This window comes from Sciurus vulgaris (assembly GCF_902686455.1).
Source record: "Sciurus vulgaris genome assembly, chromosome: 6".
In the NCBI taxonomy this organism is placed as follows: domain Eukaryota; kingdom Metazoa; phylum Chordata; class Mammalia; order Rodentia; family Sciuridae; genus Sciurus; species Sciurus vulgaris.
This window is the reverse complement of record NC_136466.1, coordinates 110,316,236-110,377,183: the sequence shown is the minus strand read 5'-3', so window position 1 is coordinate 110,377,183 and position 60,948 is coordinate 110,316,236. Positions and strand designations below refer to the sequence as shown.

Below are 60,948 nucleotides of genomic sequence, written 5' to 3'. Positions count from 1 at the left end.
TTCTCTCACATAGTTTAAAATTACTTTAAAAGATGAAAGTGCAGCCAGGCGCAGTAACACATGCCTGCCATCCCGACTACTTGGGAAGCTGAGAAAGGAGGATCATAGGTATAAGGCCACCTTAACAACTTAGGGAGCTCTCCTGTCAAATTAAAAGAGTTAGGGATGTAGCTCATTAGTAGAGCACCTCTTGGGGGGAGGGAAAATGCAAGTTCCTTTTTCAAAAAATAGGAAAAAAATGTCAGTAAGGGTATTAAAGATAAAGCTTTTCCTTTAAAAATATTTTATTACTTATAAAATACAATAGAGGTAATAGTGATTTATGAATAACAACATAATTTACAAAGTACAAAAAATTTTTGGTGGCATGATTTTATGTAATGCAATAAATATATAATATACATTATTAATATATCTTGGTTAATCATAAGATTTTTCAGTCTTGCTTTTCCATAAACTTAGTTAATATATCATCAAAATTTTAATTTTTAGCAATTTTATTTTCAAGTGATACAATTGAAAGTGACATAGTTGCTCTTGGACAATGACACATTGCAAATAATTTTTGAAAAATTAAATTATGGCAAGGATCTTTCTACCGATAGAATTGTTATTAGAACTGTTTTTTAAGTATTTTATAACCTGTGATGACATTTGGGATACATTTCTGATAATTTATTTCAAAATAAAAAAATTTAGTGCTCGTAGAGCTAATGATTCTTGTGGAATAGTTTTTCTAAAAATATTTACTTTTCGTGTCAATAAGTTTTGTATAAATCTATATTTAATTCTAAAAGTAAATTCATACAATAAAATTTCTTTTGACATTTTCTGTAACTTGTGGAGGTTTTACAAGAAACTAAATGTAGCTTCATCATTTGTATAAAATTCAAAATGCTGGTTTATGCATTCTACCAATGTATCTTTAATTATAAGGAAAAAATAATTTTAAGATTATCTTCCTTCTTAATAATTTGTTCACCTGAAGCTTCATATGGCTATAGTGTACTTTTCCATCAAATGCCATGTTTTGTACATTTACTTTCTATTTTAAGCCTGTGGATACGTCCTTTGCAATGTTGAAGCAGTTTTCAGAACCTAAGATACTAAACTCTTTAATGACTCTCTGATATACTGTCTTGCAATGACTATGTGTGAACCTTTTTTTGGTCATAATTTATCAACAAAGTTTGTTCCAGCATTTCCAGTCCTGGTCTCAGGGTCAGGTTCCAGTTGTTGTTGGGCAAGCCAGCCTCCACCAGAGTCCAGGGATATCTGCACACAAAGCATCTCCTTTTTCTTGTGGCTGCAGCCACTGCTGCTGTCACCACTGTTTTTGTACTGCTGTCACCATCACTGCTTCCTATCTGGGCCCAGGTCCAAGCCCAGCAGCCTTGGTCTGGTAAATAAAATCTTTTTGTGCACCTAAGACCTTGAAAGATGAGCAGAATATTGCAGAAGAGGAGCCAGGGATGTTTATCTTCTTTGTAAAATTATGTAAGAAATCTTTGCAGCTTCAAATGTGAGGGGCCTTGGAGCTAGATTTACTAGTACTGGTAAGTAAAAAATCAAGGGCCCAGAAAGCGCTACAGATGCCTGGAGAAAAACCCTTATTATTGCCAAGGATCCCATGGGAATAAGCAGATTGTTTCCAAGATATTCAGAGATGTAATTAGTATTATAGGTGACTGCAAATCTTCCAGAAGTGGTGTAACAAGAAGATTGGCATGCTTTGGAGCAAAATATCCAAAGATGAATTTTTGCACAGATTGTAGAGATGAATGAGTATGTGCTGACCTAACTCTATACTTCCTCCAGGCCATGGTGTCCTTTATTTCTAAATATCTGACCACCTTTAGGACTTTTGAAGAGTTTATTTATATGCACGCATGCTATCTTTACTTCTTGAAGATTTTACATGATTCATTTACTGTAGGTGTGAAATGCATTGTACTATTTTTTGCAGTGGTATATTTAAAACCCTTTTTGTTATGGAAAATTTCAAATATATACAAAAGCAGAGAGAACAGTATAATGAACCTCTTAGGTATCCATTAACTCAACTTCAACCACTTCATGACTTTTCTTTGTACCCCCACCCACTTCTTTTAATCATAGATTATTTTGGAGTAATTCCCAAACATCCTTTCATTTTATCTGCAAATGTTTCAATATGTATCTTTAAAAGACTAGGTAGCATTATTCTGCCTAAAAATTGAAGAATAATTCATAATATAAAAGTTATTACTTAGATTTCTCTGTTTTTTCCAGTTTGTTTGAATCACAACATAAATAAGGCCTATATACTGCTATGCCTCTCAAGTCTCTTTTAATGTATAATTGCCCCATCACCCTTTTTATTCTTTGAAATTTATTAGCTGAAGAAAGAGAGTCACTTGTCCTGTAGAACTGCTCATGATCAGGATGCTTCTTGCATCCTGCTGTAGTCCAAATGGGTGTACTTCCTCAAATGCATATGTTGGACTTCTAATGCCATAGGCCATGGAATTAGGAAGTGGGGCCTTTGAGAAATAAATAGATCATAGAAGCAGAACCCTCACCAATGGAATTAATGCCCTTATAAAAGGCTCAACAGAGACTCCTTGTCCCTTCTTACATGAGAGGACACAGACAAAAGATTGCTGTACGTGAACCAGTAACAGGCCCTCAGCATTTGCCAGGGCCTTGATCTCAGACTTTCCAGCCTCCAGAACTGTGAGAAATACATTTCTTTTGTTCAGAAGCTGTTCAGGTTATTTCATTTTGTTAAAGCAATGCAAATGGACTAAGTCATACCCCCCAGGTACTATTTAACAAGTTCTGCTGTTCTTCGTGTTTCTGTAGGCTTAAGAGATTTATCTTTGATTATGCGGCATGTGGTTACTTCAAATGTAGACTTGTATATTTCTAGGTATTATTCTATCACAATAATGTCCCTTTCTTGATGTTAGCAACCATTAAATATTTTCTACAATTCATTATTTCATGAGGGTTTACAACATTATTATATTTAAGTTGTATCATTATTAGCTGGACTATTTGTATAAAGAGAAGTTTTTTCTACTTAAAAGATGGTTTATTATGGTCTGAGGTATAGTATACATAAAAATGATAAGACCTTCTTGATGCTTTCTCTTTATTTACCAGTTTTCAAAATAATAAATTGCTTCTCCTACAAAAGTGATCGATATTTTTTTTTAATGACACAGACATGCTACCTATTGTACTAGTGAGGCAACTTCAATAAAGATTTTTTTTAAATAAAGGATAATTATGAATTTATGGACTTAAAACTTATTGGATGTATTTTGATCCAAATTAATGTTCAAATTTTCCCATCTTTGATCCGTGGAAGCATCATCAAGTTGGTTCTTGAGTAACTTTGACAGGACTTTGTTAGTCTTTTACAGTTTCCCTGCTTTTTGGTATGATGTGATAGTCCAGATTCATCTGGCACTTTTTTTGTCCCAGCTCTACAACCAATTGTTTCTCCAAGGTGTTCTGTGTGTTTTGCTGTTGTTGTTTGTGAAAATCATGTTTTGGAACTGCAATCAAGTTCCTAGGCTTTTTCTAGTGGACAGATCTAGAAATTAAAAACAAAGCAAAACATGGTGATACTTCTAAATCAAACTCAAGATAACAGGGTTTTAATTTAACATTTCCAATGTGATGTCATTTGTATCTGTTTTCTTCACTCCGGAATTGGGTTGGTCCCAAGGATATTAATATAACCATGCATTTTCTTTGTCCTACAAAATATGCCTCCCAAAGTAATGGTGCCAACACTGTAACACTGTATCAACAGTATTCTTTCCAAAAACAATTTATAATTATTTATATGGCTCTTTTTCATCTTTAAGTCTATTGTACAAGGATTGTACAATTGATGATTGTGTTGCAAATTCACTTAAAATAATTTGTGATTCATTTAAAAATTTTGTTTTTGAGATCCAAGATGGCAGACTAGAGGGAGACTGCATTACTTGTCACTCTGTAACCTGGGTTTCAAGCAGAGGAAAATCTGTTTCTGTGTGAGGCAGTCCTTGCTGCGCATCCATCCCCTGCTGTTTACCCCATTTGTCCATCACAATCACCTGCAGTCTGCCACCATATCAACTACTTTTTGAGCGCAGATCGCTCACTAACTGCCGCCTATCATCCTCCATTTGCCTCTTTGCCTGCCTCTTGCCTGCCCATTGCCTGCCTTTCACCTGCTCATCACCCACTGCCTGAGGTCTACCTGCCAATCACTCGCTAGTAGCCTATGGACCGCCTGCAGACCACCAGAGGATTGCCAGCTGCCAGCCGTTGCCTGGAAGTCCACTGTCACAGTACCTGCAGGTTTGGTTACACTGGCTGCTGCCATTTTGGGACAATAGCCAGGACCTGCAGGACCCCACATGGACTTGTCGCTCACACCTGCACTGCAGCTCCCCATTTGCCAACACATTTGGAAGCCAGTGCAGACATCTTGGATTATCCTGGAAGTAGAAGAAGACATCTTTATGTGGGGCCAATCCCATCCTGAGATGCCTGCTGGAGACTGGAAGATGATTGTCAGGTACTTCTCATGCATCAGGCTACTAAAGACTGGGAGGTTTGAATAGTATAGGACTGTTATACTGTAGATTTTTTTTTCTCCTTTTTGAAAAATTTTAAGTTTTAATTTTTTTATTTTTCTTGCTCTATTGTCCTTTTGTTTACCTGTTTCTTCAGAGTCTCTTTCTCTCTTTTTTCATGCTAACAACCAACTTCTTTTGATTATGCTTTCACTCTTCCTATGATCTAGTACTTCTATATACTCTTTTCTTATCCCATTAACGGTTACATCCTACACCTCTCCCCATCCTCTTTGTCCACCATTAGAAATTGTGGACTTCATTGCAAGTCTATTTGTTAAACTATAAATAATAATTGAATTTATCCTCCCTGTTTATTATGACAATATTGCTAATGTCTTCATAGGGGCTATTTGGTTTAGGACTGCATATTGTCTATACTGGGTGCTACTAATATTGATCTCCCCCTTAAAAAAGAGGTTTTGGAAACCTGCAGAGTCACTATAAGACTATAGGGGGGAAACTGCAAAACCCCAGATCCCCACTGCTAGAGGGGAAGATACACAAACAACATCAAAAAACAAGGGAAGAAAATGTTCCAAAGAAACCAAGATTCTATATTAATAGAATCCAATGACAGTATGGTAGAACAAGTGTCAGAAAAAGAGTTCAGAACATACTTAATTAAAATGATTTGTGAAGCAAAGAATCAGATAAGAGAGCAAATGCAGGCAATGAACGATCACTCCAATAAACAGTTAAAAAGAACAACTGCAGGAAGCAAATACCATTTCAACAAAGAGATAGAGATTCTGAAAAAAAAAAATACTTGAAATGAAGGAAACAATGAACCAAATTAAAAACTCAATAGAAAGCATCACCAATAGACTAGATCACTTGGAAAACAGAATCTCAGACAATGAAGACAGAATATTTAATCTTGAAAATAAAGTTGACCAAACAGAGAAGATGATAAAAAATCATGAATGGAACCTCCAAGAACTATGGAATATCATGAAAAGACCAAATATAACAATTATCGGGATTGAGGAAGGCACAGAGATACAAACCAAAGGAATGAACAACCTATTCAATGAAATAATATCAGAAAATTTCCCAAACCTGAAGAATGAAATGGAAAATCAACTACAAGAGGCTTATAGAACACCAAATACACAAAATTACCACAGATCCACACCAAGACATAGTATAATGAAAATGCCTAACATCCAAAATAAAGATAGAATTTCAAAGGCTTTGAGAGAAAAGCATCAGATTACATATAGGGGGGAACCAATACAGATATCAGCAGATTTCTCGGCCCAGATCCTAAAAGCTAGAAGGGCCTGGAACAACATAGTTCAAGTTCTGACAGAACATGGTTGCCAACCAGGAATCTTATACCCAGCAAAACTAACCTTCAGATCTGAAGACAAATAAAATCCTTCCATGGTAAACAAAAATTAAAAGAATTTACAAATAGAAGCCCTGTGCTACAGAACATTCTCAGTAAAATATTTCATGAGGAGAAAATGTAAAACAACAATGTAGGTCAGCAAAGGGAGGAACTACCCTAAAGGAAAAGTCAAGTTAAAAACCAAAAAGAAGCCAAAATGACTGGGAATACAAATCATATGTCAATAATAATCCTGAATGTTAATGGCCTAAACTCAATAATCAAAAGACATAGACTGGTAGATTGGATTAAAAAGCAAGACCCAATAATTTGCTGCCTTCAAGAGAATCATCTCATAGAAAAAGACATTCACAGACTAAAGGTGAAAGGATGAGAAAAAACATCACACACACAGACTCAGTAAAAAAGCAGGGGTTTCCTTCCTTATATCAGATAAAGTGAACTTCAAGCCAAAGTTAGTCAGAAGGGATAAAGAAGGACATTTCATACTGTTTAAGGGAACCATAAATCAGGAAGACATAACGATCATAAATATTTATGCCCCAAACAATGGTGCATCCATGTACATCAAACAAATCCTTCTCAATTCCAGGAATCAAATAGACCACAACACAATAATTCTGGGTGACTTTAATACACCACTGTCACCACTGGATAGATCTTCCAAACAAAAACTAAATGAGGAAACCATAGAGCTCAATAACACAATCAATAACCTAGACTTAACAGACATATATAGAATATTCCATCCATCAATGAGCAAATCCACTTTCTTCTCAGCAGCACATGGAACCTTCTTGAAAATAGACCATATGTTATGCCACAAAGCAGCCCTTAGTAAATGCAAAAAAAATAGAGATACTGCCTTGTGTTCTATCAGATCATAATAGAATGAAAATAGAAATCAATGACAAAATAAAAACCAGAAATTACTCCAACACCTGGAGACTAAAAATATGCTATTGAATGATGCATGGATAAGAGAAAACATCAGGGAGGAGATAAAAAAATTGTTAGAGGTAAATGAGAATGATGATACAACATGTCAAAATCTCTGGGACAGTAAGCAGTACTAAGCAGTACTAAGAGGAAAATTCTGTTCATGGAGTGCATTCAAGAAAAGAATAAAAAGTCGACAACTAAATGACCTAACATTACAGCAACTAACAGAGTTAGCAATTATTATTATTACTATTTTTAAAAAAGCCTATTGGTGAAAAAGGTAAAAATGGCTCTGTTTAAAAAACCTGTTATATCACAAATGTCTCAGTAGCTCTTTTTACAGATCTAAAAATGGAATAGTTAGATGAAATGGGGAAGAATTGTTCTCAATTGTTTTCAATGATTGCAAGGCACCATCCATTACAGTGATGCTTTTATTTTTGCTGTGTGATTTGTCAAGTCTTGGAGGGAATAAAATAGAATCTTGGATACTATGGTAAAAGAAAAAGAGATTACTGTATTTGTCAAATTATGATGCTCCTGACTATGAGATGTACTGTTGCTTTATGTACTATTAAGGGGAAAAATTAAAAAAAAAAAAAAAAAAAACCTGAGCCAGGTACAATGGCACACACCTGTAATCCCAGCAGCTTGGGAGGCTAAGGTTGGAGGATCTTGAGCTCAAAGCCAGCCTGAGCAATTTAGCAAGACCCTAAGCAACCTAGAGAGATCCTGTCTCAAAATAAAAACTAATAAGTGCTGGGGATGTGGCTCAGGCAAGTGCTCTACCACTACATCCCCAGCCCCAGTAGAATGTATTTTGACATATCTTACAAACATGGAGCATAGCTACCCATTCTTGTGGTTGTACATGATATGGAGTTACACTGGTTGTGTATTCATATATGACCATATAAATGTTATATCTGATTCATTCTACTGTCTTTCCCATTCCCATCCTCCCTCCCTTCTCTCATTCCCCTTTGTCTAATCCAGTGAATTTCTATTCTCCCCACACCACCTTATTGTGTGTTAGCATCTGCATATCAGAGAGAACATTGGGTCTTTGGTTTTTGGGGATTGGCTTATTTCACTTAGCCTGATAATCTCCAGTTCCATCCATTTATTAGCAAATGCCATAATTTCAATCTTCTTTATGGCTGAGTAATATTCCACTGTGTATATGTACACATTTTCTTTATCCATTCATCTGTTGAAGGGCACCTAGTTTGGTTTCATAGCTTACTTACTGTGAATTGAGCTGCTATAAACATTGATGTGGCCACAAATTATGACACTCTTGAATCTTTTTTTTTTTCCCATTTTTTTTTATTTTATTATTTTATTGTAAACAAATGGGATACATGTTGCCTCTCTGTTTGTACATGGCACAAAGGCATACCATTTGTGCAATCATAAATCCACATACAATAATGTTGTTTGATTCATTCTGTTATTTTTTCCCCTTCCCCCCACCCCTCCCACCCCTCTTTACCCTCTATACAGTACTTTCTTCCTCCATACTTGCCCCCCTCCCTAACCCTAACTCTAACCCTAACACTAACCCTTCCCTCCCCCCCATTATGTGTCATCCTCCACTTATTAGCGATATCATTCGTCCTTTGGCTTTTTGAGATTGGCTTATCTCACTTAGCATGATATTCTCCAATTTCATCCATTTGCCTGAAAATGCCATAATTTTGTCATTCTTTATGGCTGAGTAATATTCCATTGTGTATATATACCACAGTTTCTTTATCCACTCGTCAATTGAAGGGCATCTAGGTTGGTTCCATAGTCTGGCTATTGTGAATTGAGCAGCTATGAACATTGATGTGGCTGTATCTCTGTAGTATGCTGACTTTAGATCCTTTGGGTATAGGCCAAGGAGTGGGATAGCTGGGTCAAATGGAGGGTCCATTCCAAGTTTTCTAAGGAATCTCCACAATGCTTTCCAGAGTGGCTGCACTAATTTGCAGCCCCACCAGCAATGTATGAGTGTACCTTTCTCCCCACATCCTCGCCAACACCTGTTGCTTGTATTTTTGATAATCGCCATTCTAATTGGGGTGAGATGGAATCTTAGGGTGGTTTTGATTTGCATTTCTCTTATTACTAGAGATGTTGAACATTTTTTCATATGTTTATTGATTGCTTGTACATCTTCTTCTGTGAAGTGTCTGTTCATTTCCTTAGCCCATTTGTCGATTGGATTATTTGCATTCTTGGTGTAGAGTCTTTTGAGTTCTTTATAGATTCTGGAGATTAGTGCTCTATCTGAAGTATGATTGGCAAAGATATTCTCCCACTCTGTAGGCTCTTTCTTCACATTACTGATAGTTTCCTTTGCTGAGAGAAAGCTTTTTAGTTTGAATCTATCCCAGTTATTGATTCTTGCTTTTATTTCTTGTGCTATGGGAGTCCTGTTGAGGAAGTCTGGTCCTAGGCCGACATGTTGAAGATCGGGACCTACTTTTTCTTCTATAATCTGCAGAGTCTCTGGTCTGATTCCAAGGTCCTTAATCCATTTTGAGTTGAGTTTTGTGCAGGGTGAGAGATATGGGTTTAGTTTCATTCTGTTGCATATGGATTTCCAATTCTCCCAGCACCATTTGTTGAAGAGGCTATCTTTTCTCCATTGCATATTTTTGGCGCCTTTGTCTAGTATTAGAAAGTTGTATTTATTTGGGTTTGTGTCCGTGTCCTCTATTCTGTACCATTGATCTACCTGTCTATTTTGGTACCAGTACCATGCCGTCTTTGTTACTATTGCTTTGTAATAAAGTTGAAGTTCGGGTATTGCGATATCCCCTGCTTCATTTTTCCTGCGAAGGATTGCTTTAGCTATTCTGGGTTTCTTATTCTTCCAGATGAATTTCATGATTGCTTGCTCTATTTCTGTAAGGTACGTCATTGGGATTTTAATTGGGATTGCATTGAATCTGTATAGCACTTTTGGTAGTATGGCCATTTTGACAATATTAATTCGGCCTATCCAAGAACATGGGAGATCTTTCCATCTTCTAAGGTTTTCTTCGATTTCTTTCTTTAGTGTTCTGTAGTTCTCATTGTAGAGGTCTTTTACCTCTTTTGTGAGATTGATTCCCAAGTATTTTATTTTTTTCGATGCTATGGTGAATGGGGTAGTTTTCATAATTTCTCTTTCTGAGGATTCCTCACTTATGTATAAAAATGCATTGGATTTATGAGCATTGATCTTGTAACCTGCTACTTTACTGAATTCACTTATGAGTTCTAACAGTTTTCTGGTGGAATTTCCTGGTTCCTCTAAGTATATAATCATATCATACGCAAATAGGGATAGTTTGAGTTCTTCTTTTCCTATTCGTATTCCTTTAATTTCCTTGGTCTGTCTAATTGCTCTGGCTAGAGTCTCAAGAACGATATTGAATAGGAGTGGTGAAAGTGGGCATCCCTGTCTTGTTCCAGTTTTTAGGGGGAATGCTTTCAGTTTTTCACCGTTTAGAATGATATTAGCCATGGGCTTAGCATAGATGGCCTTTACAATGTTAAGGAATATTCCCACTATCCCTATTTTTTCTAGTGTTTTGAGTATGAAGGGGTGTTGTATTTTATCAAATGCTTTTTCTGCATCTATTGAAATAATCATGTGATTCTTGACTTTAAGTCTATTGATATGGTGAATTACATTTATTGATTTCCGGATGTTGAACCAACCTTGCATCCCTGGCATAAAACCCACTTGATCGTGGTGCACTATCTTTTTAATATATTTTTGTATGCGATTTGCTAAAATTTTATTGAGAATTTTTGCGTCAATGTTCATTAATGATATCGGTCTGAAATTTTCTTTCCTCGATTTATCTCTGTCTGGCTTGGGTATCAGGGTAATATTGGTTTCATAGAATGAGTTTGGGAGGGTACCCTCCTCTTCTATTTCATGGAATACTTTGAGAAGTATTGGAATGAGCTCTTCTTTAAAGATTTTGTAGAACTCGGCTGAGAACCCATCTGGTCCTGGACTTTTCTTTGTTGGTAGGCTTTTGATGACCTCTTCTACTTCATTACTTGAAATTGATCTATTTAAATTTTGTATGTCCTCCTCGTTCAATTTAGTCAATTCATATGTCTCTAGAAACCTGTTGATGTCTTCGAAATTTTCTATTTGGTTAGAATATAGATTTTCAAAATAGCTTCTAATTATGTTTTGTATTTCAATCGTGTCTGCTGTGATATTTCCTTGTTCATTCCGAATTTTGGTGATTTGGGTTTTCTCTCGTCTTCTCTTTGTTAGAGTGGCTAAGGGTTTATCAATTTTGTTTATTTTTTCAAAGAACCAACTATTTATTTTGTCAATTTTTTGTATAGTTTCTTTTGTTTCAATTTCGTTGATTTCAGCTCTGAGTTTAACTATTTCCTGTCTTCTACTACTTTTGGTGTTGGTCTGTTCTTCTTTTTCTAGGGCTTTGAGCTGAAGTGTTAGGTTGTTTATTTGTTGATTTTTACTTCTTTTATTGAATGCGCTCCATGAAATAAATTTTCCTCTAAGTACTGCTTTCATAGTGTCCCAAAGATTTTGATATGATGTTTCTTTGTTCTCATTTACCTCTAGGAATTTTTTAATTTCCTTCCTAATATCTTCTGTTATCCATTCATCATGTAATAGCATATTGTTTAATCTCCAGGTGTTGGAGTAGCTTCTGTTTTTTACTTTTTCATTTATTTCTAACTTCAAACCATTGTGATCTGATCGAATACAAGGTAGTGTCTCTATCTTCTTGTATTTGCTTACATTAGCTTTGTGGCATAATATATGGTCTATTTTAGAGAAGGATCCATGTGCTGCTGAGAAGAAAGTGTATTCGCTCTTGGTTGGATGGTATATTCTATAAATGTCCGTTAAGTCTAAATTATTGATTGTGTTATTGAGATCTATGGTTTCTTTGTTCAATTTTTGTTTGGAAGATCTGTCCAGTGGTGAGAGAGGCGTGTTAAAATCACCTAGTATTATTGTGTTATGGTCTATTTGGTTTCTGAAATTGAGAAGGATTTGTTTGACATATATGGATGAGCCACTGTTTGGGGCATAGATGTTTATGATTGTTATGTCTTGCTGATTTATGGTTCCCTTAAGCAGTATGTAATGTCCTTCTTTATGCCTTTTGACTAGTTTTGACTTGAAGTCCACCTTATCTGAAATGAGGATGGATACCCCAGCTTTTTTGCTGAGTCCATGTGCATGATATGTTTTCCCCCATCCTTTCACCTTTAGTCTATGTGTATCTCTTTCTACGAGGTGAGTCTCTTGCAGGCAACATATTGTTGGATCTTTCTTTTTGATCCAATCTGCCAGTCTATGTCTTTTGATTGATGAGTTCAGGCCTTTAATATTCAGGGTTATTATTGAGATATGATTAGTATTCCCGGTCATTTGGTTCATTTTATTTATTTATTTATTTATTTATTTATTTATTTATTTATTTATTTATTTTGAGACGACTTGGTTCTTCCTTTATTTGACAATTCCTTTAGGATGGTTCCTCTCATTGCTGATTTGTTTCTTTGTTTTTCATCTCTTCCTCATGGAATATTTTGCTGAGAATGTTCTGTAATGCTGGCTTTCTTTTTGTAAATTCTTTTAGCTTTTGTTTATCATGGAAGGATTTTATTTCATCATCAAATTTGAAGGTAAGTTTTGCTGGGTATAAGATTCTTGGTTGGCATCCATTTTCTTTCAGGGCTTGAAAAATGTTGTTCCAGGACCTTCTAGCTTTTAGGGTCTGGATTGAAAAATCTGCTGATATCCGTATTGGTTTCCCCCTGAATGTAATTTGATTCCTCTTTCTTGCGGCCTTTAAAATTCTGTCTTTATTTTGTATGTTGGGCATTTTCATTATAATGTGCCTTGGTGTGGGTCTGTTGTAATTTTGTATATTTGGAGTCCTATAAGCCTCTTGTACTTGATCTTCCATTTCATTCTTCAGATTTGGGAAATTTTCTGATAGTATTTCATTGAATAGATTGTTCATTCCTTTGGTCTGTTTCTCTAAGCCTTCCTCAATTCCAATAATTCTCAAATTTGGCCTTTTCATGATATCCCATAGTTCTTGGAGATTCTGTTCATGATTTCTTACCATCTTCTCTGTTTGTTCAACTTTGTTTTCAAGGTTAAATATTTTATCTTCAATGTCTGATGTTCTGTCTTCCAGGTGTACTATTCTATTGGTTATGCTTTCTATGGAGTTCTTAATTTGGTTTATTGTTTCCTTCATGTCAAGGATTTCTGTTTGGTTTTTTTTCAATATCTCTAACTCTTTATTGAAGTGATCTTTTGCTTCCTGTATTTGCTCTTTTAACTGTTGATTGGTGCGATCATTCAGTGCCTGCATTTGCTCTTGCATCTCGTCATTTGCTTCCCTGAGCATTTTAATTATGTACATTCTGAACTCCCTTTCTGTCATTTCTTCTGCCATGCTGTCGTTGGGTTTCATTGATGTAACATCTAGATTTGTTTGCAGCATTTTCTTTCCTTGTTTTCTCATATTGTTCAGGTATCAGTTGACTGCTGTGATATTGCAGATTTCCTCTATTGTCTTATAATATCCCTGAAGATTTCTATTATATCCCCTCTTAGTCTTCAGTAGCCTGAAATCTTGGAGGAAGTTGATAATGCAGTGCTCCACAAGGGAGCTGACTCCCTAGGGGTGGTGGCCTTCTGGTGGGGTATATTCCCTGCTAGTGGGCAGAGGTACCTTCACTTGCTGATGAATGGTCATCCAGAAGGGAAGTAGGTTGTGGGCTGATGCAAGACCAGTTTGGGCCTGTGTCTCTGATTTTACGGTCCTTTTGGGAGAACCTCACCCAACAGGGAGGAGTCACCCGGTGGGGAGGTCTTGCTGGTCGGTTTTCCTCCCAGAGGTTCCGTTCAATTCACAACTACCACCTGGGCTGGGCAGCCTTCTTCTGCAATGTTCCCAGGGACCCGGACCTACCTCCTGGGCCTGGAAGCCTCACCCTTCGCAAACGAATCTCCTTCGGCTGCCTCTCCTCAGAGAAGCTGCCTGCAGTCCTGGAGCCTTCGCTCCGCCCCTCAGTTTGTCTGTGGGGTCCTTCCACCAAGAAGCCGTCTAGGACCCTGCTCTGCACTTTACGCCTGGCTATGCGGCCCCTCCTCTGAGCAGCCACCTGGAGCCCCTTACAATCGCTCCGAGTCCCAGTGACCTGCCACACGCCTTTTCCTCCGGCAGCCACCTGTTGTTCCGTGCGGTCGCTCTAAGACCAAGTGACCCACCACGCACCACTTTCTCCACCAGGCAGTCACCCAGAGATCTGGTGTGTCACGAGTCCCAAGAACTCACTGTGCACCTTCTTGTCCCGACTGCTTCCCGTAGCCCTGGTGCAGTCACTTCGAGCCCAAGCACCCCGCCGCGCTCCTCCTCCTTCTCCAGACAACCCCCCTATGTTCAGGAGCGGATGCTCTGGGACCAAACCACTCACCACGCTGTTCCACCGGATAGCCGCCCAGAGCCCTGGCGCAGCTGCTCCAATTCCAAGCGACGTGCCGAGCCCGTATTTCTCCTTCTCCTCTGGGCAGCCCCCTGTGTTCAGGGGTGGTCACGTTCAGTCCAAACAGCTCACCAAGCACCTTCTCCTTTGGGCAGCCTCCCAGAGCGCGGGCGGGTTGCGCCGAGTCCAAGTGCTGTGGTGAACAGCCACCTCTCCAATGCTCCCAGCTGTCTGCGATCACTGCTCCGGCGGGGGGAGGGGCGCCTCGCCGGCAGCTCTACTTTGCAAAGATCCCTGCTTTCGGGGCTACCGCCCTGTCCGGGGGCTACCGCCCCGTCCGGGATGCCTGCCCAGTGGGAAACACTCACCCGGCTGCTTTGAGTTGGTCCCAAGTCTCTCAATATCTCCTTTTCTTGAGTCCTGAGTCCACGCTTCTCCTCCAGATAGCCGCCTGGAGCCCTTGGCGTAAATCTCGGTGGGACCTCCAAATCTGATACCGCCGTTTATCGGTGATGAGTTCTGCTCCTTCTAATGTTGAAGATTGAACACTAGAGAAGCACGCCAAGGCAACCATATTAAGCAGGTTTTATTTAAAGGTAATAATACAGACTTCTCCCGGCAGGGAGAAGGGGGCCATGGCTGATGTTCTCACTCTTGAATCTTTGTAGTCACCTACTTCTCAGTCACATGTTGTCAGCGTGGACACTTTGCATGTGAGGCAAACACTTATAGGGTCTCCATGGTAAGACAAAGCCTCATTATGCCTTAGCTCAGATTGGGTTGGCTGTGAGGGACATTGAGATTTCACTGGCTGGGGAAAGGGTAAAGAAGAAGGGCAAGGTTGGCCTGAATCCAAAGGAGTTACCAGTTGATTGACATGCAACATCCAAAAGGCTAGTGTAAATAATTCAGAAGTGACATAGTCAGGATCTTTACCCAAAGGGACCCCTGAGGCATGGGACAGCACAGCTGTGTGTCCAACTGGTGACTATATATATATATATATATATATATATATATATATATATATAATCTAAGTGTCAAATATATATCTCTTTATTTAATTCTCATAACAATCCTATGAGGTAAACACTATTATGTCCCCATTTTGTGGATGAGAACACCAAAGCACACAACAGTAACTTGTCCAAGTCAAAAGGTAGTTAAGTTTCAAGTGGCAGAACCAGGATTCAAACCCAGACAAGCTGGTGCCTGAGTCCAGGAGCCCACTGTAACATATGCCACAGATGGAGAGAAATATCTGAGCTTGCAAACTCCCTAAACTAGTTCAAAGTGGGTGGCAAACAGCCACCCAAAGGCCTATACAGATTCAGGTCACTGCTTCAGGATTCTTATTGACTAAATCCTCCCAACACCATCCTGAGCCTACCCTTCCTCTGCCTCCAGTCCATTAGCTCTCAGGGGGCAAAAAGGCAGGCAGGGACTTCCATTCCTTTTCTCCTACTTCCACACAGCAGGCCAAGGCTCATCTGACAAATGGGCAGAACCTTTATTTCCTAACTCTATCCTTGGACCTCTATTAGGAGGAAGATCAGATGTACTGTAGGCTGAATGTGAAGCCCTTCTCAAACAATCCAGAAATCAGGAGAGACCCCATAAATGGCATTCTTCATAGTAGTTCTTCCCCATAGGCCAGAGGGAAGGGGCAGCAGGACTTCTGTGGATTCAAGCTTTGTTAGGAATGTTGAGCAGTCACAAGGGGTTCTCAGAAAAGGCACAGCCATTTCAGATGTCCAGGTATAGAGAACAGCCTGGTTCAGCAAATATTCAGGACCGGGTGTCTCGAGGCCTTCTTCGAGGTCGGGGGCCACAACTGGAGCTGGGCATGGAGCCCAGGCCAGGGGTGCCCCTGGGGGCTGGTAGCCACACTCACTAGGGTCCAAGGGGTCCCGGCTGAGCAGTACCCACACTGCAGGCACATTGCGACGTACAGTGAGGGGGTCTAGGCCTGTGTCAGGTGAATTTGAGACCCAGCTGTCCTCAGTCTGCAGGAAACGCAGTTTGGTAAGCTGGTGCAGGCCTGGAACCCGTCGTTTGACAATCTCTGCGCAGCTGACAGCCTTCCCGGCAGCCCGGCCAGAGAAACCATATGTCGTGCACTGCCTCCCTCCAATCGACCAGTGCCAGTCCCAGCAGGTTTCGAATTTTGCTGCCATCTCGGACCCGCACCTCCAGGGTATCAGGAGGTAGCTGGGGCATTGGAGAAGGTGCTGGGGGCTCTACAGGGCCAGCTTTCCGGGAGTGCTCCATCCTGCTTGCTGTGGTTTCTGTGAATCTCACTGCCCACTGGATCTCACCCCCGCAGCCCGGGAGGATTCACACTCGATCTCGCAGCGCAGCCAAGAGGGCGCGGGAGCCGGGAGTGCGCCCTGCGGCGGGGCACGCCGTACGGGGGCGGAGCCCGAGAGAAACCCTGGTGACAATGTTGTAAGGTGATAAAAGGCCATCTATGGGTTCAAGAGGGCCCGTCTTGACTTGGAATCCAAGATCTGGTCCAACCACCTCAGGGAAGTTAGTGAGCTGAGGCTCTGATCAGGCTTCAACCTCCATCAAGGAAACTGAAGGTAGGAAAGTCCCAAAGAACCTCAGTTTTGCAACAGGGACAGCATGGTGGAGGCAGGAAGGCCATATAGCTCTGTGGGTGTGTGGGTTTAGGAATTGAGGCTGGGTCTACGAGACAAGGGACCTGTAATGACACGAGACAGCACTTCTGGAGGTAGAGGCTGGGGCCTGGTGATGGTGGTGGTGGTAGAGAGCCTCGATGTCCATGCTTAAGGCCAAAGTGAAACTAGGAAGGCAAAAGGAGTCTGAGATAGGCAGTTAGAGTGAGCAGAGATGCTATGCATGAAGTAAAGCAATGATCCCAAAACTGCGCTCTGACCTGGGGATTTGTGGAACCTATCATCATTCTTCAGAGCTGCAGTTTTGCTCTTTAAGGTGCCCCAAAGGCACATGTGGTAAAGGTTTGGTGACCAGCCTGTGGCACTATTGAGGGGTTGTGGAACTTTAAGAGGTGGGGCCGAGTGGGAGGAAGCTGGGTCACTGGGAGCCTGCCCTTGAAGGGGATGTTGGGACAGCAGTTCCTTCCTCTGTTTCTTATATCCTAGCTGCCACCGAGTGAGCAGATTTCTTCACCACAAGCTGCCTATTAAGATGGACTGCCTCATCATGAACCCAAAGGCAATGGAACCAACCAACCATGGGCTGAAACCTTTGAAACTATGAGACAAATAAACCTTTTTTCTTTATAAGTTGATGTCTCAGGAATCTTGTCACAGTGATAGAAAGCTGACTAACACATTCAAATTTTCACCATGATATTTGAGAGGGTAACCCAATGAAAGATGTGACTTTCTGCTTTTATAGGGATGTGAATAAGATTATTGTCATTAAAGAGAAACTTGCAAGGACTAGGGAGTGATATTGGCTAAATGATAGTTATATTGTATACATGTATGAATATATAACAACAAATCCCATCATTATGTACAACCATAATGCACCAATAAAAATGTGGAAAGTTAAAAAAAAAAAAGAGAGAGAGAAACTTGCCTTTTGGAAGTTGGAGAGCTTGGGGGAATAGACAAATTGCATATCCTTCAACGCCAAGTTTAGATGTCATTTCTTCTGAATACCTCCTCAGCCTCATGCCCAAGTTCATTGTCTTTCTTAGTGTTTCATTAGCCCCCTGGGAGCTATTGTTCATATAAGTAAACAATATTAACAACTAACATTTATTGAGTGCTAACCTTGTGCCAAACAGTGAATTAGATGCTTTACATGGATTATCTCATTCAATACTCTGATTATCCCCATTTTTTTTTTTTTTTTTTTGGTCGAGGACACTCTGAAACTTACAGAAATTATGTGGTTTTCCTCAGGTCCCACAGCAAGGCAATCACAGAACCAAGATTTGAACCCAGGTGTCTGGCCTAGAACCAAGTACATAGGAATTAGAATGTCTTTCCTCTTATCCACCTAAGACATGATCTTCCTTAGGATAGTTTTTTGTCTCTATATCCTTATGATTTTGTATAGTGTTAGGCACACAATGTTTGACAAACATTTTTGGAAAGATGAATGAAAGAAGCAAATGGACAAAAATGTTGTACAACACACTGAAGAATAGTTTTTTTTTTTAATTATTTAGTTGTAGGCGGACTCATATCTTTATTTATTTTTATGTGGTGCCTTGCATGTTCAAGGCAAGTGCTCTACCACTGAGCTACAGTCCCAGCCCAAGAATAGTTTTTTTTTTTTTTAATGAATAATATAAAATACTCAGCTCTGCTCTTGGCACATAATAACCACTCAATAAATGTTAGCTATTATTATCATCATTGAACGTTAAAGTATATTTATTTAGAAGAACAATTATTCTTGCATAGGCATGCATAAAATACCTTATATTTCTCCCCAAATTCCTTTATGCATACTTTCATATGATTTTAGAAAGAGGTAAGCATTTTGTTTCTGTGTAATATTTTGATTGTTGAGATAAGCCAATCTTAAAAATACAAAGGACGAATGATCTCGCTGATAAGTGGAGGATGACACATAATGGGGTGTGGGAGGGGGGCAAGAATGGAGGAAGGAGGGACTGTATAGAGGGAAAAGAGGGTGGGAGGGGTGGGGGGGAAGGGAAAAATAACAGAATGAATCAAACAACATTACCCTATGTAAATGTATGATTACACAAACGGTATGGGTATGCTGTTACTCCATGTACAAACAGAGAAACATGTATCCCATTTATTTACAATAAAAATAAAGTAAAATAAAAAAATTTTGATTGTGTAGTAGTTAAATATCATTTTCAATGAAGTTTTCCCTTGAAATTTGAACTGCATTTGCTTGAAATATGGATATAGTTAAGTAAAAAGTAGGCTGCTGAAAGTTCAATTTAAGCAATCGGCAGTGTAACAATATGAGAATACAGATGCCACTAAATGTAAAAGGATTTCTTGTCAAATACATTTAGCCACCACAGCCTGAGGACAAAACGCAGTTGCCAGATTAGCAGAGTAGTGTGATTTTAGTATAATACAAAATCAGTTTTCCCATTTTTTGCTTCATAGCCAATCTGTTTCCATTATGCTGTTACAAAAGTATCTAGATTGATTTCACATACATTTTTTTGTAAATATAGAATGTACCATAGTGCCCATCTATGGTTTTGAAATATCCTGCTCTGGATGTCTTTGAGGCAATAAATCAAGTAAATTACTATTGTATTATTATTGTTGTTATATTTACACGTTACTCACTAGTGTCAGAGCCTACTGGCTAAACCGCACATCCCATAACCATTTTCTTTCCTCAAGAACAGAGTTTTATGTTTAAATGGGGATAGAACACCCAGCTAAAAAAGTTACTCTGTCTTGTAATACTGTAGATATGATTACATGTTAAAATTCTGCTAAATAAGGTAAACATGGAAGTGTTGTGAGTTATTTCTGGAAAATCTCCTTAAGAGAGTGACTAGACCCTTCTTCTCTCCTGTCTTCCTGTTGCCTGAAACATATATATAATTGCTGGAACTCTCACAGTCATTTTGGGCCATGAGGCAACTTTGGAAATGGAAGCCATGAATGGCAAAACAACAATGTAGAAAGATCCAGAATCTCTAATATTATGGACCCTTCACATTACCAATATCTGACCTCTTGTTCTGTAAAAGAAGTATAAACTTTGATCTTATTTCCACTCTTATATTGGGTTTTATTATTGTACATAGCAAAATTCAATCCTAATAAATAAAACATTATTCCAAAAAGTGATAGAAACTCTTCAAGAAAATTTTATATTTCTATCAGCATATTAAGGTACTGTCATTTTATGGTGCTTCAGATCCATTCATTTTTAGCTTCCTTGCTCTATCTTCCCTCCTTCAATAATTGTTCAGCTTCCCTTGAAGTTGTTGGCTATTTAATGCTTATTTCTATATTCCTCTTTTCAGTATCTCAGTAAGGATCTTATATGTGTCTCAGATATCTCTCTCATTTCTGAAATTCACATGAGAGCCCAGGATAAAAATCACAGTTAATCAATGAACACAGGTTTCCCATTAATTTAGTGGGCAGAAACTTGTGGACCCAATGGTTCTAAGTGATTTTTTTATTTAATATGATTTGTGGGAACTAATTTTTACAGTGTTTCTTTTCCTTTTTCATTTTTTGGTTGTCACGATCTTCTTTTTTCTTTTTATTAGAGCTTTATGGTCATACATGGTAGTTGGGTTCTTCCCGACATGCTCATACATGCATGGAGATGGATTTCAGTTCATGATCCTCCTTTTCCTTCCCAGACAGTGTTTCTGTGATGATAGATTAGCAAACAGAGTAGAATACAGCCAGTCTTGATTTCAGCTAAGCTTTTGACAGTCTCTGATGAGAACTGAATACAAAGAACTTCGGCTAAGGAGTCCAGAGATTTCACTTTCAACTTCGTCACCTGATGTTGTAAGATGTAAGAAATGGTATCAGAAATCCTTGATTCTTACTTTCCTTATTTGTAAAATAAGTTGTGATAAAGATTAACAAGCAAATGCCTAAGTGAAAAAAAAAAAAAAAAAAAAAAAACAAGCAAACTTTTTTTTTTTTTAACTCTAAAGTACTTTGCAAATATAAGGCAGTTTTGTCAGTGTGAAAAAAATCTGGATCCATATTTAATGTTGCTGAGCCTCTGTTTTCTTACCTGTAAAATTGAGAGTAACAATAAGCTATTGTGAGAGTCAAATGAAGAGATGTATGTTAAGACTCCAAGACAGGATCACATGCTCAAAAAACGAAAAAAAGGAGTGGCCGAGGTTGTGGCTCAGTGGCAGAGCACATGGCTGGCATGTCTGCGGCCCTGGGTTCAAGCCTCAGCACCACATAAATAAGTAAACAAATAAAATAGAGGTACTGTGTCCACCTACAACTAAAAAAGTATTTTTAAAAATGAAAATATTAGTATTACTTTGCTTGTTACTGTTATTATTACTTTCTTGGAAATCAGTGGTGTCTTGCCGCCATTTTAAGTAGGTAAGTGGCTGGGTAGTTGAACCATATTATTAAAAGAATATCCATTACTAGCCTGACATTAATGTAAAGGAACATATTGGGTAGAACACCACAGGCTCAGTCAAAGGTCGAAGGGCCATGCATGAAGATAAAGCTTGTTTATTACATTTGATGATAACACAGAGTCGGGAAGAAATGGAGCCATAAATGCAATACAGTAGAAATGGCCTGGGGTTTGAAGACTGAAGAGCTGGCTTTGTGTCTCAAAAGTCCATCACATGATCATTCAGTCTTATCATCTGTAAAATGATCACAACGTTAGCAAAATGCCAGGTAGACACTTTATATGAATACATGTGTTTACAGATCTCATATAACTCATGTCTGATTCTGAAATATGGTGTTGGGCTTGCTTATTTACCACCTAAAGAATCCCAGTAAGGAGTGACAACATAGCATTACTCAACAATTGCTCAACAGCTTTAAAGTTACACAACTATTGAAAATTCCTTTAAAAACTAGGGAATTAAATTTTTTTTTTTTTGATACCAGGGATTGAACCCATGGGCACTTAACCACTGAGCTACTCCCCCAGCCCTTTTTATTTTTAATTTTGAGACAGGGTCTCGCTAAGTGGCTTAGGGTCTTGCTAAATTGCTGAGGCTGGCTTTGAATTTGCCATCCTCCTGCCTTAGCCTCTCAAGCTGCTGGGATTACAGGCATGCGCCACCACACTCTGCAAGGGAATTAGAATTATTTATTAGAATTTTACACACAAAAATATGCCCTTACTAAGATTTCAAATTCTTGCACTCAAAATTTGCATAAAATACAAGCAAATGAATGGACTTAGGCAGCTATTTAGGATAGGGGTTGCATTTTGGGGACTTTGAAACCAGCCTGAATCATTGGAAAAATGTGAGAATTTGACCCAAACCTGGCCTTTGTTTCTTACACAACCAGTCTTGAAAGAGCACTGATAATAAAAATCCTTTGTCTCTCAGCCCTTTCTCTGCGACAACACTGCCTTGCCGGTGTGTGTGTATGTGTGTGTGTGTGTGTGTATGAAAGCTGACTGAATGAGTGAGATTGATGCATGAAGTGGGTAAGACAGGACTGTGACGCTGTACTGGTACTTGTCATTTTCATGCTTGCTATTCAGACAGTCAGAAGGTTCTATCTGCAGGTATCAGGACACTGGCTCTATGGAATGCATTTTTCCAGCCTCACCTGACTTTGGAAGCCTGGGGTTTTATGACCTTGCCGCGGCCGCTGCAGTAAGGACTCTGTGGGCGCATGCACTTCTCTTACCTAATGCTCAGTCTCTGGCCCCTCTTACCATTTCCAGACTCGTATGCAGTGCAATGCCATAGGGATATTGTTTCCCTAGTGGCTGCTGAAGGGAATCCAGCCTGGGCATTCAGGGGAATAAACTCACAAACTTTGATCAGTGAGAAATAGGAGTCCAGATGGAGCTAGCAGATATGTTCCCTCTCTCTTTTTCCCTCCAATTGTTCTGAGTTGTGTTTTTCATATAGCCTATCCAGACACATTCTGCATGGCCAGGTGGGAGTACTGGTCAAGTCGAGGCTTGTTATGGAATAATACCAGCATGGTTGATGCATTATCTTGCATTTGCTTCCTATCCTATTCTGCTTCAAAGCTACTTTTTGCCTTCATTCTTGCTGTTCCAGGATTGAACTTGTCAATAAAGTCTTGCCTCAGAGTCATCTTCTAAAGGAGCTCTGACTAAGACATGAACTATAGTCACGAGCTGAGTGAGTCCCTGAAATCCTTCCTACCTTCTAGAAGCTTATGACTCCGGAAGGGGCAGATCAGTAAAGCATACACTAAAAACAAAGCCATACATGATGACAACGCACCATCTCAACTTTGAGATCCTCCAAAACTTGAATGTTGTCTCTAGTTGTGGTGATTTATTTCTGTGCTAATTCTTGGAAACATCTGATTTGTTGGGAACTTTGCAGAAACTTGGAACTTTGAGATTTATTTAAGATCTCAACTTATGTGCAGGCCAACAGTTTCCTCAGGGCTTCGCAACATATTTTTAGTATGTTCATGTTTCCATAGGCATTTTGTTTTGGAGAACACACCTTTCAGTTTTTCTTTAATAATAGCATTTTATCATAGTTCTCTTCTAAAATCAAATTACTGTCAGATTTTTTCCCTGCTTCTCTCTCTGTCAGGTAATTGAGTGTAAAGATATTGTTTACCCATACATACTGTCTAGACCAATTTTGTCTTCATTATGAAATAATTTAGTGGAACTTTCAGCCTGACTTGCTACCTATATGGTACTGTAATGGGACTGTAGGACCTAGACCTTAATATTTTTGCATATAATTATTTATTCTGGGTAGAGGAAATTTCTGTAAATGGGCCTTTGGTCAGATGGTGGTAAAGTCTGGGGTGAGAAGAAGTGTTCTATAGTCCTGTGATTGGGCCTCAGTCTTTTCCTGAGCGTGTACCTCTAGGCTGAATTTGAATTTAGCAAGCGCTTCTTTATTACTTCCCTCCTTCAGGTGGGACAGGATGACTAGAGTAAGTTGAAGTAGGTGTTGCTTTTCTCCCAGGTGAGTTAGTTCTGATAAAACCCCAGCAGACTAAGTTCTGATTGGTTTCTCCTGAACACAGACATTGTTAGGAACAGAATGTTCTGGCATAGTAAACATGGTTCCTTTAGAGGATTTGGGGAAAAGTGTACATGCATATATTGCTGGTGGGAATGCAAAATGGTACAACCACTATGGAAAGCAGTACGGAAATGCCTCAGAAAACTCAGAATGGAACCACCATTTGATCCAGTTATCCCACTCCTCAGTTTATACCCAGAGGACTTAAAATCAACACAGCCACATCATTGTTTATAACAGCTCAATTCACAATAGCTGAAATATGGAACCAACCTAGATGCCCTTCCACAGATGAACAGATAAAAAAAATGTGGTATATATGTACGATGGAATATTACTCAGTTTTAAAGAAGAATGAACTTATGGCATTTGTTGGTAAATGAATGGAGTTAGAGAAATCATTCTAAGTGAAATGAGTCAAACCCAAAAAACCGAAGTCCAAATGTTTTCTCTGATATGTAGATGATAATTCACGATCGAGGGGGATAGGGAAGAATAGGGTTACTTTATGTTAGATAGAGGGAATGAAGGGAGGGGAAGAGGTATGGGGCTAGGAATGATACTTGAGTGAAACAGACATTATTACCTCATGTACATATATGACTGATACGTACATATATGACTGATGTGATCCTACAATAAGTATAATCAGAAAAATGAGAGGTTATACTCCATTTATGTATGATCTATCAAAATGCATCCTACTCTCATATACAACAAATTAGAACAAATTGAAAAATTAATTAAAAAAATGGTTCCTCGCTCCCCTCTCCCCCCGCCCCTTTGAGAAGCACAAAGGATTTTTCTCCATTGTTCGCTTGTAGAAGCGGGTAGAGCTAGAGGAGATAAAACCCACAAAAGTGTTCCCCGTTCCCACCCCTGTCTGAGTTCCACTGGAGTTTTTAAAAAAATTATTTTGGTTTTAATTAGTCATGCATGCACAGTAGAATGCATGTTGATACATCATATATAATGGAGTATAATTTCTTATGATTATACATGATGTAGAATCCCACTAGTTGTAGAGTAATAACGTCTGTTCATTCTGCTATCCTTTCTATCCCGATACTCCCTATCCTCCCTTTGATCCCCCTCTGGAGTGTTTGTCCATCAGACTTGTCTACACTGAAACTCCAACAATTTTTCAATTACAGTTCAGGGTTTCCTTCCCCAGGATGGTTTCCAGGTCCTCTTCTGTTCATCAGCTTTTTCTCTAATTAGTTATGATTCTCTGTATTTGTCTGTCTCTACAATGTTGGGGACAGCAGTGTGCCTTGTGACCTCACTTCTCTTGTGGACCTGAGAAAAACTGTTGATTTTTCAATGTGCTCAATTTTTTACTTGTTAGGGCAAAGTGACCACTTCTAAGCTATGTCCAAATGCTAGACTAGAAATTGGAAGTCCAAGACTTCTTTTTTAGAAGATTTGAAATTATAAATTTATTCTTGAAAAGGTTTTAGGACTAATTTGATTATCCATTTATTCTAGACTGCATTTTGGTAGTTTATGACCATTGAAGAATTGGTCCATTTCTTCTTCTTGTTGCATATGTATGCAAAGAGTTTTGTGTAGTATTTTCTCATCATCCTTTCAAAGGCTGGAGGATCTGTAGTGATATTCCCTGTTTCATTCCTGTTATTGGTAATATCATTTATAATTGGCAATATCTTATCATTTTTGTCATTTAAACTTTGCTAGAAGTTTATCAATTTTATTTGAAGAACCAACTTCTTATTTTGTTGATTTTTTTTCTATTGCTTTCCTGTCTTTTTTATTTCATTGATTTCTGTTCTTTATTATTTCCTTTCTTCTGCTGGCTTAGAGTTTATTTTGCTCTTGAGGTAAAAAATTGATTTATTAACCTGAGACCTTTTTTTTTCTTTCTTTCTTTTTTTTTTTTTTTTTTTTGAGACAGGGATCTTGCTAAGTTACTCAGGCTGGCCTCAAACTTGGCAGTCCTCCCATCTCAGCCTACTGGATAGCTGGGATTACAGGTCTGTGCCTCCTGGCCCAGCTTCTAATATAAGCATTTAAATGCTTTCAATTTCTTGGCATTGCTTTCACTGCATCTCACATATTTTGATATGTTGTAATTTCAGTGGAATTTAAAAATTTCCTTTGAAAATCCACTTCATATGAGTTAGTTCAGTTTTCATTGTTGTGAATACCTGACGAGAACAACTTAGAGAAGGAAAAATTTATTTTGGCCCATGGTTTTAGAGGTTTAGTCCATGGTCAGCCTAGTCCATTGCTTTGGGCCCAAGCTTAGGCAGAACATCATGGTGGGGTGGTACTCCACTCATAGCAACCACAAAGCAGAGAATGGGGGAAGGGGCAGCAGGGAAGATGAACCCTTCCAGGGTGCACCCCCAGTGACCTACCTACTCCAGATATGCCCCACCTGCCAGTTACCATCCAATTAGTCCATTCAAACAAGGATGGACTGATTAGGTTACAGTTCTCATAATCTAAGCATTTTACTTCTGAATAGTTCTGTATTAACCCAGAAGCTTTTAGGGAACACCTCATATCCAAATCATAACATTTTTAAGTATCTTGTTTAATTTCCAAGTGCTTAGAATTTTTGTCTTATTTTTATTGTTGATTTCTGGTTTGATTTCATTATGTAAGTACAAATATCTGAGATGGGAACAGACCTCAAATGGATCAGCACATGGCACATTTTCAGGGGAGAAAATGAGCACTGGTTACAAGAGGGGTCTGCTGTTTACAGGTCTTAATGAGAGTTAATCATAGCAGAATGTTTAGTATGACTTAATCATTAGAGACTTGGGCAGTCAGGAAACTAGTTGTACAGGCTAAAAATCTAACTAAGGAAAACAGTAGTAAAAGTTTGAAACTCAGTGTTATGGGGATTAAAACTTGGATCCCAGAGCTCATTTGTTTGCCTTCCCTTCCAGGACTCAGTGTTACTGGGAAGGATAAAAGCCCAGAGCTAGCCACTTGTGCTCGTTGCTTATTCTTCCTCCGGGATCCATTGTTACCCAGAGCTTCACTATTTGCTTTTCTCCTTCCAGAACTCATCAGCAATGGGAAAGGGTGAAAGTCCAGGGCCCAGCCCTCAGCATCTGCCTCCTCCCTTCAGGACCCACCGTCACTGGGAAGGGATGAATGTTTGCCTTTTTGCCCCCTTCCTTCTACCGAGCCACACTCTCCTCCTTTCTTCCTGAGGGCTGTCTTGGGGAATGTTATTTTTCATATCCTTCAATACTCTAATTTTAACTTTTAAAAATTTGTTGAGATTCTATGGCTAAGAGATGATTCCATGGGCACTTGAAAGAAAGTGTGCATTTTGCTGTTGTTGGGTAGACAGTGTTACATGTCAACTGTTTAATCACATTGTTCAGATATTCTGTACCCTGGATGATTTTCTATCTAATAGTTTTATCAGTTGTTATAAAAAAAAAAAAAAACAAAACAAAACCTCAAGTTTTGAAGAGGTTGTTTGGAAGAATCATCATCCCCAATAAGATTTCAATTGATGTTCTATTTCAAAACAACATGTGCCTTGGTTATTTCCAAATTAAGGCCAGAACCAAACAATAGTTGCTCCCCTTTTGCTGATAACCCAAATCGTTTTCTAAACCATTCATCTTGAAGGCAACAGACTCATCTTCCAACCTGACATATTTACAGGGTGTTACTTTCTCCCCACATATTTACATAGTCTGCTTCATTCCCCCACACTGCCAAATGTCTTCTGAAACAATAAGCTGTAAAGGGTAAGAAAATATGTCAATACCTGATGAGGGCACAGCAGCAAGTTATAAGAAATGGTCCCAACTATTAAAAATTCAAGCTGTTCTCTTCTTAGTTTTATGTGAGTTTTACTAAGGGTCAAGGTCACTTGACTTTGCCAGATCCTCTGCACTTTGAACACTCTTGTTCTATCCCTTATGTGTCAGTATTTACAACTGTCTCTTCAAGCTGTCTAGATATGCTACATGGAAGTGCTAAGTAAACAGTGACGAATGATTGGGATCCATCCATTAAGTCTCCTGGGCTAAAAAGCCCTGGGAATTCTTAGTTGGAGATTTCTCTGTTATTGCACACATTGGACATATCTCCTGTGGATTCTGCATTCTAAATACCTTTCAAATTTCTCACTTCTTTTTCATATCTGCTGCCACTGACCTGGTTTAGGCCCTTATTGAGACTTTCCTGGACAATTCCAATAATGCGTGAACTAGTCTCACTCTGCTTTAATTCATTTTCCATGTTATTGCTGTCAGGATGATCTTTCTAAATATAAACAAAATCATATCTTTCTCCTGCTGGAAGTTCTTTCCTAGGTCTCCCTAAGGTACTGAGGTCAAATTCATGCTACAAGTCAGCCCACACAATTTTGCCTACCTGTCTGACATCATTCCCAGCATCCCTCCTCTTGTGCTTGTTGACAGTCACTTGACTCGAAATTATAAGTTAATACTGCTTAATACCCTATGGTTTTGCAAATATTATCCCTTCTACCTTATGTGCATTTTCTACTCATCCTTCAAGACTAGGTCCTTCAGGACCTTGAAGATGCCTTTCTGGCAGGATTAACTTGCCCCTCTGATGTTCCACAGCATCTTTTGTATGTTATCCCTGTGAGATGCAGTATTGCATTATGGTTTAAGCTATGGACTCTGGAGTTGGAGGATGCAGGTTTAAATGACATTTCTTGTATTACGACCTGTGCAACCTCTGGCAAATTTCTTAACTTTTAAAATGTCTGTTTCACTGATTAAAATGATTAAAATGTGATTGCCTTGTCTTTACATTGAAGAGACACATATAGAGTACTTACAATGATGCCTAACTCAACGTGAACATTCAGTGCTTCTCAGTTGTTCCCAATAATTTTCTTTTCAATTTGCTGTTCCATAAGACTCTAAACTTTTTTGTCTTTGTTATCTCAGCAGTTAGTGGAATGGAGGCAGTGAATGTTCTCTGAATGTGAGACAAGTATCAGAACCACACATAAGGTGCTATTAGATTTAGGGGTACTTACCTATACCCCACTTCTTTCTGAGACATTTAGTTCATACTAGAACAAGCTGCCAGTGTGCATAGCAAGTCTTCAAACAATTATAGTAAATGACAGTATATATCTGAGAGATGGCATTATATATTTCTGAAGCAAGTTTTCCAAACTTAGAGAAAGTTTCTAAATTTGCTGGACTTGTGTTGTTTGGGTGATTTTTATTACAAAATCAGCACTGTCCTTGCTTGTTGGTATATAGCATCTTTTATATTGTGCATCTCTAGTTTTGAATTACCACAAAATTCATTTATTGCTTATGTTGTTAACTTTAGTAGAAAATTCTGTTTCCTATCCTCTTTGAATCTATCATATATCTCTGTACTTTGAATAATGTTTCAAAAATCACCTTGTACGTCCAGCAGACTAATAACAAGCTCTTGCCATCTGCACAGCATATCCCTGAGAAAGAGCTGCTAAATGGCATGCTCATTTTAGAGCAACATCATCTGGCAAATACACAAGACATTCATCATCCTCCATTTCTGGATTAATATGTTTTTATTTAATAAGTGTGTCCTCATTTTCAGACTGACCACATTGTATAGTAGTCTGTAATCTTCTGGATGTCTATTAGAATTAGGTTTAAGTATGAATGATAGACACTAACAGTGCTTTAAATAAGTTAAGGTTTTATTTCTCTTATGTAAACACAGGCAGTCATGGTCTGGAAAGGCAGTTCAATCATCGGGCCAAATGCTCCATCTTGCTGCCCTACCATTCTTAATATGTAGGTTTAACTCCTAGTTTAAAATGGCTGCTGCAGCTCCAGCATTCCTATCTGCAGTCTGGCTAGCAGGAAAGAGGAAAGGGAAAAGAGCATTTGGCTGCTATTTAAGGACACTTCTGGGAAGTTGCACATACTTTTCCATTCATCAGAATTTGATCATAAAGATGCACCTTGCTCAAAGGAAGATTTGGAAATGTAGTCTTTACTTGGGCAGCCATGCGCTCAGCTAAAAACTGGGGACTCTGTTTCTGAGGAGTAGGAATATGAGAAGGAAAGCATATTAGAAGACTACTGCCAGTCTGTGCTACTTTGTCTCTGCCAATTATTTGACTCTAGTAATAGGGTTTAAGACTGAAAAAAAGAGTTGTTAAATGGCCCTATTGATGTAAAAAATACATGTTTCTGAAGGATCAAAATCAGGATGTTAGCTAATGTGAAACTCTTTTCAAATTTTAAAACGTATGTATTTAAGAACTGATTTCAAAATATTAAAAAATATTACTCTTGTAAATATTTTTCTCATAAAATAATAATAAAAAAGGTGGTATTCAACATCAAGGGCACAGGCAACAAAAGACAAAATAGACAAATTGGATTCTATCAAAATGATAAATTTTTGTTTGTTATAACAGCACTATGAACAGAGTGAAAAGGCAATCCAGGAAAGGGAGAAAGACATTTACAGATCATATATCAGAGAAGGGATCAGAATCAAGAATATTTGAAGGACAATTATAACTCACCAACCCCAAAACCAAACTACATGATTTTAAAAATGGAAATGGAGGGGCTGGGGTTGTGGCTGAGTAGTAGAACGCTTTCCTAGCATGTGTAAGACATTGGGTTCGATTCTCAGCACTGCATATAAAGAAAGAAAAAGGTCCATCGACAGCTAAAAAAGGAAATGGGATTCAAATAGACATTTTTTGAAAAAAATATACAAGTGGTCAATAAACACAGGAAAATGTTCTCAACATCACTAATCATTAAAGAAATGGAAATCAAAAACCACAGGAACTTACCACTTTATACCCATTAGGATAGCATTACCAAAACAACAACAAAAACAGTAGATACAGGTTGTTGAGGTTGTGGAGGAACTGGATTCATTGTAAATTGCTGCTGGGAATGTGAAGAGGGACCACTACTATGGAAACTGGTATGGCAGTCTCTTAAAAAATTAAAATTAGAATCGTCATGTGAGGACGAGCGTGTAGCTTAGTGGTAGAGCATTTGCCTAGCATGGGTGAGACCCTGGGGTCAAACCTCAGTAACACGCACATAAATACAATACTGTATGATTGAGCAATTTTATTTTTCAGTATATACTTCAAAGAATTCAGAGCTGTGACATAAATGGATACCTGTATACCCATGTTCATAGCACTATTTACAAGAGCTCGTATGTGGAAGCAACCCCATGTGTCCATCAATAAATGACTGATAAATAAAATATTATATGTATATACAATGGAATATTATTTAGTTTTAGAAAGAGGAAAATTCTGTTATGTAGCATAAATAGATGAACCTTGAAGACCTTCTGCTAAGTGAACAATTCAGCACAAAAAGACATATATTATATGATTACACTTACAGGAGGTACCCAGAGGAATAAATCAATAAAGACTAAAATTAGAATGGGATTGCCAGGGTTTGGGAGAGGGGGGAATAGGAGTTACTGTTTAATTGGTATCATTTTGGTTTGGGAAAATATTCTAGAGATGGATGGTGGTGATTGCTACTTAACAATGTGAATGTACTTAATGCTACTGAACTATATACTTAAAATGGTTAAATGGTAAATTTTATGTAACATATATTTTAGAATAAAAATGGTTAAAATATTCTGCAAGAGAGCATTTTTATACGCATGCCTTTATATAATCAGAAACCAATTTATATTCTTAAAAAATATACTTAAATTCTAATTCAAGAGATTTTTTTTGCTCAAGAATTTTATTTTAAAATTCTATGTTTTTAAAATGCTTTAAACACACACACACACACAACTAGAAAGACTAACATGTAGAAAGCTCCCTCATTCCTTTCACCCAAAGTTAACACCTCAGTATATAATAAAAGCTTTCTGTAAGTGATTAGACTATTGTCCTGATTATTGACTACCATTTGTATTTACCCTTCTGGTTCCAAAGATTTGAAAAGTCAATTATGAACTTTCTTTTTTTTTTTTTTTGGTACCAGGGATTGAACCCAGGGGCACTTAACCACTGAGTCACATCCTCAGCTCTTTTTATTTTTTTATTTTGAAACAAGGCCTTGTTAGGTTTCTTAAGGCCTCACTAAGTTGCTGAGGCTGGCTTTGAGTTTGTGATCTTCTTGCCTCCCAAGTCATGGGATTGCAGGTGTGTGCCTCCATTCCTGGTTTGAACTTTTTATATTTGTGAACCTCACTGAAAAGGCAAAGGCTTAGAAAACTTGCCTGTTACAACCCCTACAAAAGTAGCTGCATGTGCAAGCCAAAAGTTTGTTTTTCTATAAACAGCCAGATAGTAAATACAGTCCTTCTGAGAATGCATTGTTAGATGATTTCAATAGTAAATACAGTTGTTCTGAGAAATGCATTGCCAGGTGGTTTCATCATTGTGCAAATATTCTACAGTGTGCTCACACAAGCCTTGGTGGTATAGCCTACCACATGCTGAGGCTCTCTGGTATATTCAATTGCTTCTAGGCTACAAACCTGTACAGCATGTTGTGCAATTGTGACACAATGGTAAACATTTATGTATCTAAACATTGCTAAACATAGAAAAAATACAGTGAAAACACTAGGGAATAGAAAATTTTCAGCTCAATTACAATCTTATGGGACTGCTATCAGAAATGTGGTCCATCACTAACCAAAACGTCATTATGTGGTGTTTGACTTTCAGACTTTGTAGCCCACATTAGGCCTCCGGAATATTCTTCCAGTGTCTTTTTTTTTTTTTTCACCAGTTTTTGGGATCATACTAAAAAGGCTTGTATTTGTTTTTAAAGCCAGTTTGGCCCACAAACTGTAATTTTCTGACCTCTGCTAGACCATACAGCTCTTCTGCCACCCAGTCACATCTTGTAGGCAGATGTGGGCACCCGATTAAGATCAGCTACACCTTAGGGTGGCTAACAATCTCTGTTTGGGCCTGACTCAAATAGTAGGAGTGGAGCCTGTCAAGTCTATTTCCTGAAACTCTGAAAGGAAAATTTAGAAGTGAGCAACCCCATGAGAAGCAGAATGGGTCCTGGGTGGGAAATGGAGAGGCCTTCTCCAATCTCAGCAAATACATAAAACAAACTACTTTTTCTTGAGGCAATTTATATGTCTGTAACCAGAAAAAAAACTGAATTATTTTCATCTACGACAAATACAAATTGATATAACCAGTTGGAGGACATTCTGGCAATACCTAGAAAGTTGAATATGGGCTATCAATGACCTAGCAGTTACAATCTCAGATATTTTTTTGGAAAATTCTTGCATGCATCGTATGACATACAAAAATTTTCACAGCATGTGGCTGAGTGTCCACAGCAGACTGTTAACCTGATAAAATCCAAGCTTTGCCACTTACAAAGCTGTGTGACCTCAGACAAGCTGCTTTATTTTCTGTGCTGCATTTTCAACTTCTGTGGGATAAAGGTAATTATTTAATTCTCACAAGGTTGTTGTGGAGATGAAATAAGTCAATATATATAGAGTGCCAGATGCTGTATATTTTAGCTAATACAACTCTCATTCTTATAGCAGCATTATTCATAATTGTTAAAAAAAATCAGAACTGAGCCTAACAAACTGGTGGAAAATCAGAAACGGAGAGCATTTTGCCCTGGGGAAACACAAGTTGGAGAGGCTAGAGAGAATCCTGCTCTCCATGACCCTGTGGGTCCTCTGTGACTTGCAGGTGCTAACAAGGCCAACTACAGCAGATCAGTAAGCTGGAAGGGTGGTGTGAGGGCACTGGGCTCTGGCTGACCTGTCCTAGTGATAGCTTGGCTGGCACTAGTCTGGCACCTACCCTGGTCCTCTGGCCCACCAGTCCCCAGGTCCCATGAAGCCCTGGTCCCTAACCTGGCCCACCCCTCCACCTACTATGCCTGCAGCTTTGCTGCTGGCCCATAGCCCAGCCTGCCAGTCCACCTCTTTGCTGCCAGGCCTTCCCGGTCCAGCCCAGAGCTTCACCACAAGTTTGCAAGACCCATTGACTGGCCCTCATCTGCCAGACATAGCTAGCCACTTCTCCACCCAGCTGCAGCTTACCGTTTAGCAGCCAGGCCCTCCTGACCCAGACAGCTGCTTCGCCATCCCTCTTGCCTAGCTTACTGCTTTGCCACCTGGCTTGCTAGGCCTGCCTGAAAAGGAGCTGTACCTCCTGGCCTAGCCAGATACTTTGCCAGGCTGCAGCCCAGCTTGCCCAACATGCCACTTGTTGCCAGGCAACCTGCCCCAGCCAGTGACTTTGCCACCCAGCCTGCAACCTGGCCTACCTATGCCAATCTCCCAAGAAGGGAAGTAGGGAAGTCTTAGGTCCCAGCCATCACCTGGGTGATTAACACAATAAAATGGAAGGACTTTACAGTCCACAGCCCATACTCCCATGCTCAGTTCAGACCTCAAGAAGAAACAAAAAGAAAATCAGCTGGGCATAGACAGTGAACACATATGCTCACTGACTATTTTGCCCACCATAGTTGGAAAGAACTCTTTAATTTCTTAACTTTTCACCAAGATTAACCCCTGCCTTTTTTTTTTTTTTTTTTTTTTTTTTTTTTTTTTTTTGCTGCTGTTTTGTTTTGCTTTTTGTTTTTGTTTGTTCGTTTGTTTTCTTTTAGGTGTTGGGGATTGAACTCAGGCACTCAGCCACCGAGTCACATCCCTAGTCCTTTGTATTTTATTTAGAGACAGGGTCTCACTGAGTTGCTTAGCACCTTGCTTTTGCTGAGGCTGGCTTTGAACTCTTGATCTTTTTGCCTGTAATCCCACGCTGCTGGGATTACAGGTGTGCACCACCATGCCTAGCTTGTTTTTGGTTTTCTATATTTGGTTTTTGTTTTATTTGAATAGGCACTGATTGATTCAAGGACTCCTATACATATACATATTTGTTTCTCCTCATTTCTAGCCTTTTTTTGAAGGTGGTATTCTCCCATGCTTGGTTAGGACTTTTGATTAGCATATTTTGATTTTGTTTTTTATAGTTTTTGCCTCTACTCTATCTTCCTTGTCTCCCACTTTCTTTTTTTCTATTGCTGACAGCCAAATTCCTTTCTCTCTGTCCTCCTTTATATTCCTCTATTTTTTCTTCCCCTTTCACATTAACAATAATATATCCTAAGTTACCACTATATCTGTCCTATTCATCCTTTGAAATTGAAAATACTTTTCTACCTTCCTATCTCCTCTTCTTTCCTCATACTTAACTCTATATTTAACACCTCTTAATACTAATTGATGTATATAATGTCTTCCCCTACTACCAATGTCACAGCAATAATTAATATGGTGGAAATCATAGATAACACCAATTATTTGATTTTATGCCAAACATAATTCATGATTATTTACTGTTTTTACTGATGGAAATAGCCAATCCTACTATTTCTGCATATTGTACCAATTAACACTGTGGATAACAAAATAGGAACTAAGTACCTTGATTGTTTGCATAGATTTTTGCTATCAGTGGGCTCCCCCACCAATCTGTGAGGTACTAGAAACATAGAGGGAATTATAAACTCATAAGGTAAGGTAGAATCTCTACAGCTTCAGATCCATCCAGATAAATTGGTAGACACACAAACAAAATGCAAAAACAAGGAAACAAAAGATTCAAAACAACGTAGACTACCTCAACAACAAACTCCATTAACACCATAGTGGAGGAAATGTCAGAGAAGGAATTCAGAAAGTTCATGGTTAAATTGATTTACAAGATAAAAGATGACATAAGAAATAAAATCAGAGAGAAAATAAAAGAAGTGAAAGATCACTTTGATAAAGAGAGAAATCCTGAAGAAGAATCAGTTGGAAATCCTTGAAATGAAGGGGTCAATAAACAAATTAAAAATTCATTGGAAAGCATCACCAGTAGACTAGACCACTTGGAAGACAGAGTTTCAGGCAATGAAGATAAAATATATAATCTTGAAAATAAAGTTGACCATGGAGAAAAGATGTTAAGAGACCATGAAAGAACTTCCAAGAAATATGCCTAACATACAGAATTAGGATAGAATTTTAAAGGCTACCAGAGAAAAATAACAGTTCACATTTAGAGGGAAACCAGTCTGGATTTAAGCTGATTTCTCAACTCAGACTCTGAAAGCTAGTAGGTCTTGGAATAATCATACCAAGCTCTGAAAGAAAATGGATGCCAACCAAGAATACTATACGCAGCAAAATTAAGCTGCAGAATAGACAATGAAATAAAAACCTTCCATGATAAACAAAGTTAAAAGAATTCACAATGAGAAAGACTGCACTATAAAACATACCCAATAAAAATATTTCATGAAGAAGAAATGAAAAATAAGAGTGAAAACCAGCAAAGGGAAAAAACTGCACTAGAAGAATAGTTAATCAAAGAAAAACAAATTCAAATTAAAAACTAGAAATAAATAAAAATGACAGGGAATAAAAATCATATCTCAATAACATCAAATATAAATGGTCAAACTCATCAATTAAAAGACATGAACTGGAAGATTGGATTATAAAACAAGACCCAACAATATTCTGTCTCCAAGAGACGCACCTCATAAGAAAAGACATTGAGGGGAGTTTCAAGATGGCGGCCTAAGAGGGTGGCTGCATTTCATGTTGCTCCAGGACTCAGGATTCAAAAGAGGAGATATTGAGACACTTGGGACCAACTCAAAGCAGCCGGGTGACTCTCACCCGTTGGGAAGGCGTCCCGGATGGGACGGTGGTCCCGGAACGCAGGAAACTTTGTGAAGTAGAGCTGCCGGTGAGACACCCCTCCCCCCGCTGGAGCAGTGAACTCGGACAACTGGGAGCCCCGTAAAGGAGGCCGCTCGTCACAGCGCTGGGACTCGGAGCAACCACTGGGGCTCCGGCGGCTGCCCAGGGGAGGAGTGGCGAGGAGAGCTGTGTGGACTCAGGACACCAGGGCCTGCCCTGAGGAGGAGGAGGAGGAGTGTGGCCGCTTGGATTTGGAGTGACTGCACCAGAGCTACAGGTGGTTGCCAGAGGAGAAGCTCCGCGGCGAGCTGTTTGGACTCAGAACGACGCTTCTGAACCCCGGGGCCTGCCCTGAGGACGAGGAGGAGGAAGAGGAGCGCGGCCACTTGGATTCAGAGTGACTACACCAGAGCTATAGGCAGTTGCCAGAGGAGGGGCTGCGTGGCAAGCTGTTTGGACTCAGACCACTTCTGAACACCGGGGCCTGCCCGGAGGAGCAGGAGGAGGAGGAGGAGGAGTGCGGCGGGTCGTTTGGACTAGCAGTGATTGCATTAGCGCTCCAGGCGGCTGCTCAGAGGAGAAGGCAAGTGGTGAGTTGTTTGGACTTAAAGTGACAGCTCCTGAACACAGGGGGGCTGCCTGGAGGAGAAGCGTGGTGGGATGCTTGGTCTTGAGTGGCCGCACCAGAGCTCCGGGCGGTTGCCCAGAGTACCCGTGCAGCGGGTCACGTGGATTCAGAGCCACTCAGAGGGACCGCGCCTGAACACCCGGGGGGTTATCTGGAGAAGGAGGAGGAACGGGGAGGGTCACTTCGACTCGGAGTGATTGATTGCCCAGGGCTACGGGTGATTGGTGGGAGGTGGAGGCATGCAGTGAGTTTCTTGGACTCCTAGTGACCGCACCGGAATACTGGGCGGCTGTCTGGAGGAAGAGGCATGTGGTGGGTCTCTGGGATTCAGAGCAATTGTACAGGGCCCCAGGTGGCTGCTCAGAGGAGGGGCCGCATAGCCAGGCGATTAGGTGCAGAGCAGGGTCCCAGGATCTAGGAGGCTTCTTGGTGGAAGAGACAGGCTTAGGGCAGAGCGAAGGTTCCAGGCCTGTGGGCAGATTCTCTGAGGAGGGGCAGCCTAAGGAGATTCATCTGCGAAGGGTGAGGCTTCCAGGCCCAGGAGGTAGGGCCGGGCCCCTGGAAACTTTGCAGAGGAAGGCAGCCCAGCCCAGGCAGTAGCTGTAAATTGAGGGGAACTTCTAGGAGGGAACTGACCAGCGAGACCTCCCCACCGGGTGAGTCTTCCCTGCTGGGTGAGGTTTCCCCACAAGGACAGTAAAACCAGAGACTCAGGCCCAAACAGGCCTTGCCTCAGCCCGCAGCCTAGGTCCCCTTTAGATGACCATTGGTCAACAAGTGGAGGCACCTCTGCCCACTAGCAGGGATTATACCCCACCTGAAGGCCACCACTCCTAGAGAGGCAGCTTCCTTGTGGAGCACCGCATTATCAACTTCCTCCAAGACTTCAGCCTACTGAAGGCTAAGGGGGGATATATATAGAAATCTTCAGGGACATTGTAAGTCAATAGAGGAAATCTGCAATATCTCAGCGGTCCTCTGATACCTGAACAATATGAGAAAACAAGGAAAGAAAATGCTGCAAACAAATCTAGATGTTACATCAATAAAACCCAATGACAGCATGGCAGAAGAAATGACAGAAAAGGAGTTCAGAATGTACATAATTAAAATGATAAGAGAAGCAAACGATGAGATGAAAGAGCAAATGCAAGCATTGAATGATCGCACCAATCGACAGTTAAAAGAGCAAATACAGGAAGCAAAAGATCATTTCAATAAAGAGTTAGAGATATTGAAAAAAAACCAAACAGAAATCCTTGACATGAAGGAAACAATAAACCAAATTAAGAACTCCATAGAAAGCATATCCAATAGGATAGAACACCTGGAAGACAGAACCTCAGACATTGAAGACAAAATATTTAACCTTGAAAACAAAGTTGAACAAACAGAGAAGATGGTAAGAAATCATGAACAGAATCTCCAAGAACTATGGGATATCATGAAAAGGCCAAATGTAAGAATTATTGGAATTGAGGAAGGCCTAGAGAAACAAGCCAAAGGAATGAACAACCTATTCAATGAAATAATATCAGAAAATTTCCCAAATCTGAAGAATGAAATGGAAAATCAAGTTCAAGAGGCTTATAGGACTCCAAATACACAAAATTACAACAGACCCACACCAAGGCACATTATAATGAAAATACCGAACATACAAAATAAAGACAGAATTTTAAAGGCTGTGAGAGAAAAGAACCAAATTACATTCAGGGGGAAACCAATACGGATATCAGCAGATTTTTCAATCCAGACCCTAAAAGCTAGAAGGGCCTGGAACAACATTTACCAAGCCCTGAAAGAAAATGGATGCCAACCAAGAGTCTTATACCCAGCAAAACTTACCTTCAAATTTGACGATGAAATAAAATCCTTCCATGATAAACAAAAGCTAAAAGAATTTACAAAAAGAAAGCCAGCATTACAGAACATTCTCAGCAAAATATTCCATGAGGAAGAGATGAAAAACAAAGAAGCAAATCAGCAAAGGGAGGAATTATCCTAAAGGAATTGTCAAATAAAGGAGGAACCAAGTTGTGTCAAACAAATAAATAAATAAAATTTAAAAAATGAACCAAATGACCGGGAAACCAAATCATATCTCTATAATAACCCTGAATGTAAATGGCCTGAATTCATCAATCAAAAGACATAGACTGGCAGATTGGATTAAAAAGAAAGATCCAACAATATGTTGCCTGCAAGAGACTCACCTCATAGAAAAAGATACCCATAGACTAAAGGTGAAAGGATGGGGAAAAACATACCATGCGCATGGACTCAGCAAAAAAGCTGGAGTATCCATCCTCATTTCCGATAATGTGGACTTCAAGCCAAAGTTAGTCAGAAGGGATAAAGAAGGTCATTTCATACTGCTTAAGGGAAGCATAAATCAGCAAGATATAACAATCATAAACATCTATGCCCCAAACAGTGGCTCATCCATGTATGTCAAACAAATCCTTCTCAATTTCAGAAACCAAATAGACCATAACACAATAATACTAGGTGATTTTAACACGCCTCTCTCACCACTGGACAGATCTTCCAGACAAAAATTGAACAAAGAAACCATAGATCTCAATAACACAATCAATAATTTAGACTTAACGGACATTTATAGAATATACCATCCAACCAAGAGCGAATACACTTTCTTCTCAGCAGCACATGGATCCTTCTCTAAAATAGACCATATATTATGCCACAAAGCTAATGTTAGCAAATACAAGAAGATAGAGACACTAGCATGTATTCTATCAGATCATAATAGATTGAAGTTAGAAATAAATGAAAGAGTAAAACACAGAAACTATTCCAACATCTGGAGATTAAACAATATGCTATTATATGATGAATGGATAACAGAAGATATTAGGAAGGAAATTAAAAAATTCCTAGAGGTTAATGAGAACAAAGAAACATCATATCAAAATCTCTGGGACACTATGAAAGCAGTACTTAGAGGGAAATTTATTTCATGGAGCGCATTCAATAAAAGAAGTAAAACTCAACAAATAAACGACCTAACACTACAGCTCAAAGCCCTAGAAAAAGAAGAACAGAACAGCACCAAAAGTAGTAGAAGACAGGAAATAGTTAAACTCAGAGCTGAAATCAATGAAATTGAAACAAAAGAAACAATACAAAAAATTGACAAAATAAATAGTTGGTTCTTCGAAAAAATAAACAAAATTGATAAACCTTTAGCCACACTAACAAAGAGAAGACGAGAGAAAACCCAAATCACTAAAATTCGAATGAACAAGGAAATATCACAACAGACAGGATTGAAATACAAAACATAATTAGAAGCTATTTTGAAAATCTATATTCCAACAAAATAGAAAATTTTGAAAGCATCAACAGGTTTCTAGAGACATATGAATTGCCTAAACTGAATGAGGAGGACATAAACAATTTAAATAGACCAATTTCAAGTACTGAAATAGAAGAAGTCATCAAAAGCCTACCAACAAAGAAAAGTCCGGGACCAGATGGGTTCTCAGCCGAGTTCTACAAAACCTTTAAAGAAGAGCTCATTCCAATACTTCTCAAAGTATTCCATAAAATAGAAGAGGAGGGAACCCTCCCAAACTCATTCTATGAAGCCAATATCACCCTGATACCTAAACCAGACAGAGACTCATCAAGGAAAGAAAATTTCAGACCAATATCCTTAATGAACATCGATGCAAAAATTCTCAACAAAATTTTAGCAAATCGCATACAAAAACATATTAAAAAGATAGTGCACCATGATCAAGTTGGTTTCATCCCAGGGATGCAAGGTTGGTTCAACATCAGGAAATCAATAAACGTAATTCACCACATTAATAGACTTAAAGTCAAGAATCACATGATTATTTCAATAGATGCAGAAAAAGCATTTGATAAAATACAGCACCCCTTCATGCTCAAAACACTAGAAAAAATAGGGATAGTGGGAACATTCCTTAACATTGTAAAGGCCATTTATGCTAAGCCCATGGCTAATATCATTCTAAATGGTGAAAAACTGAAAGCATTCCCCCTAAAAAGTGGAACAAGGCAGGGATGCCCACTTTCACCACTTCTATTCAACATTGTTCTTGAGACTCTGGCCAGAGCAATTAGACAAACCAAAGAGTAAAGGGATACAAATTGGGAAAGAAGAACTCAAACTATCCCTGTTCGCTGATGACATGATTATATATTTAGAGGAACCTGGAAATTCCACCAGAAAACTCTTAGAACTCATAAGTGAATTCAGTAAAGTAGCAGGTTACAAGATCAATGCCCATAAATCCAACACATTTTTATACATAAGTGATGAATCTTCAGAAAGAGAAATTAGGAAAACTACCCCATTCACAATAGCCTCGAAAAAAATAAAATACTTGGGAATCAATCTCACAAAAGAGGTGAAAGACCTCTACAATGAGAACTATACAACACTAAAGAAAGAAATTAAAGAACACCTTAGAAGATGGAAAGATCTTCCATGTTCTTGGATAGGAAGAATTAATATTGTCAAAATGGCCATACTACCTAAAGTGCTATACAAATTCAATGCAATTCCAATTAAAATCCCAATGATGTACCTTACAGAAATAGAGCAAGCAATTATGAAATTCATCTGGAAGAATAAGAAACCCAGAATAGCTAAAGCAATCCTTAGCAGGAAGAGTGAAACAGGGGGTATTGCAATACCAGATCTTCAACTCTACTACAAAGCAATAGTAACCAAAACGGCATGGTATTGGTACCAAAATAGAAAGGTAGATCAATGGTACAGAATAGAGGACACGGACACAAACCCAAATAAATACAATTTTCTCATACTAGACAAAGGGGCCAAAATATGCAATGGAGAAAAGATAGCCTCTTCAACAAATGGTGCTGGGAGAATTGGAAATCCATATGCAACAGAATGAAACTAAACCCATATCTCTCACCATGCACGAAACTAAACTCAAAATGGATTAAGGACCTCGGAATCAGACCAGAGACCCTGCAGATTATAGAAGAAAAAGTAGGTCCAAATCTTCACCTTGTTGGTCTAGGATCAGACTTCCTTAACAGGACTCCCATAGCACAAGAAATAAAAGCTAGAATCAACCACTGGGATAGATTCAAACTAAAAAGCTTTCTCTCAGCAAAGGAAACTATCAGCAATGCGAAGAAAGAGCCTACAGAATGGGAGAATATCTTTGCCAATCATACTTCAGATAGAGCACTAATCTCCAGAATCTATAAAGAACTCAAAAAACTCTACACCAAGAATGCAAATAATCCAGTCGACAAATGGGCTAAGGAAATGAATAGACACTTCACAGAAGAAGATCTACAAGCAATCAACAAACATATGGAAAAATGTTCAACATCTCTAGTAATAAGAGAAATGCAAATCAAAACCACCCTAAGATTCCATCTCACCCCAATTAGAATGGTGATTATCAAGAATACAAGCAACAACAGGTGTTGGCGAGGATGTGGGGAGAAAGGTACACTCATACATTGCTGGTGGGGCTGCAAATTAGTGCAGCCACTCTGGAAAGCAGTGTGGAGATTCCTTAGAAAACTTGGAATGGACCTGCCATTTGACCCAGCTATCCCACTCCTTGGCCTATACCCAAAGGACTTAAAATCAGCATACTACAGAGACACAGCCACATCAATGTTCATAGCTGCTCAATTCACAATAGCCAGACTGTGGAACCAACCTAGATGCCCTTCAATTGATGAATGGATAAAGAAACTGTGGTATATATACACAATGGAATATTACTCAGCCATAAAGAATGATAAAATTATGGCATTTGCAGGCAAATGGATGAAATTGGAGAATATCATGCTAAGTGAGATAAGCCAATCTCAAAAAGCCAAAGGACGAATGATATCGCTAATAAGTGGAGGATGACACATAATGGGGGTGAGGGAAGGGTTAGTGTTAGGGTTAGAGTAGGGTTAGGGAGGGGGGCAAGTATGGAGGAAGGAAGTACTGTATAGAGGGTAAAGAGGGGTGGGAGGGGTGGGGGGAAGGGAAAAAATAACAGAATGAATCAAACAACATTACTCTATGTAAATTTATGATTACACAAATGGTATGCCTTTATGCCATGTACAAACAGAGAAACAACATGTATCCCATTTGTTTACAATAAAAATAAATAAATAAAAAAAATGTTCAACATCTTTAGCAATTACAGAAATGCAAATTAAAACTACACTGACATTCCATCTCACTCCAGTCAGAATGGCAATTATCTAGAGGATGGGGAAAAAGGTCCACTCATACATCACTGGTGGGACTGCAAATTGGTACAACACTCTGGAAACAGAATGGAGATTCCTCAGAAAATGTGGAAGGGAACCACCATGTGACCCAGTTATTTCAGTCCTCAGTTTATACCCCAAGGACTTAAAATAAACATATTACAGTGATGTGGCCACATAAATGTTTATAGTAGCTCAATTCATAATATTCAAGCTATGGAACCAACCTAGGTGCCCTTCAACAGATTGAATGAATAAAGAAACTGTATTACATAAACACAATGGCATGTTACTCAGTCATAAAGAAGAATGAAATTATGGCATTTGCTGGTTTATAAATGAAACTAGAGAGTATCATGCTAAATGAAATAAGCCAATCCCAAAGGACCAAAGGCTGAGTGTTCTCTCTGATATGTGGATGCTAAACATACAATAAAGTGCGTGTGTAAGAATAGAAGTTTATTGGAAAAGACAAAAGGGAATGAAGGAAATGGAGGGGAGATGGGAATAGGAAAGACAGTAGAATGAATTGGACATGACTTTCCTGTTTACATATGTATACACGACCAGTGAAATTTCACATCATGTTCAACCACAAGCATGGGATCCCAATTAGAATAAGTTATACTCCATGTATATATGATATTTCAAAATACACTCCTATTGTCATGTACATCTAAATAGAACAAATAAAAACACTTCCCCAAACACCTCCCCACAAAAAGAAATCGACCCAAACTTCATCAATAGAGGATGAACAATAAGTTGTGACACAGTTATGCTATGGAATCTTATATAGCATAGGAGTGAAACAAACTAGAGCTACCTATTTCAATAGGTCCAAATCATGGAAGTGTACTATTTAGAGGCAAAAAAGTGGAGGCATGAAAGCACACATGTAGCATGATCCTATGTTTTAACACAGCAAAATTAAACCCTCTGTTTACAGACATATAGGTATCAAAAGGACAAAGAAAAGCAACAGCCTGGGAAAGAAACAAAACTCAGGGTAGTAGGAAGCAGATTGGGAAGGATCTTCTGTAATCTTTGCAAAGTTCTTAAAGTTCATCACTAGAGTGGTAAGTTCATGGGTGTTCTTAGGTTAAAAATGTAGAACCATTAACCTCAGTGAACCAAATCTTCACAATAAAATTTACATGGACATCAATGGAGCTGATTAAAAATTCAGGAAATAAGGATTAAAGCAAAAAGGAATAGTTAACATGTTCTATAAAGCATTCATTAAGGATCTAATTGGTTGAATGAGGTTTTAGCTGGAAAAATGCTTTATGATAAAAATTATTAGTGCTGGTATATTGCTTGTTAAGAGGTTTGTCTTCCTAAATTCCATGTCATATGACCTGGTAGTCAACATGGCTGGGTCAAATAATCCTGTACATAGATAACAATATCTTAAAGATACAATAAGCATTGGATTTATATGATGAGTTCATATACCTGTAAGAAAAACAAAGTTTCTGAGTGGAGTTTGGGCAGAAAGCTGGTGTCAGGAAAATCTATCTAGTCAAATAGTTAAAAGGCAAGATAGCAAGAAAGTAATCTCTAGAGATAAGAAAAATAGAAAAATATCAGGAAATACCACCATGTAATAAAAAAGAAGAGTGACTTCAACATTGAGAGGCCTGGGTAGTAAGTTTACTTTCCCCAAGATTTGGTTAAGTTGGTAGTTTAGGAGCTGACAAATCTGTGCACTGCTTCACTTCCAAAAGTCACTGCGTACTTTGCTAGTTTCTCAGGCAACAGCATATACACCGCCTTCTGGATGTCTTCAGGGGTGAGGGTACAGCGCCTTCTGAAATGCATCAGGTGGTGGGCTTCCTCAGCAATGCGGTCAAAGATGTCGTTGATCAGAGTGTTCATGAAATCCAAGGTGCGATATGACATGCCCCTCTGGGGAACAACTTCTTTAAGGACCCTGTTAACATAGAGTGAATAGTTTCTTTGGCCAAAATTGGTGCTGGAGTGCGACTTCTTTCTGGAGATTGATCTTCGATGTCCTTTGAAGCATCTATACTTTTGGATGGTGCGTCTGGCCATTGTAGATGTTGCTTTCCTTATTAGTTAACAAATGAAGAGAAGGGCCTAAGTTGGAGGAGTTCTCTTATTTATAGTGACGTGTCACAGTCACACTGCTGGGGCTTCTCTCTGATTGGTGGTTACTTTTCCTACGTCACAATCGTGTTGCAATGACTCTGATTTGTTAAGGGCAAATCCTGTTGTTGGTCAACCAACCTAGAACTTTCCCAAGGAGATAAAGGGAGTGTGGCAGGAAGATTGTGGCTGACTTCAGGGCAAGAAAGTGGACCACTCATTTTTGCTACTTTGGTCCTTGGCAATTAGAAAGCATCCTCTATAGTATTCTGAGAATTGGGCAAACCTCATCAATTGGGGGTGAGGATTGGTGTAAGGAAAGTAGAGGAAAAAGTGTCATAATCTTTTGGTGGAGGTTGTACTGTTTATAAAAGCATGTGTAAGTTCATTTTATAAGCAAATGAATAAATAAGCCATTACAAATCTCAAAATGATTATCTTATAATAAAAATAAATATGCAGGAATTTGATTTTACAAAATGTAACCTTGATTTTAAGTGTTTTTTTCTGGATTCCAATTCCCCAGGAGCAAGTATGTACCACTGAAGGATTTAAAAGAAAAAAAAACTCCCCTGTTGTTTATGTTAATCAGACTATATTTATTAACATTTTATAATGATATCCTTTAATATTCTTCTTGATTTTACAAGTTTCATTGCCTGGTCTGCTTTTACTTGATGTTACAGTTTTGTCATTAACTGAAAGATGTTTCTAGGGTCATTTTTGCCTAGATGACATGCTGAAAAAAAAAAAAAACTTCCTTTGCTTAATCAAATTTATCCCTGAGTAAATAGAAGTAATTATAAAAATAACTCATGAGCAATTCAAGTGTGCACAATCGCCATAACTACTAATGCTATGTCTAACATTCCACATTATAAACATCTTCACAGATAAAATAGACTGGATTATGTGTAATTTCTGCAAGCTATCTGTAATTCCTGCCCCTTCCCTCCCATTCAAGTCTGAAATCATCTTGTTATGGGGATAATTTTGAGCTGGCTCTAATTTCTGAAGACAGAAGATATTGTCACTGTCCACACTGTGTTGATAGCAGCACATCTCAGTCGGTGTCTTATCACACTAAGATGCAGGTTGCTAATTCCACTCTGCTCTGGGGTGATGGATCTTCAGTTAGCTCTTGTTAATTTTTGCTTACAGATGTCTCTGGATATAATTACTTAGTTGGCTTAATTATAGCATAGCTTTATTTGCTATCATTTAGAAGTAACTATCAGGTGGAGAATTTGTATTCCCTCTTCTTCATATATCCATGTTAAAGAATTTCCACCAGACTAACACTCCTGGCCCCCTCTCCTCCTCACTTACTTCTTCCTGAACAAATGACTTACTTGATTGGGGAGGTAGAGACAAGACAGCTGTGCCTCTCAGCCCTCTCTAGATTCTCACTGTGAAGGGCCAGTGGGCGGCTCTGCCCTAGGGAGCAGATCATTATTTGCTAGACTTCAATAGCTGAGTGGGCCACTCTGCTCGATTCTGCCATGACATATTAGGAAGCCTTTTGTTATTCCACATCTAGAGGCTGTTCTTCAGTTAGTTAGTAATAAAGGTGCCATTTTGATCTCATCTTTCTGGTTCCTTTGTCTCTTCCAATTGCTTCAGATCTTGGGTTGAGAGAAAGAAGTAGAAAGAGTAGCTAAAAGACAAGAATTTTTAAAACTCCAAATAGTAAGCTATATGTTAAAATACTGATTGGCCTAAAAGTTCATAAATTGAGGAATACTCATTCTATAACACTTCTGGCCAAATTTGGACTATTCCGAATTCCCTTTTATTATTTCATAAATCTTTTAAAAATATGTAGGAGTTCACTACTGGTTTTTCTTTTCCTTCCTCCTCCAGACAGTCTGGAAAAAGGAACACTGTTTAGCATAATGCCCTTTGGAGATGCCCATTGTATTACTAATCCAGGCGATGCAGCCTTTTCTTTTTCTGATTATTTTGCATCTATTGCTGGCTAACAGTAGACACTATGAGGACTTCTGTCCCCTTTCCCTCCTTCCTTTGCCCCTATGTTCAAGGTCTTAGAATGAAGTCTGGTGCCCTTTAGTATCTTGGCATCTTCTGAAGACACATCAGATTGAAAGGACTGGTGACCAATGTATGAGAGGTCCTGAGTCTCCAAGGTGCTCAAAAATCCTTGACTTTGAGCCCAAAGTTTTATGCATTTTTTTCCAGACTCTTGTGCTTTATCATACTATGTCTATTTGGGACATAAATTGCTTAGAATTCCCCTGCCCATGATGAAGTGAATAAAGTACTGGAGTTGCAACTGCTTGTTCTTTCATTGATGTTTTAGGATATTGTAATGATTTAAGGTCATTATCAGACAGTGATTATTTCACAATACTATAACTGTGGTAGCGGTGGCATTAGTTCAAAACAAAAAACATGCAGTGACAGATATGAGTGTACTTTTCATTTTTACAGTCACCGTATTTGTTTCTTGTTGTTGCTATAAAAAAAATCACTACAAATTCATTGATCTTAAATGACACAACTTTGCTGTCTAACAATTTTGACAGAAGTAGCAATTGGTCTCACTGGACTAAACTGAGGTGTGTCCAGGGCTGTGTTACTTGCTGCAGTCTCTAGGGAAGAGTGTGTCGTTCTGCCTTTTCTGTCTTCTAGAGGAAGCCTGCACCCTTGGCTTTTCCTTCTTCTTCAAAGCCAGGAGCAGTCTTTCTCGTACTGCCTCACTCTGGCACCCACTCACCTGCCTCCTCTTTTACTCAGGAGAACTCTTGGACCCACCCCGGTGATTCAGGATAACCTCCCCATCTCATTGTCTTTAATTTAACCACATCTGCATAGTCCCTTTGGCCAGGCAAATGTAACATTTTCACAGGTTCCAGGGTTTGGAATGTGGACATCTTTGGGGAGCCATTATTCTGCTCACCACTGCCACCATGGATAGAATGGGATTATCATGGAAGATCTGAGTCACCAATAGCATAAAAATTGGAGATGAATGATATTGCCTTTAGTAGATAACCAGAAATATGTTTTTCAAAACATTTTCTATATATATAGACTGTCTTGTAATTTGTTCATGTTTTTCTAAAAAGTGGAGAGTTGCTTTGGATTTTTACTCCCTGTATCCCTACATTATAGCTCCAAAAATATGCTCAGGAGAACATTTTTTTCCTTGGAAGATTGGTGGATGACAGTAAAAGGGAGAGATTTCTTCTTTTCTTTCCTCTTTTCTTCTCAAATTTCCTTCTCTAGCTCTTTTGTCCTGTTTGCTGTCCCATGAATGCCAACTATGTGGTAGGTACTGCCTGAGTTATATTTGTGGGGATAGTAAGATGAAGAAGATATCATTTCTATTCTTAAAGAACTTATAGTTTATTGAGGTTTACAGACATGGAAATTATTGATTTTTACAAACAGGGAGAAAAAGGCTATGAGACACATCCATAGAATATAGCGAGTGGTATCAAGACCACTCAGCTTGCCAGAGCAATCTTTTAGGGGCAGGTAATGTTTTAGTTGCATCTTCAAGGACATAGAAGTTATTCTGGTAGATAAGGCAGGTGGTGATGGAAGAGTGTGTGCGGGGTATGTGAATAAAGTACTTGTAGGGAAAGACATTTTTTGTTTGTTTTTGTATGAAGATAGGAGACACGTGATCTGGAAGAGGCTATGGGGAGTCCAAGTTTGATTGTCCCTTTTTCTCTGGTAGAACTTGGATATGGGGGAATGTGTGCTCTTCCAAGAGAGGCAAAATAAGCTTGGGGAGAATTCAGGTTTCAGTTAAGGCAGTGGTTCTAGGCCTGAAGGCACACTGGAGTCACCAAAGGAGATTAAATCATGCAACCACACACACACAAAAAAACATGCCAGGGCTAGACCCCTGACTGAGTCAGATTCTGCAGAGGAGAGGTGGAGTTGCTTTTAATGTGAAAATTGCTAAGATAGAACAAAATATTTGAAAGTATTGGGAAGTCTTTTTTGAACACTAGAAAAGGAGTTGTAAGGGCACTGGAGAAAGGGTTGAGGGGGAGAAGGAAAGGGTAGAGGGATAGGAGGTGAGTGGATGAGGGGGCAGACAAGTGGAAGAGGGCTACTTGGGCTCTCTGATCCTAGGACCCCAGAGTCAGACATGGAGAGAGGAAGGCTCTGATGTAAGCTTGTTTCTGGGCATTGCAGATTGAAGCAATCTCAAATGTTCTTTCTGTGGATGGCAAGGAAGATATCTAGAAGAACTGTGGAGGGTAGCACCAGGTTGGTGCTCTCTTTGCTATAGAAGCCAGTTTAACAATCTGTTTACATTTCCATGTTTGTGGGGGAATAAAACAAACAAATATTCCATGTTCCCCATTCCTGATTGATTGATAGTCTTCTGATCTAGTTAAATTCTTTTTGATTTTACCATCTTTCACTGGACTCCTGACACTGACTTTCCAAATCATAGTAATGCAGAGGCTTTTGCTCCCCTACAAGAGTCACCTGCATTCTACTTTGGCTAATGTGAAGCTGGGTCATTTTTCTTAGATGATGTGAGAGAGAGAGAGAGAGAGAGAGAGAGAGAGAGAGAGAGAGAGAGAGAGAGAGAGAGAGAGAGAGAGGAGAGAGAATAGATTAACTTTGTGCAGAGAAAGAACATAATAAAGAAATAAGCCTTCACAGTGAGCAGAAGGTTGTCAGTCCCTGATGAGATTCTTAATGAGTCTGATGTTCTTTAGCAGAGAAAAGAAAATGTATTGGGATAAAAGAAGAAAAATTTTAATTTTGTTTGAGTTCTGATTCACATTTTATAGCAAAATTTTAATTAACTAAGAAACAATTAAAGCCCCCCTAAATCAATAAGTTTATTGCAAATGGATGTAAAGTAATGTAAAAAGGGTTTTTCTTTTACTATATTGAGTGCTCTTGCTAAAAGTACAGAATTGGAATAAAAGTTCTCCAAGGTTATGTGCTTGGCAATTTGCAGAGCCAGGAGATAAACTGATACCTGTCAGACATCTGCACTGCTCCTGTTAACCTCTGTACTACACTGCCTCCTATTAATTGGCCCAAAAGGGTGGATACATTAAGCAGGAGGAAAAGAATGCCTAACCACATGGAGGCATGAAATCACAAGCTATGTTCAAGAACTTGGGAAAAGCTGTTGTGCTGGGGAAGAGTAGGAGAATTACATATGAGAAAGATGGATGGAAAGGTATGGCAGACTTCACTTATGAAATATCTTAACTTGTCATCTAAGGTGTCAACATTGTTCCATGGGAGAGTTACCAAGAATTTGAAGCATGTGATTACCTGGCAGACAGTGATGCTTTGAGAGAATCAATTTGGTTCTGAATGCAGGAGGGATTAGAATGAGAAAGGAGATCAGAAGGCTCAGCAATGCCACTGCTCAGGGGCCCAGGAGTGGGACGGTTGAGGCCTGAATTGGAGGTAATGAGAATCAGAGGAAGGAATCATCTTTGAAAAAGGAATTGGTATTGTCTGATGATTGGTTGACTACTCAGGACAAAGGAGGCTCTAAGAGGAAGCTGACGTTGATTGAGCACTGACTCTGGGTCTAGGCATCGTTCTAAGTCCTTTCCAGGTAGCAGCTAGTTCTCACAGCCCCCCATCACACAGGCACTATGGTCAGCACCTCCTTTTCATGGGTGAGGAGATGGCTTTCCTCAGCATACACCGAGGGTGAGGAGCCGAGCTGGGGTTTGAAACCAAACAGCTGGCTGCAGGCTGTGTGCTCCTTCCTTTCAAAATCCCCGAAGGGTGTGATGCTCTGCATGCTGGGTGTACTTAACCATGGCCTCTTGTCTGAGCTTCGCAAAAATCTGGGCAAAGGGGCAGTACTTCTGCTCCACAGGAGTAAATTTGTGTTGCCAACAAAAGAGTGAGAATCAAAACTCAAACAGAGATCTTCTAACTTCATCTCCAGTGCTCTGTCCAAATCCTCATGCTCCAGAGGGGGCAGAAGAAGGAGGACCGGTGAACTAAAACACTCCAGGGTGCTGGGGCTGTAACTCAGTGGTAGAGCACTTGCCAGCATGTGTGAGGCAATGTGCAATGTGAGCACCATAAATAAATAAATAAGATATAGATCAATCAACCTAAAAAAAAAATGGGAAAAAAAAAAAAAAACATTCCAGGGGGAGCAATGGAGAAGATATTATTTTAGATTTTAAGCTACTGCAGAAATACAATTTTCTTACTCTGCATTTAATAGGACCCCAACTATGTAATATATATAAAGGAGGAATCACTTATTTCCTCAACAATGGAAACGATTCTGACCGTCATCATGTAGCTTTACATTCCAGACAAGTCAGAGGGAAAACCACACTTTTATCTAAAAGGAAAGGATGATTGATTCTATGTTGGGAGAAAAGAATTTAGAGAAGGAAGCCTAAGCTTGGAGAATACTAAGAAGATTTTAAAACCACATCTCTTCTTCAATTGTCCTTTGATGCCCTTTTAAGTTGGTTTACACATAAAGAAACCAGAAACACAACTATATTGAACATGACGGAATTAGAGACTGCTAAGCATAACAAGAAAGTTATGTCTATTGTAACAGCGAAACGAGATAGCAGAGGCTTAAAGTAAGATCCTTGGCAAATAGGACTATTTCCCCTTTGGAATGATACAATACAGTTTTACCTTGGTTACACTCAAAGAAAAATTATTCAGTATTCTTGAATTTATAAATCAACATATCTAAATTCAGTGTCTTTCGAGAATCCAATAAAAAATGCAAATATCTTAGAAGCTCAATCTGAAGACATTCACACCAAGGCTAGGTTCCAATGTCCTGTTGCTGAGTTTTATTTTAGGACTAGCCTCTAGTGAGTATGGTCTTTCTCTTGGTTTCCTGATCTCTCAAATCTCTTTGAGCAAGGCTGTATTGCTGGAGATCTTTTAGTGGAACAATGAGTGTGCTAGAGGTGCCATATGGGGACATGATGTCTCTTGAAATCATCACACATGATTAACATCTGCAGAGAGCTTCCTTCTTCCCAAAATATTAGGAATACATGAATTAAAAGAATATTACTATGTTTTGCATTAGGCCTTATCAAATTACCTGATGAAGTGCCATCTCTTTTCTTGGATAAGAATGTGTTGTTTTCCCAAAGGGATTTAGGGAACCTCTGCTTACATGGGTTGGCTAGGATTCACAGAATTCTGGCCAGTGGGTCACCTTAACTATAGTATCGTTTTCCAGCTGTACAAATGAGGCAGGTTGTGATGTAACCGAGGACTCTGAAATCACGTTGTGATTCTCTGACAGGTGCTCCCCACAAAACTGGCTCAAGAAATGTCTAGTCTTCACGGCATGCATCTTCATTCTGAGGAATCTAATCAACTTGAAGAAGTCAAGACCACACAACACAATTTCGAAAACATGTTTTTCTTAATAACATTTTGATATAAATAGATTGATCCCAGTGCTTTACAGATGAAATTTAACTTGGAGAAAGCTGGTTGCTTATAAGTGCACACCCCGGTAGTATGGTAAAAGAATCTAGGTTACTTTATACTGAATTAATGCTGCTGGACTCAAAGGCTCTATTTACTTCTGTAGCTTTAATGGACTTGATTTTTAGTGGACCTAGTAGTTGTTGTTAGAGAGTCTCTTTCTGGGTTTCTGTGGATCCTTGATTCTTATGAGAATCTTTGATACATACCCTAGTACACATCCGTCTCTGGATATTGCTTGTCTGATTTTTCTCTCAGTTTTTTTCTCATGACCATGAATCAGAAACCAGGACTTTGAAAGACCTGAACAGCAGGGGCTCCTGAAGCCAATATGGACTGGGCAAGATAATAAACATTTCCAGTGCCAGGAGCAGCTTGTGTCAAGAGAAATGTGATTATTCTTCCCCTCTTTTCTAACCCAAATCCTTTTGGGTGTGTGGCAAAACCGCTCACCTCATGGAGAGCCAGGAAGCAAAACAAGAAAGAGAAAGAGATTAGAGACTCGAGTCCCCTTCTCATCCCCAGTGACCTGAAGACCTCTTATTAGGTCCCACCTCTTAAAGTTTCCATTCCCCAATAGTGCCATGGTTAGGGGACCAAGTCTTTAACACATGGACTTTGGGTGCATTCCAGATCCAAACTGTAGCATTAGCTCATTCATAACTATTTTTATTTTAAAAATTATATATTTATTTTACGGTACAAATAAAAAAAGTGATCAGCACACAAAGTCATACTTTCTCACATGCTTACATGTTATTACTTAGGATAAATATAAACAAAATTCCAGAGTTTATTTACTTAATGATATTATAAAGGTAAATATTAAGTAATAAATACTGATATAAACAGGTGATATGCAGAAATGGCAAAATCCTGAAGACGACCTGTGAACAGCGGGCATTTGCGGAGCCAGGTTGCTGTCTGAGGTCTGAAGCTCAGGCCAGAGGTCGGTACTGGTCTCTGTGACTCTTAGGTAGCACTCTCTCTTTCTGGGGTCCCAGGAAACTTCTCTGGGGTAACTTTAGGCATTCCATATTGGAGTGTTCAAGACAGTCAATTCTCTCCCTTAAATATTTGCAGTCATAAATACTCAGGTCAATTAATAGGATTTCTGTCTCATGGTCTTTTCATGGCTTGTATTAGTCAGGGTTCTACAAAGAAACTGAATCAATTTATCTATACAAATTTGCAGTGACTTAGGGGCAAACGTGGATACCTGAGCTTTCAAGGATGAGTCTATTTTTATGTAACTCCATGTCTGTGTTATTTTTCTCCAATGCAATTATATATGTGTGTGTGTGATACACATATATATATGCATATATTACTTATACATATATACATACATATATGTGCACATATATATGCATAAGTTACTTATACATCTTATAAATACATACATACATATATACATATATATGCATATATATGTGTGTATATATGTGTGTGTGTGTGTGTGTGTGTATGTATATATATATATATATGGCTTCCAGTTTGAATCTTTGAGTCCTGGGACTGGGAGTGGGGAGGGATGATGGGTGTTTGGGGGATACAGGTTTGGGGGATCGAATCACTAGTCTCTGGTTCTGGAGTCTGGTGGCAGGAAAAGATGCATGCCCAGCTCAGAGGTAGACTGCACTTCCCCTTCCTCCTCCTTTTTGTTCTGTTTTGAACTTCAAGAGATGCCCACCTGCTTTTTTGTGAGTGAGATCTTCTTTACTCGGTTTACTGACTTGAATGGTAAGTTCTCTGAGAAACACCCTCGCATTCAGAAATAATGTTTCACCAGCTATCTGGGGACTCCTTAACCCAGTCAGAGTGAGACATAATATTAACCAGCACATGGGTGAAAGTGGTGACTTATCAACCAACTTTCTATGGGAAGAGGCAGTAAACAATTCGTTATTCTCTAATGTGGCTAAGTTTCTATGACTCTCATTGCACTTGTTTTCTTTACTTCTCACAATTGAACATTATTTGAGGGTTGTTTATCAAGTACTACTTTTGTGCCAAGCAGCACAGTGCTCACCGGGGATCCAGAGAGAAATGACAGGATCTTTCTCTTGAAGAGTTATGAAAACCATTGTTAAGGAGAATATAGGATGCTGTTAGGAGGCAGACTAGATTTAAGAAGCAGATTCAGGACAGTTAAGCCTAGTAAATACCAAAGACTTCAAAGAAAATCTCTCTATAATATATCCTGATGAAGACGGAATTGCATTGAAGAAAACAGAACAGAAACACGGTTGCCTATGGGGGAATGTGTCCTTGAAAGCAGAGGTATCTAGGTTTGCCCCTAAGCTACTAATAAAGGATAGTGGTTATCTTTATTATTTCTTAATATTTTGAGAGGTGGGTTTTACACATTTTTCTCACAACACTTATACAGGATATTTTTTAATGTCTATTCCAAATCCCTCCTATTGAAAGTTAAACTCATCCTGTCCTGGAGAATAGCTCTCTGCTGACTGGAAAAATCTTATGAATCCACCCTCTTCATCCATCAGTATTCCATTCCAAACTCTGCTATGCTCAGCACCTCTGGTCATGAATTCTATCACCCTGCTTCTTCTTTCTTGCATTTTTTTTCCTTCTTCCAAATAGCTGCACCAAAACCATCAAACTATATAAACATAGACTTTATATAGTTTCCCTCAAACTATATAAACATAGACTTCTTTGGGCTTATTAGTCCTGCTTCCGTATTTCAGAGTTCTAAGGCTGCACATCCTTCTTGCATTTTTCATTCTTTCTTCAAATTTTGCTTCTCCTACAAATTGTAAATTTTAATTTCATCTGAAGTCCCAGTCTTTTTATCTTTTAGCTAGATTTCATTTCCTTCTTAGGGAATCAGCAGTGCCACTTTTCCTTCTAAGCCTAGGGGATATTTGGCATGTTTATTTCTCTGTGTATCTCTCTCTCTCCAGAGATATCTTCAGAATGAGGCTTTACAAGAGGAGTCTCTGCTTAATGGAAGACTGTAGAGGAGGACAAAGGATGAATAAAAATGCTTTCATTTGAGTGCACTTTGCATTTGCAGCGCCACATTCAGGGCAGTTATTGAGATATATGTACTACTTATATATGCACACATATAAACACACACATATATGTACACACGCATGCACATATTTATTTATTTATTTATTTTCACAGTGCTGAGGATTGAATCCAGGGGTACTTTACTACGAAGATACATCACTCCCCTCCCCCTTTTTTCCTTCTATTTTGAGCGGGAGCCTTGCTAAGTTGCTGAGGCTGGCCTCTAACTGGTGATCCTCCTGCCTCAACCTCCTGAGTTGCTGAGATTATGTGCACCAGTGTGCCCTTCTTAAGGAAGTTTCAGCTTATTTCTTCCTTCTGGACTGGAAGAAACGTCAATTTTGTTCTATATACCTTTGTATATACGTATACACTTGGGTAAGCGAAGGGGGCCCAGTGATTTTAATTTGTATTATGAGGACTGAATCACATTATCCAGTATGTGAGAATCCTAGGGAAAAATTATATCTCCGCTGCTTTGAGAGCTTTTCTGGGTTGTAATTTCTAGGACCTGGATGTGTAGGAGTGCATTAATGCTGTTGCTAGCAGGGAGGTAGCAGATGGAAAATAAATATACTCAAGGGCTCAGAGGCTATTACTGATCTGGAAGCAGGTAGTCAGGCAACAGGATGTAAATACAGTGAAACAGTGGAAAGAAGATATTTGCCTTTAGTCTCTTGAGCAACACCAGCCATAACCTAGGACGGCTGGCCCAGGCCTTTTGCATGGGCCAGCTTTAATGGGTGGTGGGTAGAACATTCTAGCCATCTATTGAACTCTGAGCAGCTGCATCTTACATACTTGAAAATAGCCTGAAAATGAGTTTTCTCAGGCCTGAGAGCTGCATGAGGCAGAGCTAATGGGACCAATGGCAGCGGGCATCAGTGACCTGTGAACCGTTAGTCACAAAGTGCTTTTTCATGCCTGTGTTGGAAGAAACCTCACACAATCCTGTGAGGAACCCCAGATAAGTATCTCTAAGACTCATTTACACAGAGGAAGAAGCTGAGACTCGAGGAGCTAAGATAAGTTGCCCACAGCCACGTTCTCAGTCTTACTGACATCGCATGCTTTCCAGAGCACAATAGCTGAGAGTAGAATTGGATCTCAACAACACTGCCTAAAAGACATTTCTCTCTTTTTTATTCACCAACCTTTGAGAATTTCAGGTCCCCTAAATTCCCTGGGTAATAATAATATTAATGGTCATCATGTTTTAAAAATAACTTCCCTTATTTAAGTACTTGCCGAATACTAATTGAACCTCACAGCAATCCCAATCCCTAAGAGTGAAATCATTATCCCTATTTAATGATTGAAAAAGTGAGATCCAGAGAGAGGCAGTAATTTGCTCAAGATAACACAGCTAGTAAGTGGTTGATTTAAGATCATGATCAAAATATATGTAACTCCAAGGTCACGTATTTGCATTTAGACAAATTCAGTGACTGATTTAGTGAGCCCTACTGGTGTGGCCTTGTGCTCAAGGGAAAGGCTCCTTGGAGCTGCTCTGACTCTTGGCCTTGATGGTTGTGAGTTTCTGTTCCAGGTGGTTATGGCTACTTCATCCCTGTCACTACTTTCATTCCTTGTTACCGTGTGATGTAGCAGTCACCCCAGTGAAGCGGGTGGGCCCTGGAAACTACCTCCCCCAAAGACAAGGCCTGTTGCTTTGGTTTCTTACAGAGATGTTGTCAACAACACACTTTTTGCTTTTTAATGTATTTCTCTTCCTCAGCACCTGGGCATGAATCCAGGGGGTGGTGGGAGGCCTCTGCCTACCCAGTTGCTCTTCTCTTTCAACTGCAGTTTCTCATCTTTACACAAATCATATTGTCCCTCATGTCTTCCATCCCTCAGCACATTCCTTTGTCTTTCACTCAAACAGAACCCACCCTTTAGACCCTTAGGTTGGGAGGCCCATCACCCTCATTATAATGATCATTGACTAATATATGTTTTAAACCCTCTTCCTGTTAAATTGTGCTTGTGCTTTTGAGGCAACTCATCTTTGCATTCACATACCAACTGAGTGCTTGCTGTGTAGTTTACAATATGGAGAAGTATAGGAATGAATGAGTGTAGATAAACAAAATTAGGTGGTTCTAGTTCCTGCTGATTTTAGATTATACTCCTACCAGAATCTGTAAATAAGTCCAGCTCATTTCTGCTTCATGGTGTTTGTTCCTTTGGATTCCCTGCACCAGCATATTCTTCCTTAGAGTTTTTCATGGCTTCTTAGACCCTTACTTCATTGAAATCCAATTAAACTCCTCAGAGAACACTCCTTGACAGTGCTAATGTACTGTCCCCTGAGGTTCTCCGCCCTGTCACTCTGATTTGTTTTTTCTTAATAGAACTATTGAATGCTTGCTTACCACTTGTTTTGCTCACTATGTTCCATCAAGTTGAGACCTTTGTTTTATTCCCTGTTATATCTCTGGGGCCTTGAATAGTTACTGGCAGTTAGTAGGAGTTCAATAAATATATATTGAAGAGATGAATTAAGTTGAGAAAGTCTCCCTAAAAGTGATGTGTGCCCATGTACTGAGCTTTCCTTAGTCTTGTTAGATGCTACTCTAGTGAAGACATTTGAAGTTCAACAGTCTGGTAAAAATCTAAAATGTTGACTCCTGAAAAAAGTTAATTGTTTATTGATCTCTTCTTGTTGCTCCTTGAAAATGTGCATCTAGATCTATAAAACTCTTAGTTTAGAGTCCATTATTTCCTGGTATTTACATCTGGACAGTCTCATGAAGAATGGCAGCTCACACACACACAATCAATTGGGAATTGAACCCAGGGGTGCTTTACCACTGCACCATTTATATTTATTTATTTTTTATTTTGAGACAGGGTCTTACTAAATTGCTTAGGATCTCACAAGTTACTGAGGCTGCCCTTGAACTTGCAATCCTCCTGCCTTAGCCTCCCAAGTCACTGGGATTGCAGGTATGCGTCACCATGCCCGGTGAATGGCAGCTCATATTAAAACATTCTTTTATTTGTCATCATGGAAAAGGAAGTAGATTATTTTGCAATTTAAATTTTAAAAATACTTATACTTAAAAAATTAGTTTGCTAATATTAAAATATTTAATAATTTTTGGATTTTAGTTTCTGACCATATGGAGTAATAATTATTAGATTTATCCTCTTGCCTGAAGTTAGGGAAAAACAAGATGAAATATATGAAACAATGGTTCTCGAGATTTTGAACATGAGGTGGTAAAAGACAATGATCTCTGCAAGATGGTAAACAAACAAAGTAAGCCCTACGTTGCCTCAACTTACTATCTTGAGAATTTCTAGGTTTTGGTGCAGGGAAGGGAACCCAGAACAGAGCATGGTCGTCTCCCTGAGTTTAGAGGCTGGAACTGAAAGTCCAGGTATGCCCAATGGTCAGTTAGAGTCCAAGGACAGAGGACCAGAAAAGAGAGAGATGTGCAGAGAGAGAACCCCTGGTATCTGCACAGGATCCCCCTGGGCATTCAGCAGGAGTCCTGATCCTATCATGCACATATAAAAAACACCAGTGAAGAACCACCCTAAATGACTAGAGGGAGGGAATATCTCTTTGGCTTATATGACAGGGAGTAGACCTTGTTCCTACCTGTAGGGGTGGAAAGTGTCATAATTTCCAGGGTTGGGCGAGAGAAGCCAAACAAAAAGTGTAGATAATGTATGATTCCATTTATAGAAAATTATAGAAAATGAATGCTAATCTACAGTGACAGAAAGCAGATCAGTAGTTGCCTAGGGACAGGTTGTGAGGGCAGAGAGATGCAGAAAGGAGGCATTACAGAGGGGCAGGAGTAATCTTTTGGAGATAATGAGTATGTTCATTATCTTAATTGTGGTGATGGTTTCCTAGGTGTATACATATATCAAAACCCCCCAAAGCATAAATTAAATATGAGAATTTTATTGTATGTTAATTAAACCTCAATAAAGCTGATAAAAATATGTGAAAAATGTTCATTCACTAAAATCTTTTTAAAAAAGAATTTCCTTCATCCTGCATTTCTTGAAAGAGCTAACTGAACACAATACTTTCTGAGCAACTCTGGGTCATCATTATGAATATGAGTTATTATTAGACAGATTGAAAAATGAACTCAGAGGAGTATAACTGACTGAACCTAGATGTGGGATTTGGGTCTACTCTTTAAGTTCTGGCCTCTCTCTGCTGTCAGTTTTCATGACATCCTGCCAACAGCACATCCTCCTCTAAGTTGAAACTTTATGGGAAGCACTGTTGGCTTCAAGCGCATTGCCAAGTTCTTCTGCAGCCTGGAGCTCATAGGCCACCTCACCAGATGCTTGCACCCCACACTGTGTAGTGCTAAGAGGTTCTCACTTGCTCAGCTTACTTGGATTACCCCCAGCCTTCTCTCCTTCATTTTCAAGATCAATCCCTGTGTATGGGTCAATCATTGCTTTTCAAAGGCATGGCTGGGAAGCATTCTCTGTTCAGTAAATGGATGAATGAAAAAATGATAAAAGAATTCTATAACCTGATGTAAGCTATTGTCCTTTTTTGTCCCATATTAGTCACTGATCTTTTCATGATGCTTCTTTAGAAGTGCTGCTCCTTCGGATCCTGCTATTGCACATGGTGATGTGGACATTAGAGACCAGGGCTCCAAGGTGCTGGTCACAT

At 39.1% G+C, this 60,948-nt stretch overlaps 1 protein-coding gene and 1 pseudogene across 2 annotated transcripts; both read right to left on the bottom strand.

Moving 5' to 3' along the window:
* Positions 1-15,892: 15,892 nt before the first annotated feature.
* LOC306663214 (ribonuclease P protein subunit p25-like protein) lies at positions 15,893-16,765 on the bottom strand (annotated as a pseudogene). The gene has a single exon. The product of its transcript is annotated as a ribonuclease P protein subunit p25-like protein (transcript).
* A 28,594-nt stretch (positions 16,766-45,359) lies between these two features.
* On the bottom strand, positions 45,360-45,728 carry LOC306664347 (histone H2B subacrosomal variant-like; the record flags this gene model as incomplete). The annotated part of the gene is made up of 1 exon (XM_079145169.1): positions 45,360-45,728. The coding sequence occupies one exon, from the start codon at positions 45,726-45,728 to the stop codon at positions 45,360-45,362; it is 369 nt and encodes a 122-aa protein (XP_079001295.1).
* Between the last annotated feature and the right edge of the window lie 15,220 nt (positions 45,729-60,948).